This window comes from Canis lupus, chromosome 29, assembly GCF_003254725.2.
Source record: "Canis lupus dingo isolate Sandy chromosome 29, ASM325472v2, whole genome shotgun sequence".
NCBI classification, from domain to species: Eukaryota; Metazoa; Chordata; class Mammalia; order Carnivora; family Canidae; genus Canis; species Canis lupus.
Window position 1 is genome coordinate 39,980,576 of NC_064271.1, and position 71,865 is coordinate 40,052,440.

At 47.4% G+C, this 71,865-nt stretch overlaps 1 protein-coding gene across 2 annotated transcripts; it reads right to left on the reverse strand.

Annotated features, from left to right (window-relative positions):
* Positions 1–3,684: 3,684 nt before the first annotated feature.
* Positions 3,685–33,463, reverse strand: PLEKHF2 (pleckstrin homology and FYVE domain containing 2). Of its 2 annotated transcripts, none has more exons than XM_025433575.3 (2): positions 33,187–33,463; positions 3,685–6,315 (listed from the first exon to the last, which is right to left on the reverse strand). In XM_025433575.3, exon 2 carries the CDS (start codon positions 6,299–6,301, stop codon positions 5,552–5,554), a length of 750 nt encoding a protein of 249 aa, XP_025289360.1. In that variant the 5' UTR covers positions 6,302–6,315; positions 33,187–33,463; the 3' UTR covers positions 3,685–5,551. The 2 variants fall into 2 exon arrangements, with proteins under 2 accessions (XP_025289360.1, XP_025289361.1); XM_025433576.3 differs by lacking the exon at positions 33,187–33,463 and adding an exon at positions 31,327–31,739.
* Between the last annotated feature and the right edge of the window lie 38,402 nt (positions 33,464–71,865).

Genomic DNA, 71,865 nt, shown 5'->3' on the forward strand with positions numbered 1-71,865 from the left:
CCAAACTGGGGACAACGGGAGCATCAAAATAGATGATGATAAAGGGTAACGGCGCGTGGCCCCCGGGGACTTCCTGGCAGCGCGGACTCCGGCCGCAGCGTCTGGGCCGGACGAGCCGTCCACGGAGTTCCCGCGCTCGGGTCTGAGAACCACTGAGCCCGGGACCACGAGTCCGCTGGAGAAACGGGGAGAGTGAAAGTTTGCCGAGGGACGGAATTTGTACGCAGCGTCCAGGGCACCCCGCACAGGACGGTCGCTGTGTCCCCGCCACTTTACGACGGAAAGGCCCGGACCGCGCCACCCGGTGAAGTGACACGAGTGCCGCGGGAGGTGGCGGGACAAATGAGGTTGAGTGGACGTGAGGGGACAGCGGTCGCTGTAGTTGATAATGAGGAGGAGTCCGACAAGCTCCTTCTGAGGGTGAGTCTACAGAACCGCGGGCGCATTAGATCTAGAGACACCCAGGTCGGCGGCCCGGGGGGCCCGGCGGTTCAGCGCCCGCCTCCGGCCCAGGCCGTGACCCCGGGGTCCCGGGATCGAGTCCTGCATCGGGTCCCTGCGGGGAGCCTGCTTCTCCCTCTGCCTGGGTCTCTGCCTCTCTCTCTCTGGATCGCTCATGAAAAAATAAGTAAAATCTTAAAAACAAAAAACAAAAAACAAAAAACCCAAGGTCCTGAAATCATGCGAATCGCCAGGCAGAAGAGCAGCTCGTTCCTTCCAGGGCGGCAGACACGTCACAAGCGCTCAGTAAATGTTTACGAGCTTTGCTCGCCTTAAGCAGCTCTGGAATTCTCGTTTCTTCAAGTCACTGAAACGTCCCTATAAAATATACATAAAAAAATCTAAACTTTACAATTTTGCTCTCTTCAGCCAGCCTCGACCTTGACGCGCCCCGTGTGGCGGTCGGAACCGTGAAGCCCGAGTGTACTACGGCAGCCCCGGGTGACGACCAACCGCGTCCTCAGGGTCCGGGACGATGTGTTTCCGGAGTCGACCCGCCACCGCGGGCAGTTCCGAGCTGCCGACCTGGGAGAGGAGGCCGCTGCGCCCGCCGCCGCCCGCTGGCCTGCAGGTTCGCTACCGGGTGACCCGATTCACCGGCGAACGGTTCCCTCTGCTCGGCTGGAGGCGATACCCGGGATCCGCCGGACCACGAGGCCTCACGGGGCTCAGCGTGGGACTGAAGCTTCCCGACCTCGACTTAGGACTGAGTGACGCGCAAAGCACAACCCTTGTGCTTGAAACGGTACCGACGACGGGAGCCCAGGCCTGCGGATCGTGCCACGGTGGGGTCTGTGTGCGGAGCCTACGGGTGGCCTCCTGGCTCGTGACGGAAGCCGTGAGCAAGGGACCGTGACAGCCGCCTCTCCCGAGACCACATGCAGGTGGCCGGCATCCCCCGAGGACGTCCTCAGCATCCTGAGCCGCTCGGAGGGCCCGGGGGGAAGCGGGGGCCCCCACGAGCCACGGCAGAGGCAGCGTGGGGAGGGTGGGGAGCCCCGGGGCCTCCGGACCGCGCAGCCACCGTTGCAACAGCTCAGCCTTTCCTCCAAAGGTCAAACGCAGAGGACGACACGGCCCAGCAGCCCCTCAAGGCACACGTCCCAAAGGAAAACGTGTCTACACGAAGCTTGAATGCGAATGTTCGCGGCAACCTTGGTCCTAACGGCCCCGAAGTGGAAAGGGCTCAGACGCCCACGGGTGGACAGTGCAGCGCAGCACGTCCCCTCCTGGGGTGGCCCCGCACCATGGGACACGGGCGAAGCCTGAAGCACACGGGGGACAGACACCGGTCGCGGGGGTCCACACAACGCAGGCTCTCGTGGCGGGAAGTGGGCCACGGCGCGGCCCGAGCAGCCGAGCATCCGGCCGCGGGGCCACGGCCCTCCCTGCTGGGGCCGCTCGGGGGCCGCGGACACGCCGGGAACCAGCGCACTCGCGCCTCGGCCCGTGGGGGCGCGGATCGCAGCTGCGGGAAATGAGGTGTGCGGGGCCCGCACGGGCCCTGAGGGCTGGGGACACGACCTGCCGCCGCGCCTGGGGACAGCTGGCCGGGCTGCCCGCCCTCACCTGAGCCAGTGCCAGTAGCGCGGACACGGGACGGTGTCAGCGGGGCTGGAGGCCGACTCCCTGCGCTGTCCCTTCGCAATGACCTAGGGCACAGCCCCCGCGGCTGTCCCCCCAGCTGTCCCCCCCGAGCTGTCCCCCTCCGGCTGTCCCCCACGGCTCTCTCCCCGAGCTGTTCCCCCACAGCTGTCCCCCCATGGCTGTCCCCCCAGGGCTGTCCCTCCCGAGCTGTCTCCCCCCGAGTTGTTCCCCCATAGCTGTCCCCCCACAGCTGTCTCCCCACAGCTGTCCCGCCTGGCTGTCCTCGCCACAGCTGTCCCTCCACGGCTGTCTCCCCACAGATGTCCCCCCCCGAGCTGTCTCCTCCTGGATGTCCCCCCACAGCTGTCCCTCCACGGCTGTCTCCCCGCAGATGTCCCCCACAGCTGTCTCCCCCCGGATGTCCCCCCACAGCTGTCCCCCTGAGCTGTCCCCCCCCAGCTGTACCCCCTGAGCTGTCTCCCCCCGGATGTCCCCCCACAGCTGTCCCTCCACGGCTGTCTCCCCGCAAATGTCCCCCACAGCTGTCTCCCCCCGGATGTCCCCCCACAGCTGTCCCCCCAAGCTGTACCCCCCCAGCTGTCCCCCCCGGGGCTGTCCTCTCCGCGGGCTCCATCCCCGAGGCCGGGTGAGCAGAGGCCGAGTCCCTCACCGGGGGTCACCCGGGAGCCGGGGGCACAGTTCTCTTGAGATTGGTTTTGACTTGCTCTTAGAGGGTGCGATCGGTGGTGACCTCTAGGGAAACGTGCCTTTAGAGTCTAGCACGCCCAGCACCAGATCTGTAGAGCCGGACATAAACTAAGTGTTGATTGGTCTTAGTTTTAAAAGAAAGCCTTGGATTTACTGTCAAAGTACAATTTCATGTATTTTAATCCTAGACTTCACTGTGAAATTCCGCCTGTGTGACGTGTAGCAGTCTAATCCGTGTGGACACGGGAATGGTGGCTACTATGCTCTTTAAAGCTACGAGCTCTATTTATTTGAGAACAAAATCGGCATTTCTGAGAGCGGAGTGTGTGGCTAAAGTACTGGAGAATCACTGGGCATACAACCGAATACTACCTATTTGTGAGAATTTCAGCATGAAGGTAGTAAAGGCATAAATGACTTTATATTAACTATGGACATTTTACGCACTTGACCCAAAGGCAGGAATTCCTGTATTAGTATTTTTCCTTCTTATCTACAGAATCTTGCTTCCTCTACATCAATAGTCACCAATTTTGGTTAATGTGCTACAGTAGGTCCAATATAGACCAAATATATTTCATTCAAGAGAAATGGCATGAAAAATAGGCACCCAAATAATCTCAGGTTTAAATGTAACTGAGATTTAGAAAAGCTTTAAAAATTACAGAACACATTCTGGAAGAAAACATATCTTGGATTCTATTGGCATGTAAATTCCATGAAGAGGAAGGAAATTTTGTTTACTCCCCTGCCCCCGGTGCTCAGAACAATGCCTGGCACATGGAAGGCACCTCACAGCTATTGAAAGAGGCCAAATATGCAAAGTATCCCCATTACTTTAAAAAGGGGAAACAAATCTTCAAGTCACAATATGCACAGAACAGATAATTATGTTGTAAAATATTTTTTATTGTAAAAACAGTGTCAACAGAGGTTGACAATGCAAATGTCATCCGAGAACATTTCCCCTTGGTTCCTAAATTTGCTTGCTGGGTTCCTATGTACCGAGCAAGTCTCCATTAGCACTTCTCAGGTTTTGTAGTCGTTTTGATATGTTGATTACTTATGTGTATATATTGCTTGGAAACAAATGTTCATCTGATATCAAAACAAATAAAAAAACTGTTGTGTCTTTGTTTCACATTTCCTACAGGGAAATCTATGTATCTCAGATACCTTCACAATTTAATAGTAAAGTTAGTGCCTTTACCAAATCCCAAAATTCTCCATTATTGACTCAAACTCGTGACATCTGCAATACACCCAAATTTAAAAGTTTAAAAACAAAAAGTCTGGAATTTAAAACAAACCTTAGGCTGATTTTTTTTTTCATATTTGAAAGACTGTAATTATTTGCAGCATACAAACGGAGAGAATAGTGCAAAATGCATCAAGTTTTATATGATAAATATACTTTCAACCTAAATGGCTGCCTCAAAAGCAAAGAGTGAAAAATTATCAATCCTCAAAAGCAATCTAGACTGACTCAATAAAGTTTACAATTTAGAAAGATCAATTTCTACTCTATTTCTACAGATTGCAAAAGGATTTCAGAAACAGATTAAACATACAATTGTTTTACAAAAATAGAAATATCGTTTGGGACTTTACAAAACTTTATAAAATATAACACTATATTTGCAAATTTAAGATAGTTTCACACTGAAATAGGCAATTCTTCCACTGACATAAAGTCTCATCAAACTTAACTGGTCTGTCTTGATCATTCTCTTACACATTATTTCTTCCAAGTCTTCAGCCTAAGTAGGTCTGTGCTCTATCATGGGATTTTCTTAAAGAGATTGTTGAATTTCAAAGGTTTTATAAGATTTTTCATTCTAGAAATAACGTTAAAACAGATGAATTTACACTTACAAATGTTTTACTAAAAGTAGAAATTAACGCAATGTGACAATTCTGTATTTGATAAGTTCCAAACCAAATTCTTAAGAATGAAAAGCTACCTATTGATTTAAAATATATATTTGACAATTATAATTTGGAATCTATAAAACATAAAAATATAATTGCAACTATTTTATGGAAAAATAATTATTCATATAGAATGAAGAAGCTCTAAATTTAGTTATTTGTAGCTGGCAGATGAGAAGTATTTTCTAATTACACCCATTCATAAATGCTCATTTTATCACTTCAAAGAGCACCAGTGTTATTTTCAAAAACTAAAAGTGAGAAGGTAAGGGCTTATTTCATGTAACAGTGCTATTATGATAAGGCACCACATGGTATGTGAAAAAGCCAAACAAAGTATTTTCAAATCACTTTTTTTTTTTGTTACTGGTGTCTTAACCATTAGATAGGATGGTCAGGAAAAAAGCTAATAATGTTCGCTAACTGCATTATCCTCCTTTCCCCATCATTTTTTGCTTTTAGTTTTTCCATATAACAGAACATATAATAAACAACAATGTAGTACATGATCTGTTAAATAAACATCTCTTCCCAACCTTCCAACAAAACACTCTAAAATTAAACAATAAGAAACCAAAAATTTATCCGATATACTTTGCAATAATCTATCCCTGGAGAAGAGTGGGGAGCTGGGTGGAGATGAGGGTGAGGACACAATGACAGGACCTATTTTCTATAGAATATACTGAGGCACATAGGTTAAAAGTTTCTCAGGCAAATTCATGGCTAGAGCAAAACTGAGAGAAAGCTCAGAATTTTACATTCCCCCCCAGAGCGGATTTCTCAGGTAGTCACACCCAATTAAATATTTCAAAATATGTCCTTAGTCACTGCTATCATCATCATCATCATCATCAGATACGTCGTTTAAAGGAGATTTCAGTGACTGACTGTACGAGTCCGATCTGGCGGGCTGGCACGTGGCCATGTCCCCCGTAGAAAGCAGGTCATAGCAGAAGTCACAAATCCGCACGGGCTTAGAGGACTGGCTTGGAAGAAGAAACCTCTTCTCAGAGCAGGGCCCGCAGACGACAAAACCACATTTGCGGCAATGGTGACGACGATTAACGGGTGTGAATTTTGCTTTCTGACAACGCATACATACGGTTGCTTCAGAGTCAGGAACCCAGACAGCAGCATGTTCATTACTGGGTGTCTTCCCACTTTTGGAGAGCAAATCAGTAACACATTTATTTATGTGATTCATCCACTCGGATTTCTCAGTGGCAGTGGCAGCATAAACTGCAAATGATTTAGTTGGTGTCTTGATAAGCCATCCGTTCCTCAAGTCCCCCTCGTCTTTGATGGAATCAATAGTGACATTTTCCAGGGGAATAATATGTTGTTTGTTGTATTTTTTCTTCTGGATGACAATATTGCCATATACAAGAATATCATTAAATAAGAAAAACTGCCTTGCTTTGGGCTTCTTTCTGCACAACTTAGTCAATACTCCTTCTCCAATAAGAACCCTTCCAGGTATAGTTAAGGGTTGACCAGCTGCTCCAAAACAGTTTTCTACTATATTTATACGTCTAGTATTTGCTTCACTGTTTGCCAAGCGATCCACCATCTTTTGCTGATAGCCTTTAAAAAAGAAAGAAAGGAAGAAAGAAATTAGCACATAAAAGTTATGAATTCATGTAAGTTAAAAATTATATAACCTAAATTTAATCTAACAAATCTTTACTTTTACTCAAAGGCAAATGCTCCCAAATGGTTACCAAGATAATCACCAAGCGTACCAAAAGGGTTAACATGTCCTGCTTTTATAATCATCAAAAATCTTACTAGTCCAAAAATCCATATAGCACTATACTAGTTAAGTAGATATTAATAAAAGCATAAACTTCTTACAGACATAAAGGAATAAACAACTGGACAATGAATATAAGTCTTTTCTGCAAAATAATAATCTCAGTTCCATGAAATTTAATCTCAGAGGGATTCTGAAGAAGAGGGCAAAATTCTGTAAAAACTAAGAGAAATTAAGAATTTTTTCTGGTAAGCTATTCCCAATGAGCTAAAGCCTTAATCCTCTCACCTGGATTACCAGAACTATTTGCCAATGTGTCTTTGGTCTTGCCCCCTAAATCAGTCTTCAGGCAGTGATTTCTCAAATGCAAATCTCACCATGTCATTATTCAAAAGAACTCTCCTTGACCTACAAAATGCAGATTTTCAAGCATGGCACACTAGGCTGTTCGTTATCTGGTTCTTGCTTACCTTCCCAGACTCATCAAGTCACTCTTCAGCTCAAACTTTATGTTCTAAGAAAACTCTACTCCTCACAGTCCACTTCATCTACACATGCCTTCTCTCATGCTGTCGTATCCTTTACTACTTGATACTCACAGTTAACTCTTATTGATCCTTTAGGACTCAGTTTAGGTTATCGACTAACTCACTTCCAGTTGAGTGTATCAAAGCCAGGAGTCTCCTTTAAACATATTTATTTACTTATTAAAGATTTTGTTTATTCATGAGAGACACAGAGAGAGGCAGAGACACAGGCAGAGGGAGAAGCAGGCTCCCTGCGCGGAGCCCGATGTGGGACTCGATCCCAGGACCCTGGGGTCACGCCCTGAGCCGAAGGCAGATGCTCAACCACTGAGCCCCCCAGGTGACCCTCTTTTAAATTCATTTAGACTAAACACCTTCCTCTGTGCTCTTCACATTCCATATACCTTCTGGCTTCATTCTTACCAAAGGATTGAAATCTGTCTCCTTTAAAGGCTGCAATGGAACCTACAAGATAGACCATCTGCAATCTACCTTTGAAACTGACCCCCCCCCCCCCCCCCCCCCCCCCGCCGGCACAGCAAAGGTGTTCAAAATTGTTGACAACGTTTTGGCATTGTGTAAAAAACTCCTATGAATCTACTCTTAAATGGTCACAGATTTAATCATTAGATTCAACAGTGACTTCATTCAAGTCCTTGAGTTGTGTCCTATTTCAGACCTACTAACCTAATACTACCACAACTAAGTCATATTAAAGAGAAGAGGAACATTTAAAGTCTAACAGCATAGTCTAAATTCCAGTATTCAACTCACAAACTGATGATACTGTACCCTTTTCTGGCCTCCACTATAAAGATTCTGATTATTCCTGAATTTGTCTCCTCTAATCATGGGTCCTTATAAAGCCCCTTTGCTCCCCACAAGGGTAGGCTCTATCCTGAAAGCTGTTCCCAAGAAATTATATGATAATACAGGGCTCCAAACTATGACTCTTTTTCTAATTACACCAAACATGCCAGCCAATTAAAGGTTTACTGTCCTACACACTGTGCATCATGGAAGAAGAAATAAAAACAGTCCATAAACACAAAAAGAGGCTCAATCCCACTCATAACCCAAGAAATGATAATATGACATTAGGATATTTTTTTCACTTACGAGATTAACAAAAGTTTTTAAAATTTCCTCAGGCGCAGTACTACTGAGGATACAGGGAAATGGTGCCCTTATACTACGGAAGATACGGGTACTCACTGATCTAGGTGTTTTATCAAAAGAAATTCCAGTTGAGTGTATGAAGACGTGCACAAGGATGTCCAACACAGCACGGTTTACAACACACACACACACACACACACACAAAACTGGAAAAGCTCCAAATGTCTACCATGAGGAACTGGTTGGACAATTTATGATAACCCATAATATGCTAGATACCTGGGAATAAGGAGATAGATCTAAATATAGTGATATGGGAAAATGGTCAAGATATTTAGGCGTGGAAAGAGTGGAACATCATAATCTCATTTGTTTCAAATATATATCGCATTTCATCAAATCTAAGATGCTACAGACCTTAAGACACATCTTCATTTTATGTGCCACTGGAAATGAGAAAGGCTGCTAGTTACCTCACGGCATACCTCTGATTATATGACATCTCAATTTCAGAGACATAAAATATACTAAACCATGTTCATCTTTAGATTCAATGAAATATAGTATAAACGCGTAATCACAGACACTTGTGAACAAACACGTAAGCATACACACAGAAAATAAAATTAAAAAAGTATATACCATGGTGTCAACAACTGTTATTTACCTTTGAGAAGTACAATCATGGATAATTTTTCACACTTTACGCTATCTTTAAACATCCAACAAGTATTCACTCTGTTAGGCACTGATCTAAGTGCAGGGAAAAAATATACAACATGAGCAAGGTCCCTGTTCCTCAAGTTTTACACCCTAGTTGGTCAGGAGTGAAACAGAAAACAAAATTGAGAACCAAATAGTAAGTCAATGTTACGATTTTTAAAAATGATTTACAAAAACTAGCTGGGAAGCTATTCAGACTGGATGGTCAGGGGAGGCTTTTCTAGAGCGGAACTGTTCAGCGGGTAAGTGGGGACTACACATACGGACAGGTGTGGGGACAGAGAAGGGTACTTCAAGCAAAAGGAGTAACTGTGAAGGTCCTAGGGTAGAAAGAGCTTCACACTTTTAGGGAACGGAAAGTACTTATTTATTCCCATCAAAATCAACTGCAGAATCTACTCCTTTGGACACAGAGTTATTAGTCAGCTCGTGTGCACTGCAATCAGTTCCCTATTGTTGCCGCTACTGGAATTAGGACCATCTAAATTGGACAGTACTTTTCACATTTATTACCTTCTGATTTTAACGGTCTCAATTTCCGATGAAGTAATTACAGAAGTTTTTATATCTCCCAAAGAAGCTAGTATTAGCTGAAATGTGGGCTGAAGGAGAAACTAAGGCACACGGAGAGAGATTCAATAACGTTCAATGCAGAACAGCCCCGAAGTAGTTCTACTCACTGGGAGTCCAGTAACCAGCTGAGCACTTTGAATGCAATACAGTATGTCCTACTCACGGCAACTTTACAATAGGTATGCATTTTATTAGCTCCATTTTATAGATGAGTAAACAGATAAAAAGAAGTTAACTACTCTGCCCAAGGCTGTCACAGAACTAAGGCTCCAATCTGATCCCTTGGTGCCATTACCAGTGTACTAGGGTACACCAGTCACTCCTTACGGCTCCACTGACTCTATAAGAACTAAGAAAGCTACTGCTGACCCTTGGACCTTTACAGCAAACCCTACAAAGAAGAAAGAAGAGAATACTAGATTCAGCAAATAATCTGAAATAATAGGTCATCATGATATATTTAGTCAGACTCTTGAATGTTTCGTTCTGCAAATTCTGCAATGTATTAAGCCTGAATTTCTGCTCATAAATCTTGTCCCATTTAAGAATGACGCAACAAAAGAAAAGCTTGTGCATCATTAAGTGGTATTTGGCTAGAACAAATAGCTTTCAAAGTTTGACAGTGACCCACATAAAGAGTACATTTCATACCGCAAGGTTACAAATACATACTCATATAATTCTTTCAACTATAAATAATGTATTCTATTATCTCCATTTCTTTTAATCATAGTCACGGTCCACTTGATTGATTTTCACTAATGGATTGTGACCTACACTGGAAAAACAATGAGCATGAAGAATTTCAGAACTTTCCGTTATCCCTGTTGGTCCTAAAATATTTTCTGTATGTGTCTGATGTGAAGAAGGGAAGCACTGAGCTTAAAACAACAACAAACAAATAAAAAACCCACCTCAGGAATACAAAAATGCGTCCTCCCCCCCCCCCCCCAACACACACATAGGAAAGAGATAGCTGGGTGTCCAGCAGGGAGGGCATAGACAGGGATGGGAGAAGAGAAGTTACCAAAAGGGAACTCAAAGTACCACTTTTAGCTGGGTTACTGCTGGGTACCCCAAAGCAAGCTGCTCTGGTAAACTGGATGAGGGTACTTACTACCCTTTGGCTCAGGGCCTCTGCTTTCCCCCACACCCAAATTTACCACCAGCACACTGACCTCTTTTAAAGGCTTTTGTGACAATATTACAAGATCACTCGGCCAGGCCACGCAGTGTGCCCTCTGCATAACTTACTCACTGAGCAGCACAGAGAGGAAGCAGAAGACAACGAGAAGACAAGGCCCAATTAGATTTCTGCCTACTTTTCTTAGGAAGGAATACCAGTGGCCATAGGAAGAGGTAAGACGAAAGCTTCCGCATTCTCTGGCAGAGATGACTTCTTTAGGACAGTTTCCAAGAAGTAAAATTACTAGGTCAAAAGGCATGAATGTTTAAGGCTCTTGCTACCTTTTACAAAATTTCCATTCTGAAGCGTAACACCAACGTACCAGGCAGCACAAGGACTGTACCCATCCCATCTCGTCTCACATATTTTTCTTTAAAAATATAAGTAAACAAGATAAATTTCAAAAATGGCATCTCATTTTATTCATTTACTTCTTTTTAATGTATCCAACATTTATTGAATACTTTTTAGATGGCATCCATATTCCTTTCCTCTCAGAGCACAGAATCTACTGGAGGAAGCCAACAAGGAAGCGAACAACAGGTGATTCTGAAAGGTGAAGTGCCAAGAAGGAAGTCAACGTGTCACCAAACTAGGAAAAACTGAGTGATTCTCAAAGGCCTCACTGAGATGCTGCTATACACGGAGTCCTAAAGCATGGGGAGTCGGCCATACAGAGGAACTAATACTACAGACAAAGGTCCTAAGACAGCAAAGAACAATACAGTACTTTTAGTTTAATGAAATCTTTTATTTCATAGCTGTCTAGTGAAGGCAACATTAGCATGTGTTTATTGACCCTGTGTATTTCTAAACTTGTATATTTAGGGTTTATTAATTTATATGAGAGTGTTTTACACAGAAAGGCTATAAACCCATTTATTTCTTTGCTGTAATAAGCTGGTATATTAAGCTGTAATTTTATGGTGTTTGACATAGAAGCAGTTTTATTTCTTTAGTTAAACTTACCAATATATTCTTTTGCGATTTTTCTTCCATTACTCCTAAGCTCTCCTTATCCAGAGAGCAGATGCACCTGCTACAGGTTGCCTCTGCTATCAGAAAGTAGAGCATTCCTAGGAAACCTTTTGTAAGCCGAAAGGCTTAAAGCAAAAAAAGCCTTTTAAATCCCCATTAATTTACATAGAAAAATTTTTGAGTGTTCCCAGACCCCCAAAACCCCCCACTTTAGGCTTTTCTGATACCTTAGGACACATCTTGCTAATGGATATACAAAAATAAATCAAGATAAAACATAGATGCTTTATCAAAGACGCAGTCAAAACTACGACAGCTTGATGTGCAGATGCTGAGCTCCAGGAAAGGAGCTTGGTGGTGCCACTCCTGCTGCTCAGGGTATGCACTGCCTCTCTAATGGCTCACTGCAAAACAAACACTATTTTCTCTTTTTTAGTATGTCTTTTAAAGTAATCTCCGTGCCCAACATGGGGCTAGATCTTGATCAATGGGCTTGATCTCAACCCCGAGATCAAGAGTCGCATGTTTCAGTGACTGAGCCAGCCAGGTACCCCAAAACAGACACTATTTTTGCTTGTTTCACCTTTTTCCATAAAAGTAAAAAAAAAAAAAAAAACTTCTTTGGGCTTCTTTCAGCTGGCAAAAACAGGTACTAATGTAGGTCTTTCATAAAAGTGAGTGGTGTAATGCAAAGTTCAAAAGGTGGGGAATGCCTGTATTTATTATTTATATTTAGGAAATGAGCTTTATATTTTTTATCCATCTGAACTTTATTGATGTAGTTTTTAAAAGTGTCCCCCCTTTTAAAAAATATTTACATTTTAGGGCAGCCCCGGTGGCGCAGCGTTTAGCGCCGCCTGCAGCCCAGGCGTGATCCTGGAGACCCTGGATCGAGTCCCATGTCAGGCTCTCTGTATGATGCCTGCTTCTCCCTCTGCCTGTGTCTCTGTCTCTATGAATAAATAAGTAAAATATTTTTTTAAAAAATATTTACATTCTAAAAGAACTAAGCAACTGCTTCAGAATCACCAAATACCATGTGACCTCAGGTTTCCTCACTTGTAAACGGGAACAATAATAGCAGCGACAACTATGTTAGGAAGAGGATTAAATGATAATGTGTGTGTTCATCAGCACATAGTAAACAAGTGGTAGCATTTATTAATGGTATTAATAATCTAATCTGTGAATTTACAACATTCTTTATATTAAACTCTTATATATTCTAACATCTGCTTCTCGGCTGTTTGGTCAAATCCATTAACCTGTTTTCTTATTCTTATGTGAGTACCATGCACCTGGTCAGACTAATCTAGGCTATATTCCCATAACTTAACCTTTAAAAAAAGTCTTACCCATGGGGACCCCTGGGTGGCTCAGCGGCCTTCGGCCCAGGGCGTGACCCTGAAGACCCGGGATTGAGTCCCACATTGGGCTCCCTGCGTGGAGCCTGCTTCTCCCTCTGCCTGTGTCTCTGCGTCTCTCTCTTTCTCTTATGAATAAATAAATAAAATCTTAAAAAAAAAGTCTTACCTAATCTCCTCTGTTTATCTGTCCAGACGAAGTCTCCATAGAACAGTGGTTCTCAACCCTAGCTGCACACTGCAACCACAGAGCTTTAATTCTCAGTATACCAGAAAAAATAGCCATTGCAATTTACTGAGTCCTATTTACTCCTTATATTTAATATTTTAAACCATTTTATGACTACTTTATAGAAATGAGAATAAAGGAATAGAAAAAATGACTTTAAGAACAATGTTTATAAAAATTTAAACATAGAAAATTTCTTTTTCCACATTTCCCCGTTATTGATGTATATATATCCCCCCCCCAAAAAAAAATCACCCTTTGAATGCAACTAATTGCTCATAAGCTATCATGCATCAATATGTAATACATTCGCTTCTGTCTTTAGGAATACCGTTTAATGATTCTGAGTTTGCAAAAGCTCATCAGGAAAATCATCTGAACACTAAGCCTGAGATTTTACTTAAAATGATTCACCAACATTATTAGTTTAAGTGTTGCTGTTTCTTTATACTCATCTTCTGATTGTCTGGTAGCTCTGAAATGTCTAATTTTCTGATTTTTTTCTTTGCAGTTAATGATAGAAAATGAAAATTTAAAAATCTAAATTCTCAAATATGTTAAACGAAGGGTTAAAAAAAAAAAGAAAAGAAAAAGGATGAATATCTCCAAACTTTTTTTGTATCTTTTTGAAAGATTATGCAGTACTTTGGGCAATGCCACAATAAAACTGAAAGATGATATAATACTGATGATTTATTTTATCCTTGTATCATCCTTCTAGCCAATGACCTCAGTCATCCATTTTTTTTTTTTTTTTTGGTTAAATAATTCTTAGGACATTGAAATAGTGAACAGCTTCAAAATACAGAAAAGTAAGGTCAGTAAGATTCTGTACTATAGATTTATACATGTCTTATGACCCCAGATAGTGACTGCAAGCTAGAATGAATTTTATTCTATTTTTTTAGTAATTTTCCTTTTTGTTTTACAGATCTCTAAGAAATAATAAGTTACAAAATATCAATTACTATAAATAATTTGAACTACTTAAAATAGAAACTCAAAAACCAAAATGGAAGCCAATGGACTCTGATGATAAAGGGTTACAGAAATACTGATCCCTAGGCCCCTCCTTCAAAATAAAATATTCAGATTTTATTGGTTTGCAATATAGGAAGTATGGCTGGATACTGGAATATCTTATGTAATTTTTTTTAAGATTTATTTATTTATTTGAGAGAGAGAGAACATGAGCAGGGGACAGGGGGCAGGAGGGAGAGAAGGCTCCCTGTTGAGCGGAGAGTCTGACATGGGGTTCCTCAGGACCCTGAGATCAAAACCTGGGCCAAAACCAACAGTTGGACACTTAACTGACTGAGCCATCCAGGTGCCGCTGGATTCTGGAATATTTTAAAGCTCCCCAGGTAATTCTAATGTGCAGCTAACATTCAGAACCATTTTTCATTTACAATATATAAATTAAAGAACAAACAAAATCCACTAAAATTTTTATGTAACTCATACTACACCCATACATTAATTTAGCCTAAGTTAACATTTTCATAAGCTTTTTACAAAGATTGTATTTATTTATTTGAGAGAGAGAGAGAGAGCATAAGCAGGGTACAGGGGCAGAGGGAGAGGGAGAAGCAGACTCCTCACTGAGCAGGGAGCCAATGTGATGCGGGACTTGATCCTCAGACCCTGCGGTCATGACCTGGGCCAAAAGCAGACACTTAACCAACTCAGCCACCCAGATGCCCAAGCTTTTTTTTTTTAAGATTTTATTTGTATATAATCTCTACACCCAATGTGGAACTCAAATTCACAACCCCAAGATCAAGAGCTGAATGCTCCAATGACTGAGCCAACCAGGACCCCAACATCTTTGTAAGTCTTTATTGTTCCTAGTCAGGTTAATAGTATCTCTTCCCAAGGTTTCATCTCTTCTTTTGTGGCCCAATAATTTTGCAGGTTTCTTCTCACAAGACAATTACGCATTTCACTTTTGGGGGGTGGGGGTGGAGGAGAGGGTCAGAAGAAAGAGAATCCTAAGCAGATTCCACGCTGGGTGCAGAGCCTGACCTGGGGCTTGGGGCCTGATCTCACAACCCTGAGGTTATGACCTGAGCTGAAATCAAGAATCAGATGCATAACCGACTAAGCCACTCGGGAGCCCCTACACATTTTTTAGTAGGTTCCCAGGTATTTCATATTTTTTGTTGCTATTTTGAATCTAATCTTTCCCTCATTATATTTTCTAATTTGTTACTAGTATTGATCAGAAAATTCCTGATAATTCTGTCTTTTCTCCCCCATGTCCAGTCATTTCACAGAATTCTATAAATCCCCAATTTTCCAAATGACTTCCCCTTTGTCCAGTGAACAGTGTCTGGCAGTGCTATTTCATAGCTAAAAATATAAGAACCATGGAAAAAGGATACAAAAAAACCCCTTTAAATTTTATAAAGCTAGATGTGTATACTCATTTAAAAAATTAATCCAAAGTTTCAAGTTATCTCCTTCACAACTATAGTGGACAAGAGCTGCATTTGAATTGTCCAAGCTCCACTCCAGGCTTCCGGTAACATCTTGTTTCTGAATGTTTTCCAGTGGAGCATCTACCACCTGTTAAAAATGTAACATTAGAAGAGGCAAAAAACTCTTCTAAAAAAGAGACAGAGTACCATTTACAATGGAGAAGAGAGCCCAGCTGTCACAGAATACTATGGCCCAATTCTTACTGAAAATCAAAGCTTCTTATCTCATCTTTACAGTTGAGTTTAAAACAAAACAAATCATCTAATTAATTTCTTACATGTACCCATGACATCTGAGATCAGTGAATGTCAATATTCGACCATGCAATATAGTTGGAAAAACCAATAAACTATGAACCAAAAGACTTGGATTCTAGTCTCAGTTTAGGCACTACAATAATACAGCTCAAAAAATTTACCTTAACTGCTAGGGAGGTGGAGGGGAGAAGGAGAAGCAGTGGCAGTCACTGCCTTAAATAAAGTAATCTCTAAAGCATCTTCTGTCTTTAAAGTAATAAATTCTGATTGTAGTTGGGCCATGTTTCTAGTTTACTGCAAGCCTGACTTGGCTACAAATTTTCAATCAAAATTTTGATTGTGTCTTTGTATCAATCCAGATTTTAAAATCTGTGGTTAACTGCTGAATTGAGACTACAGAAAAGGGAGACAAGCAGAAAAGTGAGGAAAGAAGAGGAAAAAAAAAAAAAAAAGGCAACAAACTGTCAGAGATACATCCTCCCTGGGCAAATGTAAAGGTATTAAGGCAAACTACCCCTTCTCCTAATACAGGTAAGTCAAATCAACAACTATTCTGTGTGCCTACCGTATGCAAAGGACAGGACCATTCTCATATTCAAAAGTTCTATAGTATAGTAAGCATAACAACCATAATCAGGAAATTCTAGGTAAGATTTTCAATAAGGTATTAGGATGGTAAAGCAAAGAATACTTTAATTTGCTAAATTTTAAAGTAATTTTTAAAATTCTAATTCCAGTATATTTTACTTCTCCCATCATCAAGAAGAGACAAAGTTTTGTTCTCCCCTTTCCAATAGGATTTCTGCCACTATGACAACCAAGTACACAACATGTATTCTTTTGTTGAGATATGATTAACATATAACATATTAGCCTCAGGTGCACAATGTTTTGACATTTGTCTACATCACAAAATGATCACCACAGTTAAGTCTAGTTACCAAGTGTCACCATACAAATTTGTTTTCTTGTGGTGAGAACTTTAAGATTTACTGTCTTGACTTTAGAATGTGCACAACATTATTGACTACTGTCACCATGCTATACCTTCCCATGACTGAAGTTTGTTCTCCTTGACCCCTTAACCCATTTCACTCATCCTCCTGACAACCACCATTTTATAATTTTTTTTGTTCATCTTTGCTTTTTTAAGTTCCAATTATAAGTGAGATCATGTAATACTGTCCCTACTTGACTTACTTCATTAGCATGACATGCTCAAGGTCCATGCATGTTGTCACAAATGGCAAGATCTCATTCTTTTTTATGTCTGAGCACTATCCCATTTTATATAGAGAGAGCCATTCTAACAGGTGTGAGGTGATATCTCACTGTGGTTTTCATTTGCATTTCCCTGATGATGATACTGAGCATCTTTTCACAAGCCTGATGGCCATCTGTATGTCTTCTTTGAAAAAATGTCTATTCAGATCCTCTGTCCATTTTTTATTCAAATTGATTGGTTTTTTTTGGCTATTGAGTTGTAAGAGTTCTTTATATATTTTGGATATAAATCTCTTATCAGATATATGATTTGCTACTACTATTTTCTCCCATTCAGTAGGCTGCCTTTCTATTTTGTTGATGGCTACCTTTGCTGTGCAGAAGCTTTTTAGTTTGAAGTCTCTTGCAGGCAACATATAGATGGGTCTTTTTTGTTGTTTAAACCTACTGGTTTATTTTTACTTTTGTTCCCTTTGATACTGGAGTCAGATCCAAAAAAATTGTTGTTGAATGGATGTCAAAGGGCTTACCATGTTTTCTTCTAGGAGTTCTATGGTTTTAGGTCTTACATTCGAGTCTTTAATCTATTTTGAGTTGAATTTTATGTATGGTATATGACAGACCTGTCATTTCATTCTTTTGCATATGGCTGTCCAGTTTTCCAAATACCACTTTTTAAAGAGACTGTCCTTTTCCCATTACATATTCTCACCTCTTTTAGTATGGTTTGAAATCAGGGAGTGTCATGCCTCCAATTTTACTCTTCTCTCTGAAGATTGCTCTGGCTGTTCAGGATCATTTGTGGTCCCATACAAATTTTAGGACTGACTGACTGTTCTATGTCTATGAAAAATACCATTGGGATTTTGGTTAGGTACTGCTAACCAAGGTACTGAATCTGTACATTACTTTTTGAAATATGGAGATCTTAAGAATATTCTTCCAAACTATAAGATGGCATATTTTCCCATTTATTTATTTCTATGTTCTTCAGTTTCTTTCATCAATGTCTTATAGTTTTCAGTGTGCAGGTCTCTCACCTCCTTGGTTAAATTTATTCCTAGGTATTTTATTCTTTTTGATGCAGTTGTAAATGGGGCTGTTTTCTTAAATTTTTAAGAAGATTTTCTTAATTTGAGAGACAGTGAGACCCAGAGAGAGAACACGAGCAGAGGGGAGGGGTAGAGTCAGAAGCAGACTCCCCACTAAGCAGGGAGTTTTATGTGGGGCTGGATCCCAGGACTCTGGGTTCATGACCTGAGCTGGAGGCAGATGCTTAACCACCTGAGCCACCCAGGCACCCCTTAATTTCTCTTTCTGATAGTTTATTGTTACCATATAGAAATGCACCAGATTTTTTATTTTCTATGCTGCAACTCTACTGCATGCAATTATTAATTTTAATAGTTTATTTGGCAGAGTCTTTAGCATTTTCTCTATATAAAAGCATGTCATCTGCAAATAATGGGTTTTACTTCTTTCCAATTTGGACAGCTTTAATTTCTTGCCTAACTGCTGTGACTAGGGATTTCCAAAACTATGTTTAATAAGAGTAATTAGAATGGGCAGGCATCCTTGTCTTTTTCCTAATCTTAGAGGGAAAGCTTTCAGTTTTTTAAAAAAGATTTTATTTATTTATGCATAAGACAGACAGAGAGAGAGAGAGAGAGGCAGAGACACAGGCAGAGGGAGAAGCAGGCTACATGCAGGGGGCCTGATGTGGGACTCGATCCCGGGACTCCAGGATCATGCTCTAGGCCAAAGGCAGGCACTAAACCACTGAGCCATCCAGGGATCCCCCAAGCTTTCAGTTTTTTACTCTTCAGTACAATCTTAGTTCTGGGCTTGTCATACATAGCTTTATTATGTTGATGGATATTTTCTCTATACCCACATATTCAGAGTTCTTGTCATAAATATACACTGAATTTTGACAAATGCTTTTTCTACATCTGTTGAGATTGCCATATGAGTTTTATCCTTTATTTTGTTAATGGGGCATATTACATTGATTTGCAAATGTTTAACCATCCTTGCATCCCTGGAATAAATCCCACTCAACTATAGTGTATTATCCTTTTAACATAGTGTTGAATAGGGTCTGCTAATATTGTGTTGACAATTTTTGCATCTGCGTTCAACAGGAATATTGGCCCACATTTTTTTGTGTGATGCCCCTGTCTGGTTCTGCTAAAGATAATGCTGGCCTTGTAAACTGAGTTTGGAAGCATTCCCTCCTCTTCCATTTTCTGGAAGGGTTTGAGAAGGGTAGGTATTAACTCTTTAAATGTTTGATAGAATTCATCTGTGAAGCCCTCTTGTCCTGAGCTTTCGTTGGGAGGCTTTTGATTACTGCTTTGATCTCCTTACCTAATCTATCCAGATTTTCTATTTCTTCATGATTCAGTCTTGGAAAATTGTGAATTTCTAGAAACTTTTCCATTTCATCCAGGCTGTCCAATTTGTTGATGTATAAGTGTTTATAGTAGTCTCTTTGATCCTTTGTATTTCTGTGGTATCAGCTGTAACTTCTCTTTCATTTGAGTCTTCTCTTTTCTTCCTTGTGAGTCTAGCTAAAGCTCGGTCAATTTTATCTTTTCAAAAGTCAGCTTTTAGTTTCCCTGATCTTTTCTATTGTCTCTTTAGCCTCTTTTTTATTTACTTCTGCACAGACTTTTATGTCCTTCCTTCTACGAACTTTGGCTTTGTTCTTTTTCTTTTAGGTATAAAGTCAGATTATTAGAGAACTTTCTTATTTCTTAAGGTAGGCCTATAATGCTATGAATTTCCCTCCTAAAACAGTTTTTGCTACCCATAATAGACTTTGGTAAATTGTACTTCCATTTTCATTTGTGCTAAAGTATTTTTTTTAATTAAAAAAATTATTTAAGTAGGCTCCACACTGGGTATGGAGCCCAGTGGGGCCTGAACTCTGAGATCAAGATCTGAACTAAGATCAAGAGTTTGGCACTTAACTATGTGAACCACCCAGGAGCCCCTCAAGGTATTTTTTCTTCATTGATATCTTCATTGACACACTGGTTGTTCAGTAGCATGTTGTTTAATCTCTAAATATGTGTCGTTTTTCTAGTTTTCTTCTTACAATTGATTTCCAGTCTCATACTACTTGGTCCAGAAAGGATGCTTGATAGGATTTCAATCTTCTTAAATTTTTTGAGACTTGTTTTGTGGGATAACGTATGATCCATCTTGGAGAATGTTCCATGTGCGCTTGAAGGGAATGTGTATTCTGCTGCTTTTGGATGGAAAGTTCTTTATGTATCTATTACGTCCATCTGATCTAATAAGTTAAGCTGATGCTTATTGATTTCTTATTTAAGTGATCTATCCACTGATGTAAGTGGGGCATTAAAGTCCTCTACTATTATCATATTGCTGCCAATTTCACCCTCTAGGTCTTTAATGGTTGCTTTACATATTTAGGTGCTCTTATGTTGGGGTGCATAAATATGTACAAATGTTATAATCCTCTTGTCGGATTGACCCCTTATCATTATGTAATGCCTATGCCTATCTTTTTTCTTTTACTACAGTCTTTTTTTAAAGTCAACTTTGTCTGACATAGGTAGAGCTACCCCGCTTTCTTTTGGGTTCTATCTGCATGAAATATCTTTTCCCATCTCTTCACTTTCTGTGCATGTCTTTACATCTGAGGTGAGTCTCTAGTAGGAAACATATAGATGGGTCTTTGTTGTTATTGTTTAAACCTATTCAACTGCTCTGTCTTTTGGAGAATTTAGTCCTTTTACATATAAAGTAATTATTGATAGGTACTTATTGACATTTTGTTAATTGTTTTCTGGCGGTTTTATTGTTCTTCTCTGTTCCTTTCTTCTTTTCTTGCTCTCTCCCCCTTTAATAACTTTCTTCAGTGTTATGCCTAAATTTCTATGTTTTACATATCCCTAATAAGTTTTGCTTTGCCATTACAATGAGGCCCACATATAACATCCTATATGTAAAAATCAATCTATTTCCATTTGATAGCAACTTAAGTTTAAATGTATTCTTAAAACTCTACACTTTACCACCCCACCCCCAGTTTTTTTTTTTTTAAGATTTTATTTATTCATGAGAGATGCAGAGAGGCAGGCAGAGACACAGGCAGAGGGAGAAGCAGGCTCCTTGCAGGGAGCCTGATGTGGGACTCGATCCCAGGACTCTGGGATCATGCCCTGAGCCAAAAGCAGATGCTCAACCACTGAGCCACTCAGGTGTCCCCCATGTTTTGTTTTTGATGTCATCTTATTTTGTGTATCCTTTATCAGATTATTGCAGTTACAGGTTAAAAAAAATACTTTTATTTTAATCCTCGGATTAGCTTTATAAATAATTTATCTACTGTCTTTATTATATATTTACCTTTACCAGTGAGATTTAGATTTCCAGTGTTGTCTTGTTATTAATTAATGCCCTTTCTCTTCAGCTTAAAGAAGTTCCTTTAACATTTCTTATAAGTCTGGTTTATTGGTGATCAACTCCTTCAGCTTTTGCTTGTCTAGGAAAACTCTTTACCTCTCCTTCAATTCTGAATGATCATTTTGCCAGATAAAATATTCTTAGTTGAAAGCTATTATCTTTCAGCACTTGGGATACATGGTACCACATTCCCTTCTGGCCTGCAAAGCTTCTGCTGAAAAATATGCCTTATCTTGTTACCAGTTGTTTTTTCTCTTGCTGCTCTTAAGATGGTCTTTAACTTTTGACATTTTAATTATAATGTTTCTTGGTGTGGATCTTTTGGGGTTCATTTTATTTGGAACTCTCGGGGATTCCTGGATATGGATGTCTGTTTTCTTCCCAGGTTAGGAAAGCTTTTAGCCATTATGTCTTCAAATAAGTTTTTTGCCCCTTTCCTTCTCTCTTCTCTCTCTGGGACCCATAAAATGCAAATGTTATTCTGCTTGATGTTCCATAGGTCCCTTAAACTATCTTCATTTTCTACAATTCTTTTGGCTACTCTGTTTGGATGAGTTACACTGCCCTGACTTCTAGATTACTGGTCCTTTCTTCCGCTTCATTTAGTCTGCTGTTGAATGCTAGCTCTAGTGTATTTTTCAGTTCAGTTACTATGTTCTTCAGTTCTGTGAGTTTGTTAGGTACTTTCTTATTTTTCTATCTCTGTTGAAGTTCTCATTATATTCATTCTTCTCTCAAGTTCAGTGAGCATCTTTGTAACAATTACTTTAGCAGGGCAGAGACCCCTAGCTTCTCAAGGAGTGGCTCCATTTGTGAGATCCATCTTGAATGTGTGTTGCCACAATGGGTGGGGTTTCTGGCAAGACTGCACATCTGCCTCTTCTACCTGTCTCAATGTGGCTCTATTACTGCCTGCTATGAAGGGGTTGTTTGGCTAGTTTTCAGATCTTATTCAAAGGAAATTGTTCCATAGGTAGCTATAAAGTCAGTGAGTCCATGGGCGGGGGGTATAGTTCCTATACCATCATCTTGAACACACCTTCCATAACATATATTGTAGAAATTAGTAGTGATTTTTAAAACGGTTTGTTTCTTAGATAAGAAGAAAAAAGGGATGAGCATTTATATTTTAAACTCATAAGCTGGACTGAGAGAATTGAACAAAATTTTGAACCACATTTAGAGAGTAGCCATAGTAATTTTTTAAAAAGTCTCTCCTAGACAAATCTGCCTATTATTGAAGAGTAAACTCAAATGCATTATTCTATAGGTGTAGCCAGAAAAGGAAAAAAGAAAAAGAACATTTACTCAACATCTATACACGTGCTAGGCACTTCCACATTTTACTATTTTTATGATTTAAATTTTGTTAAGTGGTAATTACATACATTTTACAAAAAAGTGAATTGAGTCATATACAGTTAAAGTTTTCCCACTATCTCACAGCTAGTTTTTATAAAAATGCATGATTTTCTATTATACTTTGCTACCTTCAGAAATAAATATTACAGAAATATTTAACTTATCTAAACCTTATCATGTATTTAGGGAAAGCCACTGATAAGAGGAAAAAATGAAATTATCATATGAAGTATAAAAATGCTAAAAGTGATCATTCAAATGCTAAAAGGAAGTGAAAAGTAAAGCTGTGACTAATTTAGGGTGTCAGTAAAAGGCAATTTCAAATAGGTTAGGTTTGATAGAGTAATTTTACCAAGGTGTGTAAGAACCAAGCCACAGTTGAGGATTTTAGACAATTTGGAAAACCAGAAGACCTGGGAGTTACAAAAGCTCTTTAGAGAGGTAGGAGACAGATGAAGAATATGGACCTCAAGTTTGACTTTTCAAATTTAAAAAAATTTTTTAAAGATTTTATTTATTTATTTGAGAGAGAGAGAGAGAAAGCAAGCAAGAGAGGGAAATCAAGAGAGAGCACACATAAATGTGGGTAGTGGCAGAGGCAGAAGCAGATTCCCTGCTGAGCAGGGAGCTCAAGGTGGGGCTTGATCCTAGGACCCTGACTGAGCCACCCAGGTACCCTGACCTCAAGTTTTAAGCAAGACTTTCAGATTTCAACTAGCACTTAAGGCATACAACACAAAGCAAGATTTAAAAAAAAATTTTTTTTTTTTGAGAGAGAGAGAGAGAGAAAGAGTGCCTACACACACATGGTGTGGGAGAGGGTGGGTAGAGGGAGACAGAGAGAAAGAATCTCTAGCAGGCTCCATGCCCAGTGCAGAGCCTGATGCAGGTATAATCTCACAACCCCAATATCATGCCCAAGCCAAAATCAAGAATTGAATGTCCACCCAAAAGCTCCAAGATCAATATTCTTTAACTACACCATCATCAGGTAATCCCTATTCAAAAACCAAAGGTTCCCTGGCCAACCAAATTAAATCTAAAATCCTTAATCTGGCATTCAAAGCCCTTCATGGTCAAGCCCCAGCCTGTCCTAGTCTACTTTTTCAAGTTTTACCTCTTTCTATATGTTCTCTCTGTTATAGTCAAACCAGAATACCAGCTATTCCCAGAGTATGCTCTGAGTTTCCTCACCTACCTCTTGAGACCAATATGCGCCTCCCCCTCACCACGCTATTCTGAAATTTTGCCAATTCTTAAAGATGCAGTCAGTTAAGTAGCCTCATAATTGTTTCATCTTTAAATTCTCATACCATTTTATCTGTACCACTTTATGGCACTTATGTTCTACTAGGTTTTATTTATGTTTTTATTCTTTATTTTTTTAAAGATTTATTTATTCATGAGAGCCACAGAGATAGAGAGAGAGGGGCAGAGACACAGGCAGAGGGAGAAGCAGGCTCCATGCAGGGAGCCCGACATGGGACTCGATCCCAGGTCTCCAGGATCAGGCTCTGGGCTGAAGGTGGCACTAAACCGCTGAGCCACCCGGGCTGCCCTACTAGGTTTTATAAAGATTTGTATACCTGCTTTTCCCTCAAAAGATTGAAGGTTCCTAGAAACAACTCTGTGCTCTTTAAAGCACCTACAATAATGCTTGCACATATATATGCCATGAATCTGTACTGAGTATGACCAGCAGTTAAAAGCAGCAGCAGCTTCTCAACCTAGAGTTTGACAAAAATCAAAGGCTTCATTTTCGACATCTGTACTAGTATTCACAGAAAACAGGAACCACACCCTACACATCAATTGCTTCACTAGACTGACAGATTTTAAATTTACAAGCAAATGTCCGGGTGCATTTAACTAGTATCTAATTATGAATTCTAAGTATTGAGCACGGCAGAGCCTACTTAAAAAAGAATTCAATCTCATGATAATATACAAAAATGACTTCTTCTCTTGCCAAGAAGCACAGCTGTTTAGTTAGCAAATAAAAAATGATGATGCATGCATATATTCACCACCAACAAAATTTAGATAAAAAAGTGCATCATTTCAAAAAGTATCTGCACAGGGACAGCTGTACAGTGCTGACTGCTGTAAAGAAACCACTGTATAATAATGAAAGTAAAGCTAGTAAAGCCCAAATAAATACTACTGTGGAGCTGGTTATTCCATCACATCCCTAACAAAGCAATTACAATCTTCTCACCACACTGCAAGGTTTCACACTTTGTGTTAGAGGGAAAAAAGAATGAAGGAGACACTGGGATTTAAGACATGCACCATAAAGTTTTAATAAAAGTACAATGAGATAAGCACTGTGATAAAAAGAGTAGCAAAGAGGTAAGGAAGCAAAAAAGGAAGAGTGAAGGTATGGCTTGAAGAATGTAGCATTTGAACATTTGAAACGAGTGTGAAGAGTAAGTGGAACCTCAAAGGCAAAACAACGGTAAAGGTACAAAGCTCTGCAAGAAAATGTGTGTTAAGAAAATTTACATGTACAGAGACAGCAGAGGTGAGAGGGAGTTAGTAGAAAAATTGGAGAAAAAAATAAGACCAGATCTTGTTGGTTCCTGAAGAGTTCTTTGTGAAGCTTCTGGAAGGAGTGGTCTGATGAGTTGGTAAGAGTGAAGTTTGCAACAGGAAAATAAAGAATAGAGATCAGGTCAGGACTGCTCTAACTACAAGTGGAAGAAGAAAGCTGAAATAAACCCACAGGTTTCTGGTCTAAGCAATAGGGAAGCCAGTAAAACCACTATTAGTTTTCCATAAATTTGAAGTCGTAGCAAACATTTGTTGACCATTTACTCTGTACAAAGCGGTAATGAAACAACAAGTACTCTAACAATCTCTGTGAAGGTGCAGTCAGTCGAGTAGCCTATAGACAGCTATAAATCCAAGTTTACATGCATAAAACTACATGTAATTCATGAGTGACATATTAGGGAGTGTGTCTACAGGAAAGAGAAGATGGGAATAAATGATAAAGAAAACAAAACATAAGACAAGAAAAGAGTGTGATACCCACGCAGGTGCTATGAGCTAAGGAATATCATTAACTTAAATCTGTGCACTGAGTCTAAAGGAGCAGAGAAGAAACAAACCAAAAACAAAAATAAAATAAAGTAAAATAAAATAAAATAAAATAAAATAAAATAATAAAATAATAATAAAATAAAATAAAATAATAAAATAAAATAAAATAATAAAATAAAATAATAAAATAAAATAAAATAAAATAAATAATAAATAAAATAAAATAAAATAAAATAAAATAATAAAATAAAATAGAAGTGAAGTCCAGGGGCAAAGTGTTTAGTTAGGAGGTAACTGTGGCAGGGGGAACATCTAGAAACAACTGTAAAATGACTAGAAATTCAATCTGGGCCTTAAAGTCAAAGTAGCAGGTCAAACTGTTTAGGGGCGAGGGTGAGAGGGAGACAAGGCGGACAGACGATGGTGCACAAACCTAAGCCTCAGAGAAGGAACAGTCGCACCCCGGCTGGAGGAAGTAGGGCCAGGAGACAGCACAGCGGGAGAACAGAAATCTGGTAAGACACAGGAGAGTCCAACTGCAAAGAAAGTATGCATGAGACTACACAGCTCAGACACTGAACAGGAAGACTAAGGCTTTCAAATAGGAAAATATTAGTCAGTGCACAAAAGCAGGACACAGGACAGGCTGGAGAGACCACTGAAGCTAGAGTGAAGGCAAACAAAAACAAAACAAACCCCCAGAGGGTTTGTTTGAGTCACAATAACTGACAGCAGAAATAAAAAGGGGAAGAGAGATGTACTGAGGTATAGAGGACAGGGTTTAGAATATACGGAGGAAAAGTGAGTGCAAGGGGACTTCAAAGGTCTAAGCACAAGCCATTGGCAGACACTAGCTTTGCTTCAGGAGGGAGAAGGGACCGTGGAGTACCCTCAGGGTATCCGCCAGACAAACACAAATGCTGGCATCACCAGGGAGCCCCAGGCCCGAGAGACTGAGCAGTGGGGCAGGCCTGCTGGGGGATCTGCGGAGGGACTAAGAGGGCAAAGGACTGAACTCTGCGGGAAAGCCTCGTCCAGAAAGCGAGAGACCAGCAAGAGGAGAGAGAAGGAGGGAAAGAGAGCACAAAGCACCTTTTCAACATGCTTTCCTTTCACATGTCTCACAAGTCTCAGAGACTAAATAAATAACCTTATTGTGCCAAAAGGTCACAATAAGCATTGAAACACGTGGAAAAATTGAAGACTAATAGTAATGAATGTATAATAATAAAACGCTTCAGAAAGCACTGCCCTTTGACCCTGGAATTTTTAACCAGAAACTTATCCTGAGAAAGAAAAGTCTTGTGGAGGAATAGGGGGAGGGAACTATTTCTAATAATGAAAAACAGAATCCAAATTTCTATCCATAGAGAGGAAAGGCTAACTATACCACGAAAAAGCCAAATGTCTTAAAAGAATATATTTTACCACATAAAATTTTTAAATGTCAACACTGAAGGGAAAAAGCATTAAAGAAAAATATCTGTAACATAGGAAAGGTGGGGACGCCTGGGGGGCTCAGTGGCTGAGCGTCTGCCTTCGGTCCAGGTCAGGATCCCAGGGTCCTGGGATCGAGTCCCGCATCGGGCTCCCTGCATGGAGCCTGCTTCTCCCTCTGCCTGTGCCTCTCTCTCTCTCTCTCTCTCTGGGTCTCTCATGAATAAATAAATTCTTTAAAAAAATGACAACGGGTCAATATTTTTTAATATATAATATTAAACCAGTAATTAAACCAGTAAGAAAAAAAAGGAAAATACCCCAAAGAAAAATGGCTAAGATACAAACGGCAATTTCTAAAACAACAAATAAAAATGACCAGTAAATAGAATAATGTTGGTTCTCAGTGCTAATCAAAGAAATAAAAGTGAAATGATGTATTATTTGCCTCTCTCACATTAATAAACAGCACATGCAATATAAACTTTTTTTTTAAAGTCTGGAAATATATACACCAAAAATGTAGTGCCACTTGTCTCTAAGTACTAGGATAAAATATTTTTAAATTGCCTAATTATTTTATAATGAACACATATTCTCTCATACACAGAGAATACTTCATTGCTGAAGTAACAAAATGCGAAGAACAGACAGAAAAATTCAGGTGTACAAATAAAAAGTTATAGGTACAATTGATAAAAATATGAAAAAACAGTAAAGATCTTTTTAATTTCCCCCAACTATTGTCTAAATGAAACAAGTATAAAGAACTAAGTATAATTCTACCTAAAAATAGAAAGGATGAAAAAGTTGATGCAAAGAAGAAAACAGAAAATTCACATCACAAAATCTTAATCATTTTTAGAAGGAAGCAAATTTATCTCTACGGGTCAAGCGTTTCAAGATCAGGGTTAGCAATCTGAGTTAGACTGAAAACACAACAGAGAAAAGGAGTCAACTTGAGTCAACTTTGGGATGAGAAAAGGATCAGAGAGCAACTAGTACACAGGCCTGCTGGAAAACAAACCCTCAACAGTCACCGAAGCTGTGGCTTTTTCCAGGGGTGCTGGGCAGAAAAGGAAATGGTGGTATTTACAAGTTGAGAATTGACCAGATCTAGAGAGCCAAGGTCAAGGAGAGGACCACGAGGTGCCAGGGAGTTCACAGAACGTGAACTGCAAGGCTCAGCACCGGAGAGAAGACAGAAAACAGCCTGGGAGGCGACAAGGAGGACAAAAAGCTGGTTCATCAGGTGTGATGGAAAACAGCAACACAGGCTCTTGAATCAACACCTCCGGTGAGTTTAGGCCTTGAGACAGTTCAAACGATGACAAAGGTTAAAAAACTCGGTCATCCATGTGGGCCGCTCACGTGGAGCGGAGGTGGAAGTCACTGGAGCTGGCCCACCTTTCTGGTCTGAAATGAATGTACCTGTTACGTCAACCTCTTACATCCTTCATTTTCCTCTGACTCAGATACATGCTTTCTCATCTGACTGATAGAACTTGGGTGGCACTTAACCTCTCTGCACTTTATTCAACCACAAAATGAAGAGTAAGGAGATGGGAGAGTCAGTTCTATCAATGATTCTCAAACTTGACTGCACATTAAAATCACAGGTGCTTTAAAACAAACAAACAAGCAGGCAAAACTACCTATGCCTTGACCCCCAAACCCAGTAATTCTGACTTGGTTCTTGGGTGGAGTTCAGGCATCAGTATTTTTAAGACGCTCCTCAGGGAATCCTAATGTGTAGCCAAGCTTGAAAAACTAAATTACTTCTTTCTAAAGGTTGCTTCCTTTTTTTTTTTTTTTTTTTAAGATCTACTGATTTGAGAGGAAGAGAGAATGCGCGAGTGCATGTGTGCACAAATGAGCGGGGGGAGGGAGAGAGGATCCCAGGCAGACTCCCTGCTGAGCGTGGAGCGCCACGCAGGGCTTCATCCCACCACCCGGACATCAGACCAGAGCCTAAACCAAAAGTCAAATGCTCAACCAGCTGTGCCACCCAGGTGCCCCTAAAGGTTGCTTCCTTTTTAAAATTCTATGATTCTAGGTAAAGGACAACCACTTTGTTCATTTACTAATAAAACTACTGTGCACCAAGCACTCCCACAAACATCTTTCAGTAAATCCTCACAACACTTTGAGGCATGTATGTGTGTTCATCTCACACACTGTGAAGCTCAGAGAAATGAAGCAACTCGTTCAAGAGTCACAGGCCAGGAAGGCACAGAGCTAGGACACAGGTGTGTTTGCTCCAGTCCACCCTACCTGCAACCTGCTGTCTCCAGCACGCACAGCAACTATCTGAATGCCTTCTCTTCCTGCCCAGGACCTCAAAATTGGGACACCAGTTTGTGGTTTGTGTATTGGAGAGAAAACTAATTTGGGTGGGGGCAGGGAATTAACAGTACAAATTCTACAGTAATCTCATTGTAGAGTTAGTAAACACCTTCACCTAGAGAGCTCTGCAACCCGACACGGCACTCTGAAAGTCTATCTACGAAGCATACTTTATTCAGTTAAGCCAACAAGAACACTGCTATTGAGCATGCAGCTGGCGTACAAAGAAGGTTCTCAAAGATAAGCTTATCAATAGAAAAGCAATTTTTATATGCTTTGCATTAAGTAAGGCATTCTAAACCAAACTCTAAGATAATTCTGACAAAATAATAACTGACAGAGAAATTGAGTTGTTGTATCAAAGAGCTTAAATGTATAAACACGATCTTCAAATTTATCCTCAGGAATTACATCTATTTCCATCTAGCACAAATAGGTTCACTCACACTTTCTAATTATTATTATTTTTTTAAAAGATTTTATTTATTGATTCATGAGAGACACACCACAGAGAGAGAGACGCAGAGACCCAGGCAGAGGGAGAAGCAGGCTCCATGCAGGGAGCCCGACGTGGGACTCCATCCCGGGTCTCCAGGATCATGCCCTGGGCTGAAGGCGGTGCTAAACCACTGAGCCACCCGAGCTGCCCACACTTTCTAATTATTATTCTTTCATTGACACATTGCTTCTTCTTTGTTGATTATACTTAAATCTATTATCTACTTGGAAATTTCATAAACATTCAAATTCTGTATTCCCAGGCCAAAATTCATTGAGTTGGCAAAATAAATTCTCCCCCAAAAAAAGGAAAAGAAGAGAAGAAAAAAAGTATTAGGAAAGATTTAACTTCTATGCTCACGGAAAGGGCAATTTATTTTATTTTCAAGATTTTATTTATTTTAGAAAAAGTGTGTGTGAGCATGTGAGCGAGTACAGAGGGGAGGCGCAGAAGGGAAGGGAAAGGATCTCAGGCCGACTCCTGGCTGAGTGCGGAACCCCACCCGGGGCTCGATCTCACGACCCTGAGATCATGACCTGAGCGGAAATCAAGAGTTGGACGCTTAACTGATCGTACCCCCCCCCCCCAGGCTCCCCTGGAAAGGGCAATTTAATAAGACATTCATAAAGTACATTTACAAGGAACACAGGAGTCCTCGTCCATTCAAAGCTTTCCTGAGCGTTCGCTCCGATCTCCACACAGGAGGGATGAAGAAGCTAAGCAGGCTCCGCAGGTACCGGGGCAGCCCAGTGTGGTGCGTGCTGGACTGCAGTGGGGTCAGTGGATTAGTCTTGGGGAGAGGAAGGGGCTGGGGTAAGAGCAGCCCAGAGGAGGTTTCGCAAAGCACAGGCTCAAGTGAAAAGTTCACTACAAGATTCCTTGTAAATCGGCTCTCCGGGAAATAAGTAAACTGAGGAACTAAAATCAGAGAGAAGAGCCACGACAGGGGAAACCAGGTAGGCGGAGCCGGCCGGGCAACAGCGACGAGGTCCTGGAGTCAATGCTGGAGGGAGAACCAGGGGCTCAGGGTCCTACAGGCCTCACTTACATACCGGTTTGGCGGCTCAGTTTATGAAGTTCGCTAAGTCCCCTCACTCCTCGGTTAACTCTTCATCCAGAAAAACAAATGTGTACCGCGGTGTTTGCTTGACAATGAAGCCACACAAAAAGGATTTTTTTTAAGAACTAAGGAAATTAGGGGCCCCGGCGGCTCCGTGGTTGGGGCGTGACCCGGCGGCCGGGCCCAGTGGGGGGGGGAGCCCGCTTCTCCCTCGGGGTCTCTCCTGAGCACATACATAAGTGAAGCCTTAAAGAAAAGAACTACGGCAACTAGGAACCAAGTCTGAGCGTGACCTCCACTCCCACCTCTAGACTAGGGCGGGAAGTTGTCCAGGACGTGTCTTAGGGTCTATCCTGCGGCCCGGGGAGCCCGGGGTGCCGGGGAGCGCGCAGCCCAGGCCCTTCTCGCGGCGCCGGCGCGGGGCGCACGGTCACCCGGACCCCAGGGCCGCCGGCTCCGCCCGGGACACGCCTAATCCCTCGGGGCTGCCAGCGCCCGGGCGGGGTAAAAACACGAGGCAGCTTCCCTGGCCCGGGCTGACCCGCCGCCCCCGACCCCCCCGCCCCGGCGCAGGTGCAGCTCCCCCGGCGGGCGCGGCGCGGGGCGGGGCGCGGGGGGGCCCGCAGGGAGCCCGGCCACTCCGTCCTCAGCCCGGCCGCCCGCGGAGGGGCACGACCCGCCCGGGGCCGCCGGCTCCGGCTCCGGCTCCGGCTCCCAGCCGCGCCTTACGGCCCGCGGAGCCCGCTCCCCGCCCCGAGGCCCTGGGCGCTCCGGCTCCACCACCAGGGCCCGACGTCCCGCCCGCCAACTCCGTGCCCACGACGCCACCGCGGCCGCTCCCGCTCCCCTCGGCCCGCAACCCGCCGCCCGGCCCCTGGTCCCCCAGCGCCCCGGTTCCTAACCCCTGGTCCCTTGGTCCCCCGGTCCCTAAACCCCCAGCCCCCCGGTCCCCAACCCCCCTTGTCCCACAACGCCCCCCCAGACCCCCGGTCCCTAAACCCCTGGTTCCCCAGCTCCCCGGTCCCTACACCCCTAGTCCCCCGGTCCCTAACCCCCTGGTCCCTACACCCCCGGTCCCTAACCCCCTGGTCCCCCAGCCCCCCTAGTCCCTAACTCCCTGGTCCCCCGGTCCCCAAACCTCCAGTTCCCTGGTCCCCAACTCCCTGGTCCTCCCGTCCCCCCCCCCCCGTCCCTAACCCCCCAGCCCCCTGGTCCCTACCCCCCTGGTCCCCCCGCCCCCAACTCCCTGGTCTTCCGGCTCCCAGGTCCCTAACCCCCAGCTCCCTGGTCCCCCGCCCCCCGGTCCCTAACCCCCCAGCCCCCTGGTCCCTAGTCTCCCTGGTCCCTGGTCCCCAGCTCCCTGGTCCCTACCCCCCTGGTCCCCCGCCCCCTGCTCCCTGGTCCCCCGCCCCCCGGTCCCTAACCCCCAGCCCCCTGGTCCCCCCGTCCCCCAGCCCCCTGGTCCCTAGTCCCCCAGGTCCCTAACCCCCAGCCCCCTGGTCCCTAGTCTCCCTGGTCCCTGGTCCCCAGCTCCCTGGTCCCCCGCCCCCCGGTCCCTGACCCCCAGCCCCCGGTCTCCCCCGGTCTCCCCGGTCTCCCCCGGCCCCCCGGCGCGGCCCCTGCGGACGGACGGCGGCCTCTCGGGCGGGGCGGCGGCGCGGGCGGGGGTCCGTCCGTCCCGGGGCCCGCGGGGAGCGGCCGGGAGCGCCCCGTGTCCCGCAGACCCCAACATGGCGTCGGCCGCCGCCCGCGACGACGACACCTCCCCGCGCCGCAGACGGCCGGGACCGCGGGGGAAGCGCCGGAAAGTTTCGCTTCTCCCCGGGCCGGCCGGGCTCCCGCGCACACGCACCTCGGGCTTCGCCTGCCCGGCCGGGCGGCGGCGGCGGCGGCGGCGGCGGCGGCGGCGGGGGTCCGGCTCCTCCTGGCCCCGGGCTCCGGGGCGGACTCTGCCCCCCGCCTCCCGGGGCGTGTGCGGCGGCGGCGGCGGCGGCGGAGGAGGCGGAGGAGGCGGAGGAGGCGGAGGAGGAGGCCCGCAGCCGGCGCGATCCGGACCCTGCGGGCGGGCGCTCGCTCGCTCCCTCGCAGGTGACTCCCCCGCCCCGCGGGTCGAGCCCCACAACGGCCGCCCGCCGGCCTCTCCCCTGCGCGTGCACCGGCGCCGCCGCCCACACGCCCCGAGCCCCGGGCACGAGCGCCTCCGCCGGGCCCGCGCCCCGCCCCCCGCCCCTTGCGCCCCGCGCCGCCGCCCCGCCGCCCCGCCCGCCCGGTGGGCGTGGCCCAGCCGAGACCCCGCCCCGCCGCCAGGGTGGGCGTGGCCGAGGCCCGCCCCCACAGCCCGGGTGGGCGTGGCCGAAGCCGAGGCCCCGCCCCCGCCCCACCGCCGCCAGAGTGGGCGTGGCCGAGGCTGAGGCCCCCGCCGCCCGTGCCGCCGCCCCGCCCCGCTGCCAGGGTGGGCGTGGCCGAGGCTGGAGCCCCGCCCCCCCGCCGCCCCGTCCCGCGGCGAGCTCCAGGGGGCGGGGCCTCGGGCTCGGCCACGCCCACCCCGGCGGCCGGGCTGCTCCGGGACCCGGGGGCGTCCTGGGCGCGGCGGGCCTCGGGGAGGGGCTGCGCGTCTCCTGACCCGGTTCCTCGGAGGCGTCTCCCCGCCACGGAACGGGCGTCCCCGCGGACCTCGGGAACTTCCCGCGGGCGGGAGAGAAAGGCTCCTGGATGTACGTGCCCGGAGGCGCGCGGCCCGCGCTGCCCGCCGCCCCAGGGCCTCGCTCGCGCGCCCCGGGCCGGGCCTCCTTGACCCAGGGCGCCTCCCCCGCACTCGGGCCCGCGCCGCCCGCCGCACCCTCAAGGGCCGCCCGCCCGCCCGCCTGCCCGCCGCTGCGCTCCTGCGGGGCTTCCCCGACGCCCACAGCCTCACCCACCCACGCCGCGTACCTGCGAGCACTCCCAGGGCCCCGGAGGCCACAGGCCCTGGCTCCGGGACACCCGCACACCCCGCAACCCCGCACACCCTGGACACCGCGCACACCCCGGACACCCTGCACATCCCGCACACCCCGCACACCCCAGACACCGCGCACACCCCGCACACCCTGCACATCCCGCACACCCCGCACACCCCGCACACCCCGCACACCCTGGACACTGCGCACACCCCGCACACCCCGCAACCCGGACACCCGCACACCCCGCACACCCCGGGCACCGCGGACACCCCGCACACCCCGCAACCCCGCACACCCCGGACACCCGCACACCCCGCACACCTTGGACACCCCGGACACCCCGCACACTCCGACACCCCGGGCACCCCGGACACCGCGCACACCCCGGACACCGCGCAACCCCGGACACCCTGCACACCCCGCACACCCCGGATACCCCGGACACCCCGGACACTCCGCACACCCCGGACACCCCGCACACCCCGCACACCCTGCACACGCCGGACACCACGCAACCCCGGACACCCTGCACACCCCGCACACCCCGGACACCCCAGACACCGCGCACACCCCGCACACCCCGCACACCCTGCACACCCCGCACACCTCGGGCACCCCGCACTAGAGGCGTGCAGCTGCCAGGTGGGTCCGGGTGAGTCTTACCTTTTCCGCTGCTCGGTCATTGCAAGGCTGCTTAACCTTGGTTGAAGACTCAGGTCTTGGATTAGGGCCGCCAGCACCCAGGCTGCACGTGAGCGAGCACCCACCGAGGGAAGGTGAGCAGGCCTTGGTTCCGATCCACTTTCTTAGGATCCCAGGTTCTACTCCCTCCGGGTCTTCAGCTCCTATCCTCCCTCCCCTATTGCAATGTCTCAGAAACAAATCTTTTTTTTTTTTTTTTAAATAAAATTCGTAACTTGAACAAAATTAGCAAGAATGAACTTTTTTTTAAATGGGGAACCATCTAGTATTGCTGTTATACACATCTTTTTTTGTATGTATTTTTTAATTGGAGTTCTATATGCCAACATATAGCATAACACCCAGTGCTCATCCCGTCAAGTGCCCCCCTCAGTGCCCGTCACCCAGTCACACTCCCCCCCCCCCATCTTCACACATGTGAGTCAGTTGTCTCTGTAGAGGAGTTTGAATGTCCCCAGGATGCTCGTTTTAGCCATCACCCTACCCCCCCACCTTCATGCAGCCTCATCCCCCTCTACATGCAAACCAACAGTTTATCAGTGAGGGGGGGTGGGTGGGAAAGGTGAGCTCAATCATCCCAAATCTCTTTTTTAAAATTTTGAGATTAGGAGTTGCTGTGTCCAGTCTACACCAATGATCACCAAACATTTTTGGTCACTCGACCATCAATAATAATGTTTACCTGCTCTCCCCTTCCAAAATACTTATTTAGCTTAACCTAAAATGCAGGGAGTGAGAAGCCAAAAAGACCACAATGAAAGTATCAACCTCACAGTATGATTATGAAGATTCAATGAGTTAATATTGAACTCACTGGCTAAAACATAGTGCCTGGTGCATGGCTAAGTGCTACCTAAGTGCTAGATAACAATTATTGTGTATAATGCATATTCATTTCATACGTAATAATCTATGTAATATATATATTACACATATCTTTAAGTATGTACCTAATTTATTAGGCACATTATAAAACATACACACAAAAAATCAGAAATAATTATTTAAAACATGGTGTGGGGTGTCTTTCTTCATGTTTTGTCCCCAACCTGGGCTGTGCACAACCCAATTTGGACTCCACAGATTCAGAGCTGTACTGACGTGTATGCTAGCCACTAACCACACATAGTTATAAAAATTCAGTTCCGCAGTCACACTGACCACACTTCAAGTACTTAATAGCCACATGACTACTGGACAGTGCAGTAAATACTACAGAAAGTACTATTGGATAGCCCTGACCAACCCAAAATAAGCAAGGGACTAAGGCAATAGGATCAACTTAGGACTGGGCCGTGTAACCACGGCACCACGTTCACATGGAGTGATAGATCGCTCTCTGAGCTTCACATCTCCTCTGTAAAATGAAGATAAAAATAGGAACTACTTCCTGGACTGCCGAGCGGAGGAAATGAGATAAGGTGTGTAAAGTCTCTAGCCGAGTGCCTGAAACCTAGAGGAACTTGGAAATATTGGTAAAAGTTGAGTTTAACCCACTTCGATAAACCCGAAAGGCGAAGCTCTCATTATTGTCCTTGATTCTAGTGGGTAAGTTTTTCGAGGTATTTATTTTGGAAAAGACAAGCGTTTGGTGAACTTTGAGTTGAAAGAAGAGCATTCAAGGAAAGCTGGCAAACACCTGGATTTTATTCACTCTTGGACGTCTTCCTTCTGAAGACCTTGGTCTGCTAGTCGCGCCCATCTCAGGGACCTCGCACGGCCACCCAAAAACCTGATGAGTCAGCAGCATCTCATCCTCTTCCCTCTTTCCTCCGTGCAATTCTTTTGCTTCCAAAATATTGTAGGCTCTGCCTCCAAAACCCTTCATCTGAAATCCTCTCCTGTCCTTGTGTCCCCTGCATGAGGGACAACACAGGATTGTACTCCTTCCCCGCAGGAGCTTTCCGTGGCTCCCCACAGAGGCTGCCGTGTACAGTTGTACAGGTCGTGGTCGAATTATACTTTGGAAGAGGCCCTTTCACACTGGAGCATTGCAATTTTTGTATTTATTACAAGTATCCTGGGGCAGATTTCAAAGAAGTGCCTTGTTCTACTAAAAACAAGATAGAGATGCCTTGAGGAGTGGATCCAACAAGATAGAGATGGATCCAACAAGATAGAGATGCCTTGAGGAGTGGATGCCTTTTTCTAATTTGCCCAGAGGTGCTCCCCGGAGTAGGGACTTTACTATTTCACTTAGAACAAAATCCCGGTTCGTCACCAGTCCTAGAAAGCCCAGCACCGTCCAACCTCTGCCAGCCTATCCACCGTGAAATGATGCCAAGCCCCGCCGAGTTCCCGTCATGTCGCCCTCCTGTTGTTTCTAAACTATGCCAAAGTCTTTTCTGCCAGGGGCCCCAGGGCTCCAGCCACGTCTCTACCTAGACAGTGAAGCCCTTCACGTAGCTGTGACTCCTGTCATCTTTCCTTGTCTTCTCTGTTTTTCCCCCAGCATTATTGCCGACCCTCTCTGCATCCTCCTCTTCGCCATGAGAGAAAGCCCAGAATTCAGTGTTCCAGAAGACTCTCCCCTGAATGTCCCAGGTCAAATCCTGCCAGTAGAGACACCTATGGGAGGTTCGAAGGGCAGAAGAAAAGGAGAAATCAGTATTCTCCAGGAAAGCCTCCAACAGGCAGCTCGGATCAAAGAAGGGCTGCTTCCCTAGGCTTCTGGGAAAATATCAGACAAACCTGAAAACATAATATTCTGTTTTTTAAAGAGGGTGATGGGGCTGTATTCTTTAAAAAGGGCAGTGGAGATGTTCCAGATAAAAAGAGGTGAAAGAGGCATGACAGGGACACCTGGGTGGCTTAGTTGCTTAGGTGTTCAACTCCTCATTTCGGCTCAGGTCATGGTTTCAGGGTCATGGGATTGAGCCCCGTGTCAGGCTCTGTGCTGGACGTGGCACCTACTCAAGTGTCTCTTTCTGTATCTCCCTCTGCCCCCTCTTCCTTTTCCCAAAAGAAAGACACATGACAACTAAATAGAATATCTGACCCTCGACTGGGTCCTGTAGTCGAAAGGGAGAACCCTACAGAGGATGTTATTGGGCTGGTTGAAAAAACTGGAATATGGACTGAAAAGTAGATAAAGGTATTATATTAGAGTTAAATTTGTCATCTTGGTTATATAAGAGAATGTCCCTCTTCTTAGGATATACACAAAAGGATTTTGGGGTAAAGGACCATGAGGACCATGATGCATAGAATATACCCTCAAATGATTCAAAAAACATTTCATATATAACATATAATTTAAATAGTACCTCTGAAAGAAAGAAACCACCTATGTATATGATAAGGCAACTGGAGTAAAATGTTAGTAAGTGAATCTGGATAATGAGTGTATGTGTGTTCTTGGTAAAATTTCTATTTGTGCAAACTGTAAGTTTGAAATTATCCCCCCCGCCAAAAAAAGTTAAAACATATATAGAATAAAGCACTAAAGAAACTATACTGAATAATTGAAAGCAAGTTAGGATAGGTGTCTTAAATATCCAGTCTCAAAATAGGTCCAGACTGACCGCGACATGATTAAAAAATAAATGTATTTTATGCTTTTTTCTAATCCCCCAGTGAACAAAAAGGGAATTTATCCTTCCTGCAGGAGAAAAAAAATGCTCCCTGGCTATGGGGGAATAATCTATCCTACACAGAGGGTCTTTCTAAACATTTAAATATGGGATGTTTGTGGCTCTCCTGGCCACTTGTGTCCTATGACCAGCGTGGCCCAGTCACATTTACTGCAGATCCTGGGCTGCAGAAAGTGGGAACAGATACTATATTCCTTATGAAACTTCATTATGTGAAGAGAATAATCTGAGTTATAACCACATCCCCAAATTGCATCATTGCATACTTTCTTCTTTGAAGCAGGAAGGCCCAGTGACTCGTGGAAATACAGTTCCATGCTGTTTTATCAGAGAGCCTGATAGTCAGCTCTTACTTAGAAGATTATTTAGAAACGTTTTCCAATTAAATGACATAGTAAGTTCTCTAAAAAATATTGCAAGACAGGGGCGCCGGGGTGGCTCAGTGGCTGAGCGGCTGCTTTTGGCTCAGGCCGAGTCCCGCATCCGGCTCCCTGCTCAGTGGGGTCTGCTGCTCCCTCTCCCCCTCCCCACTACTCATGCGCACTCTCTCTCTCTCTCTTAAATAAATGAAATCTTTTAAAAAATATTTTAAGACAGTAAAATGATCAGTGGTTGCCAGGTGTTTGGGGGAAGGGAGGGAAAATAAGATTGTTAGGGCAGTGAAATTATACTGTGTGATGCTATACAGTGCATACTTGTCAAAAGTCATAGAATGCCTAATACCAGGAGTGAACCTTGATATAGACTATGGACTTGGGGTGATAAGAACATGTCGATGTAGGTTTATTGATTTTAATAAATGTGCCGCTTTGGCGCAGTATGTTGATAGTGGGGGAGGTGTGCTTGTGTGGGGGTAGGAGTTCTCTGGAACTATACTTTCCACTTAATTTTGCTCTGAACCTAAAACTGCTCTAAAAAGTAAAATCCCTGCAAAAACAACAAAAGAATATTACGTATGTCTCTTGGAAAATTTGGAATTTAAGCTTGGGGAGCTGAGAAGCTTTTTGGAAGGAACTTTAATTCATTTCTTGAAAGATTTATTGTAAATTGAAATTTGTTGTAAATTTCTCAGGTGACTGCTCTTTCAGCCATCTGTTAAGCTATCTTACCTTAGCATCAAAAACTGACATGCAAATTTGAACAAGGAAGAAATTTTAATATTTTAAAGAATTAAATTATCTTGGCAGAAATTTGATATTGATCTTGGGAGCTTTAACAGAGGAATCTAGTATCCATCAAGAATCCTGTGCATTTTCCCAACAGTGGGTATAAATTGATGAGGGATTTGCTTCACTCCAAACCAAGTTTATGTATTTCCAACAGGGACACCTCGTGTCATCTTAGAAACTAAGGGACTAGTTCCAAGCTCATCTCTGTCATACCAGATACACAAGCTTTAACGCCCTGTTGTGAAATACATTCCAGGTAGTGTAGTCAATTACTTGTAAATGATGTAAACTTTTGTATAAAAAAGATATGTAATACATACGACTATATTAATTTTTTATCTTTGGTAGGATTATGCATGATTTTCTTCTGTGTGTGTGTGTGTGTTTTACCAATCTTCTGTAATAAATATGTATTATTTGATTTAAAAAAACACAAGGCACAATCACGGATAAGTTTTCAATGAAGTAAAAGTCATATTCACGTACTCATGCACAAAAAGGCACAGTGGCTGCTTTCTTCTGTAGAAAACTTCTAAATTGTTTGCACATTACCTTTCCTGCCGCTAGAGTGGAATTATACAACAAATGCCTTCTTCCTCTACATTAACTCTTATAAATGACAAAACATTAATGTCAACAAGCAGTTATTGAAAAAGTTTACCTTCTATATGACTAGCTTAAGATAAGTGCAGGACCTGCAAAGCTGGAATACTATATCATGTTTTTAAAAGTTGGTGCCAGATTAAATAAAACTGAGAAGAAACTTCAAATCCAAATATTATCAAGAGAATCTATTCTAAAAAGCAATATACTTACTTTCCTGGAGTACTAGTATAAATAGGTCATTCATACTGTTATGGAAAGAGAAGAGATTTAAGCGTGATTTCATTTAAAAATTCATTTCAAATAAAAATAAAAACTTTCAGAGTTTGGAGCCAGTTAGAGCCTGGGTTTAAATTCCAATTCTGCAAATTATTAGCTGTATGACTTTTTTTTTTTTTAAGTTTTCTGTCAAGTGTTTTTTTTTAAGATTTTTATTTATTTATTCATAGAGACACACAGAGAGAGAGAGAGAGAAGCAGAGACACAGGCAGAGGGAGAAGTAGGCTCCATGCAGGGAACCCGATGTGGGACTTGATCCCGGGTCTCCAGGATCACACCCCGGGCTCAGGCAGCACTAAACCGCTGCACCACCAGGGCTGCCCACTGTGTGACTTTGTATAAATGGGTTAACTCTTCTGATCTGCTCAATTTTCTTGTCAGTAAAATCCATAAAAATGGAAAAATAGTCCCTTCCGTCCGAGGATCATAAAGATCGAGGATAATATAAGCCAAGCACATAGCAAACACTAGGCGCCTGGAAAACAGTAGGCACTCAGGAAACAGTGGATGTGGTGGTCGCGTTGTAGGAGTAAATGTTGTCGCCGTTGAAATCATTAATAAAGTATAAATTTCATCACTTAGGTGAAAAGTCAGGAAATGTCATATTAAACCTCGACATGCCTGATTTATAGGTCTCTGGCCAGTTCTTGCAAAGGTCCTTCCTCCATAGTTGTGTCTCTCTAGTAGTGACTCCTTCCACACTCTAGATTGACAACAAACAAGGAGTGCTCACAAACGGAACAAATCCCATGAAAACAGGCCTGTAGCCATGCAGTCGCACTCCTCACCTAGGCTCCCTCTGGCTCTGGGAGCAGCCCCCAACACCCAGCTTTGTCCCAGAGGACAAAGGGCCTCTGGTTCCAGAGGAGGGCCGGGGCGGCCAACCGAGAAGAGCACTCTGGAAAGCTCTCCGTAGAGTAAGCAGTGGCCCTGCTTCTCCTCGCTTGAGGCCCAGCACGTACGATCACTGTTCACTGCGCTGACTCACACATAAGGAAACCCGAATTTGGAAATGAAACCGAGTGGCAAGGCAGGCAACCCAGCCAAGAAACAGGGAGCCCAGTCGGGAGACGCAGGCTCACAGCCAGAGCCTGTGGGAGGCGGTGCAGAGGACTATTCCCGAAGTGGGGCTCAAAACTCCTAAAGGCCGGAAAGAACATTTTGATCTGGAAAACACTGAATAGCTTTTTAATGATAGAGCAAAGGTATGAATGGCCTCTTCTGCTACATAAGCACTTTCTCCTCATGTTCCCCAAGAACAGAACCCTTTTCCCATCATTTTTCTTTCATATTATCTCCATCATATCTTCACTTTATTTTCTCTTAGCCTCTGCCTTCCTGCCTGAGGCTAGGAGAACATTTCCCCAAAATAGGGTTATATATATATATATATATATATATATATATATATATATATATAAATATAAATAAACATGTACACCATGGATTTGAGGACCAAAATAATCCATGGAAATCTACTTGGGGATAGAGTCAGGATTGGAAATACAAGATAGAGTGAATCAGTCCTATTTATTTATAAAGTAATTCATTAACTTATTTAAAAAATCCTGCTATGGATTTTTTAAATCCATTGACATAGCAGTTGACTGCTATGAGTAGGTATTGTTCTTAGAGTTGGGGGTGGCGTGGGGCACGTAGGGAAGACAGACCAGGCCATGTCTCTAAGGACCCTACCTCCTAGCAAGGAGAGGAAACACAGATAATGAGGTAATTAGAGACAGTGATGAGTGCAGTGAAGGGAACAGACATGGCAAGCACTGTGACATCACCCAGGACTGTTGAGGGTGGGAGGTATTTTATCCCCATAATATCCATCAACCCCACCACCACTATTAACCGGTCTTTGAGGAGACAATTGATAGTCTCTCGGTCTCACATAAGTTGTTCTGCAAATGCATCTTCAAGGCAGGTATCCTAGCTGAACGTTGCCACCAGCCCCTCCCACCATCACACACTCTCAGCCAGATTATTGCCCCTAAACTAATTCTTCTATAAAAGTTCTGGAGCCCCCATCAGCATTAGGAAAAAGAAAAGAAAAAAAAAAAAAAGAAAAAAAAGTTCTGGAGCCCTCACAGAGTATTTAATGGAAAGTGAATGGATATTTTAATTAGAATAGTCCATACCACTTCTCTAAGAAGATGACAATTGAAAGATGAGAAAGATGCAACTCCTGGAAGAGCTAGGGGAAAGTGTTCTGGGACAATAAGGAACATAGGCAAAGGGCCTGAGACAGAAAGAGTTTATAGGGGACTCTGACTAGAAAGCTCAGGGTGGCCAGGGAGGATCAGGTGTTAAGAGCTAAGTGAGGTGGGTAGAGGCCTGAAGGGTTCTGGCCCGAACCGGAAGGGCGTTGAACTAAAGGGTTATAAGCAGGAGAGTGACACTATATTATTTATAGTTTTAACGTATTTTACTCAGAATTGAAGACAAAAATGGAAGCAGGAAGACCTCTCAGCAAAACATTGCAGTAGCTCAGGGGAAGACAATGCTAGATTGGGCCAGGCAGGCAGCTTTGGGAAGAAAGAAATGGAGAAATGAAGTGTGTTTTGGAGATAAAACAGGTAAGACTTGCTAAGCGACTGCAAGAAGGCAAGAGGATGGGAGGAATGAAGAGCGACTCCCACTTTCAGGCTTGAGCAGTTGAGCAGATTGTGGCTCCTTTACTGAGATTAAGACGCCTGGGAAAGGAGCTGGTTTGAGGAGTGAGTGATGTCAAGTCTAGAGTAAGCAGCGAGGTCTGGACTGGAACTATAAATTGGGGTGTTGTGTTGTCCATCGAGGTTACAGTAAGGGCTGATCTCAAGAAATTTATCAGGATAAAACCTTTCAAAATCAGAGATCTAAAGATGAATGAGTGTAATTTATCTAAAAGAAGGAACACTTTATGCACAAAGATATTTATGGCGGTATCATACATGGCGCTAAACGAAGGGGGGAAACACTCAATGTCTATTTGGAAGCAGTTGAGCACTTTGTCAATGAAATATTGTTCAGTAATTTCTTTACTAAGACTTCTGGGTAGGAAAGGGATATATTTATATTATAATTCCAAGTGGGAGGAAAACACTAAACTCCTCTATATGGCGTGATTAACTATATAAAACTGTGCATAAAAGATAAGGAAACATGAGAAAGGTTAATCATAGTCATTCTTTCTCTTTGGACTTTTTCATATTTTCTGCAATTTCATATTTTCAGGATTCCATTCTGTTTGATAGCTTAAGGGAAGCTTATTCTAAGGGAACAAACCAACCCCCAAATGTCAATGGCTTAGCACATTAAATCATTCCTAGCTCATCCAAAGGCCACTGTAGATCGGATATGGTAGATAATAAAAGATGGCCACTGTCGATGCTTTCCCCTCCTGTACCGTATCTTCCTCCCTGGATGAAGTGTAGGAGTCTGATTTCCCTCGCTTTGGGCCTGGACTGGCCTTGGGGGCTTGCCTTGGCCAACAGAATATGGCAGCAGTGAAGGTACGGGATACCCAAGGATAAGGCCGAAGAGGCCTTCTCTTTCCTCCTGGGTCTCTTGAAACATTGAGCTCGGCATGCGTTCTTCTCAGAACCCAGGACCCAGGCGGTAAGAAGCCCAAGACACATAGGTTCGGTGGCTGAGAGCTCTAGAGCACTCAGTCCATTGCACCAATTCTGGCCGTTTTGGACATCGAGCTCAGGCGAGCGGTCAGAGGACTGCAGCTCCAGTCAACAGCTGTGCAACGGTATGAGACACCCTTAGTGAGAACTGTCTAGGCCCACTCAGCGCACCCGGAACCACGAGAGACCAGAGACCATTATCGCTTTAAAGCCAACAAGCTCTGGAGTGACCTGACACACGGAAATCAATAACCAGAATACGCGGCCACTTTCCAAGGCAGCTGACATCCTTGCAGGGACTACTGAGGGATGCAGGCCTCTTTGCTCTTGGGGCCCAACCACCTCAACATCTGGCCATCGCTGTCACCCTCAAGAGGAGGGCAGAAGTGAATATTTGCATAGGCCTTTTCTTGGGTATGTGAGAAGGAGAAAAAAAAACCCGGTGTGTTGGTAAGCTCCGGTGATGCTTCCTACGCCTGTACGTTACTTCTGCGCTGGGTATTAAAGGCCTCGGGAGAGCTCTCTGTGGATGTTGGGTGGTAACTGCGGATTACGACCCTTCAGAGGATGTCAAGCTCAGACTCCTTAACACTGGCCTTCACTACGACTCCTCAGCCTCCCTTTCTGCATAGCTCACGTTCCCCCCAACACACTTAATAGGGGATGTTGGTTACTTTTCCCTTCTTGTATCCACGTACTCTTCTTTTGGTAAAACGTTATTCCAGTTTTCTTTTGCGTAAACATTTTTATACCCCATTCTTAGCAAAATGGTTTAGGTGGGATCAACTCACCCTTGGCATCCTCGGAGCCAAGGGTGAGTTGGCTTTTGCCCAGCCCACTGCCCCAGACTCCCGGACCCAGGAACCGGTCCCATTCCTGGAATGAAACCCAGGAAGTGTAGTCGACAGCTGAAGAAAAAGATGTGCTCTCTCCTCCTGACGTGAACAAGGAATCCTACGACCCCAGGACTGTTGGCCTTCACCTTGAGACCGTGAAGGAAGTCTGCTTGAGGATACAGCTCTCGAAGTGGAAGTCAGAACAGAGAGAGGAAAAGAAATGAGAGCCTTAGCCCATCAAGCCTTACCCATAGCCTGAATGAGCCCTGGCTTGAACAACCACATACCTTTTAGGTGAGACAATGAAATTCTTTCATTAAATCAGTGCAAATTGGATTCTCTGTTGGTTTCAACAAAAAAGACTAATTGTTATTAATTAATACCAACACTGTGGTCCAGCCGTCTTAAGTCGCTTTCAGTTCCCTAAAATACATGTATTTTCACTTCAGTATAGAGTTAACTTGAGCCTAAAATGTATTGAGAAAATATCTCCACAAAAAGCATGGTCTGGACCCCTGTCGTCACGGCTGAAGAACGCAATTGCCATGTGCAGCATCTAGGAAACATTTTAAAAATTGAGAACATTCCAGACTTTCAGCTGTCGGGGTGTGCTGTTCTTTAAGTGTTGACTTGCAGCCCTCAGTAATCTTAGGGCATTTGCGTGGATAAATAAATGACCATGGAAAGATCTCTGAGGTCCAAGTTTCTCGCAAAACTCTCTGTTGGGGGGCACCTGGCTGGTTCAGTTGGTAAGAGTGTGCAACTCTTGGTCTCTGGGTGGTGAGTTTGAGCCCCCCATTGGGTATAGAGTTTATTTATTTTTTTATTTAATTTTTTTTTTTTTTTTTAGAATTCACTTTAAAAACAGCAAACAGTAACAACAAAACCAAAAACAACAGTTGGGTTAAATGCCCCTGAGAATAAACTTGGCACCGATTACAGACCCTCATCCGAGGCCCGAAGGCTCGTATACGGAAAACACGTGGACAGAAAAATTCCTGTTGAGTCAAAGTTATGCTTCTAACTTCCTGATGTGGTCACATGAATGGGGAAGCGTGTGTCCCTGGGAGTGTGTGCAGTGCAGCTCCAGCCAGTGCGACGCAGTCAAGTAGAGAGGGTTTCAAAGTAGCATAAAAGGGGGAAATGGAGAAACATTTTTCAATCAGAGGAGTCAGACTATCTCTCACCCTTCATATCCTAATTCTCTCATCTTTTCACCACATTCGAACAGCTAAGAAGCCCCCCATCCCGCCCCAAGAAATGATGATGGAACACTTAAAAGTTGCCAAGAGAGACCTTCCCAAAATAACGTAGTAAGTGAAATGGGCGTTTTGTGCTCTTCTCCGCCATATAAAATTTTTAAAGATTTTTATTTATTTATGATAGTCACACAGTGAGAGAGAGAGGCAGAGACACAGGCAGAGGGAGAAGCAGGCTCCATGCACTGGGAGCCTGACGTGGGATTCGATCCCGGGTCTCCAGGATCGCACCCTGGGCCAAAGGCAGGCCCTAAACCGCTGCGCCACCCAGGGATCCCTTCTCCGCCATATAAATCCATCTTTTCTTGAGTCCCTATGTAGTTTCCCCTCTCTCCTTCAGCCCGCTTGGTGTTGACCCATACCGAGGTGCTTAAGACGAACTTTCTAGACTTCAGTAGCAATGATGTGTCGACAAAGCACATCTGTGGAACATAGAAAAGGATTTTTGAAGACTTGGTCATCCGGTAAGATGAGCACATGAGTAGATGGGCCCTACAGCTGCCAGGCTCTCTGGATAGACACTTCTGCTTATCGCACATCTCAGGAGAACATTTATAGTAGCTTATTTGCAATTTCTGAACTAAGGTGGGGCGCTAGCGTCAAGGTTGGTTTTAGAAGTCTCCACGGGATATTAAAGCAAGCCGTACCTGCCTTTTCAGTTGTTGTTCTTTTGATCTTGGGGAAAAAAAAAAAAAAAGAAGGGCAGAGAAGGTAAAACATAATTATCACCTGTTTTCACTGAATGAAAGAATGTGATTACAGGACGGCGGTAGAAAATACATACAGCAGGTTGGCAAGATGACTCAGAAGTGCAAGCCCCGAAATAGCTCAGCTTTTGTATATGGTGTCACAGACCTGCCAACAGCCAACCCATGTCACAGAATAATGAATCACTTGGGACTAAGATTTGTTTAAAGGTTCCTGTGAAGCACACCTACAGATGTGGTTCCAGAAGAGGCCACCGACTTCCACCCGCCAAGGCTAGTAGCACACGTGGGGCCGGGGAGCGCGGGCAAGGAGGTCACGCTCCGGCAAATTCCATGGTACCAGATGCCCTGGCTTGAAGCAGGGCCCCCTCACTTTCCCTGCACCTGTCTGTGGTCAAACCCCAGAGGCCGCCTGTGGCCCAGGCTGAGGTAGGCCCCCCTGGTGCTCCTTTTTCTCTCCTGCAGGCCCCAGGCTGCTGAGGGCCCTTCCCTCTCTCAAGGCAATGGCACCCTCATTATCTGTGGGTTCGCTTCCCCACTTGGAGGCAGGACGTACAGGTTGGCTTGCCTTCCCGGGGCCCAGCCCCTTCCTCACACGAGTCCGTGGGAAGTCTCCACCCCGGGGTTTCACAGGAGCAGCTCAGGGAAGGGGGGCGGGGGAGGAAAAGCAAGCGTGGGGAAGCCTCAGGCCTCAGGAGGTCTTACAGGTCTCACCCTGGGGCCCTGGCCCCGTCCGTGGGCGCTGAGCTCCCTGCCCCGACTGTATCACGAGCGTGGGGCCCGCCTCCACCACCCTGGGCCTGCGGCTCCCGCTGGGATGGATGATGTGCCGCCAGGAGGCCCGGGATGCCGCTCTCCTGCGGTGAACACGTGGTGTGTCCGAGGGCCCCAGGCTGGGTGACACTCCCCTTTGCAAGCATCGCCTTCTCCGGGGAGAAAGGAGCGCGCCCCTGCGCCCTGAGCCCTGCGGCCAGCCTCGGGCCCACCCGGTTCCCTGCCCGCCCTCTCTGGCCGCTGAGCTCTCTCTAGCCCCCATCCCTTCGGCCGTCGAGCTTGGTGGGGCTTCAAGGAGCCTCGCTCCCGGGGCCCAGTGACAGCTCCCACCGGGACCCTGGCCCGTGCCTGGCACCATGACCCGGCCTTGGGGGGCGCCCGGCCCGGCGGGGGCCTCTGGGCTTTGCTCCCCACTCCAACGGCAGGGCCCTGGCTGCCGAGCATTGTCCATCCTCGCGTTGGGCGCCCTGTGGGTATGGAGAGCCAGGTCCCCGCAGACGGGGTGCTCCGAGTCCCCTCGGGGGGCAGCTGGCAAGGAGTCCCCGGGGCCAGGCTGCCCTGAGCACTGGCCACCAACGGGGCTTCAAGACAGCAGACATGCCCTCTCCCCGGTCCCGCAGGCCAGGGGTCTGGGCTCCGCCTGGAGACTCGGGGAGACGGTCCTTCCTCGGCCCCTTCAGCTTCCAGCAGCCCTGGCCGGCGCGGCGGGCGGCGATGCAGCTCCAGGCTCTGTCCCGCCTTCCCGGGCCTGCCCCCGTGTCCCTGGCCCCGGAGGGCCTCCCGCCTTTCTCTTAGATGGTCACCTCTGGTAGGAGGTAGGGCAACCCGAGTCCGGGACCATCTTATCATGAGGTCCTAGGTGTAATCATGTCTGCAAGGAACCTTTTTTTTCAAAATAAGGTCATATTCACAGGTTGGGGGGGACTCAGTCTGAACATATTTGGGGGGCACCGCTAGTCAACCTACTTGGATCACACCTGCGGGTAGGGGTGCCTGGGGGCGCGGTTGGCAAGGCATCCCGCTCGGGTTTGGCTCAGGTGGGGATCTTAAGGGCTGTGAGGTTGAGCCCCGTGTGGGCTCCGCATGCTCAGCGCAGAGTCGGCTTAGAGTTTCTCTCCCTTTGCCCCTCCTCTCTCCTCTCTCTCTCGCTAAAATAAATATATAAATAATAATAAAAAAAAAGTAGAGGCCTTGGCACACAGGGTACTTAATAAATACTGTGGCTGATTCGTGTCTACATCGTGCTTGATGATTTCCAGAAGCCTGTGGTTCTACGCCGTCAGAGAGGATAATGTGGGAACGTGGGCGCTTACTCGGAAACGTTCCTTTGCACCATTGTCCTCTGGCTCCTTTGAATTTTTCCAGCTTCTAGGGGCCACCTTGGTTCACATCTTCCTCCTCTGAGCCTGGCCCTTCTGCTTCACTTTTATAAGGACGCGTATGATGACGTCGAGCCCCCTCAGATATTCCAGGGTAATCTTCCCGTTTCAAGATCCTTGACGTAATTGCATCAGCAAAGTCTCTGTCGCCATGTAAGATAGCATAACCAGCTTCCGGGGATTAGGGTGTGAACATCTCTGGGGCCGCGGTTGTAGGGACCAGAGTTGGGAACCTGGGTTTCATCCTTAGAGCAGCAGAACTCGGTGGAGGGTTTTAAAGCAAAGGGAATGAGATCCACTGTGTCGGGGTGACAAAAGCCGAAGGACCACGCTGGACCGCAGGGACCGAAGTGCTACCCGTGGCCAGAGGACTGAGAAGTTAAAATGGAATCAATCGCTCCAGACACTATTTGACACTTACAGATTATCAGGTCACGTGTAGGATAATTGGTATATAGTAAGTTTTTCTTCTTTCATAGTCTAGGGTTGTTTTTTTTTTTAAGTTAATTCTTTGAGTTCTATTTTTTTTAAGATTTTATTTATTTAGGGGATCCCTGGGTGGCTCAATGATTTAGTGCCTGCCTTTGGCCCAGGGGACGATCCTGGAGTCCCGGGATCGAGTCCCACATCGGGCTCCCGGTGTGGAGCCTGCTTCTCTCTCCTCCTGTGTCTCTGCCTCTCTCTCAATCTCTGTGTCTATCATGAATAAATAAATAAATTAATCTTAAAAAAAAAGATTTTATTTATTTATTCATGAGGGACACACAGAGAGACAGAGGCAGAGACCCAGGCAGAGGGAGAAGCAGGCTCCATGCAGGGAGCCCGAGGCAGGACTCGACCCCGGGACTCTAGGATCACGCCCTGGGCCGAAGGCAGGTGCTCAACCCCTGAGCCACCCAGGGGTCCCCTTCTTTGAGGTCTTTATGAAGCTCTGGGTCCCAGGACACCCTTGGTTATGGTTAGAGGCAGCCAGTTGGGCAAGGTGGGCCTGGATGCCTCCTCGGGTCCAGATCCGTGGCCGCCCCGGGAAGGAGCCCAGGTGCACCTGTGCCGGGGGAACGGCGCCCTGGCAGGCACGCGGCCTTGGCACCCCTCCCGCACCGCGCAGTGTAGACGGGTACTGGAGCTGCTGCTGCAGGACCAAGGGCGTGCCGGAGAACGACAGGAAGGAATGTCATAAAACTGAGCGACGGGAGGCCGTGGACTACGCGGACTCCTGGAAGGGCTTCATTAACACCAAGTGAGAGCTCACAGGATTGTCGGAACGGCTGACATGCATATTGGAGGGAAATGAAAATTCAGAAGATTTGAATAGAGTTTAAAATTTTCTCTGAGGTTTGTGACATTTATTCAAGCGTGTCTGTGCTTCCGGCAACGACTTCCTGCCTCTGATCTCGCATAGAGTTACTCAAAACTGCCCGGAAAGCCCTCTAATGACTCTCTTTGGCTTGCCTCCTGTCTTCACTGGCTTTCTTTTATATATATATATATTTTTAAATACAAATTCGATGTACCAACATTATAGTATAACCCCCAGTGCTCATCCCATCACATGCCCTCCTGAGTCCCGTCACCCGGTCACCCAGTCCCCCACCTTCACTGGCTTTCTGAACCCATTCTTCTCTGCTTTAGCTCTTTTTACCTACGTCAGTGTTACCTGGTTTAGGTGACCTGTTAGAGCAAACCTCCTGAGATGTCCCCAACCTCTGTCCCCAGCCTGTCCAAGAGTCTTGGGCTCCCCTTCACCGCCGTAGGTGAGAACCTCAGCCTCTCTGCCCGCCTCAGGGTCAGACAAGCCAGGCCAGCCCACCAGGCTTCACCTCCAAGCAGGAAATCTGAGAGATGGGATAGTCCCTTTCCAGGGGCCACTGGCTGGCTCCATCGATAGAGCACACGACTCGATCTCTGGGTTATGAGTTCGAGTCCCATGTTGGGTATAGAGGTTACCTTAAAAAAAAAAAAAACCTTTACAAAATAATAATCACTCCTTTCCAGATACTCGTCGCCTTAAAAAGCTTACGAATCAACACGAGAAAAACTGCTTCTAGCCGGAAATTTTCCGCAGCAACCCCAATCACAGAAGTTCCACTGAATGTTGGGATCCAGAAAGCCCATTAATTAATGCCATCGTGATCGGGGAAGGGGGACAAGCAACCAGCCCTGAGGAAGGCCAAATGTCCTTAGGAGACTGGAAGAAAATGTGGCTCTGATGCAGAACTGCCTACTACATCAAACCCTGTCCAGACAGGAGGCAAGAATCATGTTAAGATTTATTTTATTCATTTTATTTCATTTTATTTTATTTTATTTTATTTATTTATTTTATTTTATTTATTTATTTTATTTATTTATTTATTTTATTTTATTATTTCATTTTATTTTATTTTATTTATTTTATTTTAATTTTTCATGTTAAGATTGAAGAGCACAGCTTCTGACTCAGGGTTTTCTGGGCTCAGACCCCATCTCTGCCGCTGACTGGCTGCGGCTTTTGCAACCGTGACTTAACTGCTCTTTATTTTAGTTTCCATACCTGCCTCATCAGAATAGTAATCGTCCCCACTGTACTGGGTTGCTTTGAAGATTGAATGATTAAACATAAAAAAAGCACTTAATACAGTGACTGGGACGTGGCAAGCATTCAACGTCCGTTTGGTTTATTTGTACTGGAATGTGTCTAACGCTGGAAATCGCTGGTGCCGGGAACTGCTTAAACAGCCTGTCTAGGCTCCTGGGGGAACGGCACCCGCAAACAACACGTCTCAGGGCTGTGAAACTGTGTCTGTTGATACGGAGCTTTGCAAAGGCGTCTTGATGGTTGCTGGGTGGGAGGCCGAAGCAGGTAGTGTGTGCTGCATGGCTTAGTGGGTGGGCAGCATGCGAGTGGGACCACAGCTGTCCAGTAAATATGTTCGTTCTGTTGCATGACCCCAAACTGAAGTCTTTGCTTCTCGAACCATCTCTGGGGTACATGTCACTGGTCCTAAGGATGCCCGGCCACCGTTACTGGCTACTGTTGGACTAAGGCACTGTTGTCGGAGGATTTGCCCCAACTCCATGGGCAACATTAGGATCCCCTTCCTGAATTGAGAAGAATGCATTCTATCATCACCCCGGGGGGGGGGGGGAGGGCTGGATAAAGGTAATTCAAAGAGGATGGAGAAAAGAAGCGTCCCGATAAAGACCTACGGATACACAGCTTCAAATTGTTTGGAAGTGTAGCAAAATATTCCGTGGAGAGAGGCAGAGAGGGCCCCACCTGCAGCAGCATCTTGGATATTCCACTTTTATTTCGCAAATTAAAGTTTGTTTCCTAATCAACAGGGCGGTTGCAGAGGTGGCCTAGGTGAAGCCTTATTGGAAGATCGAATCCTTTCTTCCGTGGACCGTGTGGAATGTCACAGGACACATTGTTAGAGACGCTGCCCTGGAGGGTCTGTAGTGAGGGGTGTCTCATTTATTATGGCCCCAGGGCACCAGCAGCAGCTCCCCTGGCTCCGACGGAGGTTTCCTCAAGTCCCTCAGCCTGTCCCTGTGCTCTCGGGTCTGGATGCCGTGTTCACTCGTGATATTGCAATTTGCGGGTTCAAAATAATATGAACACGAATATTTATGCATGAGCTCGGAGCTAAGGAGAAGAGAGCCCCTAAGTACTCCACGTTGGTCTGAGACTCATCTCCGTCCTCTCTGTTCAATTCTTCTGGGTCCTGTATCTTGATAAAACCTGAGTTTTTGGTGCTTGATTGATTATTTATTTGTTTGGGGGCTTCATTGCTAAGCTCCCTGCACTCCCTCTTAGATGCTCCCCACCCCACACCTGCCACTCGAGACAACAGTTCCCGTGGAACTGGATTTCCTCTTCTGTTGAAAACAGTAGAACGGTCTCTCCCCCGTGGCTGCAGCGTCTTACTTTCCCACCAGCAGTGTCTCCCGCCCGCACCAACATTTGTTGCTTCCTATCCTTCCGTCAATAGCCGCCCTAATGGAGGAGAAATGCCAGCAGATGTTAAGCTCCTTCGAGGGGGAGGGCTTGCCAAGAGAACCTAAGTAGACACCTGCTGCCCAGACTATCCAACACCACAGTCGGGGGCTGTCCTGGTCCCCTCGGGGGACCGTCCGGGCTCTCGGGTCACAAAACCAAATGACCCAGGCCATGTGGCCATACACGCCCAAGCTCCTCTTGTTCCTTAAATCTAGGCAGGCTCGATCCGTCCCACACATTTGTCCTTCACGACTTCCCCGGTACCTTCAAAACACTCAATAATTGGTATTTACATGCATTCCCTTTAAAAAACACTTCTTAAAATAACAGCTTTATTGAGATAACGATTCACCAGCCATAAAATTCACCTTTTGAAAGGAACATTCTTAGGGGCAACTGTTGGGGGCTCCTAGGGGCTCAGTCGGTGTAGCGTGTGCCTTTGGCTCAGGTCATGATCCCGGGTCCCTGGGACAGAGCCCCAGGTCAGGGTCTCTGCTCACTGGGGGCCCTGCGTCTCCCTCTCCCTCTGCCCGCCTCTCTGCCGGCTGGTGTCTATCATCCTCTGTCAAAGAAATACATAAAATCGTTTTTTTTTAAAGGCAATTTCCTGGTTCCTATGGGCGATTGGGACGGTGGCCCCACATTTGCGGTCCCTTCCGGGAGGAGGTGTGCCTGGTGATAGAGCACCAGCGCTTGGTTAGTGCACCGGCCCCCGGCTGGGCCAAAGGCTCACTCGAGTCCTCCCAGTTACGTTACCATGAGTGGGAGGTGGGGGGGACTCAGGTCACATAGTAAAGAATCACAGCGGTCGGGCTCATGTGAAGACAACCCGGTGGCACCTGCACACACGGCGGGGGGAGCTGTGGCAGGGAGTCCCGAGCCTGGGAACCCTTCGCTCCCGAGGACACGTTATCTTCCTTGTACCGGGGCGGGCCCGACGGCCCTCTGCTCTGCGGGGAGATGCTATTGCTATGCTCGACGGCTATTCGCCGTATAAACATCCTTCGCTGAGGGTCAGAAACATGGTCTGGAAGGACGGCAAGTCGCTACCTGTGCTTGCAAGCCGGGCGGCAACACCGAAGATCCTCAGAATCGCTTCCCACAGTGGGTCCCGGCGAATCTCTTCTTGCTTTGCCTGCGTGTGTGTGCGTGTGCATGTGCGTGGATCCAGGAAGGTCACAGGATTGTATCGTGTGTGCCGTGACGCGCTGTCCACGAACGTGAACGTGGACCTTCTAAGTTCTTTCCTGGCGATCATACCGTTGTGGTCACCGCCACTGTGCTTAACTCAAAGGTAACCCACCTACCGTCGTTTGACTCTTTGAAGAGTGAGAGGAATGGACCAGCCTTTGCTGGGCCCCTCCAGGCTCTACTGGGTGAGGGTTGACTGGTCCCACCTAAACGAGTCCCACTGGTGGTTAGGACCGAGAGACCCAGAAGGGCAGGGAAGGCCCCAAGCACGGGGGTGGCACACCCTGAAACGCCGACCGTGGCCAGGCAGGCGGGTGAAGGGGCGAGGTGGTCCTAGAAGTAAAGGGAATTCTAAACAACGCAGGAACAGTGCACATCAGGACCGAAATCCCCCCTACAGGGCTAGGACAGAACGCCCGAGACGAGCCAGCCCTTCCCATGCCCGGACCCCAGGAGGTCACTGGGACTCCAGCTAAGCCACCGAACCGAGCGAGGGCAGCTGCGTGGGGCTGCGCTGGGATTCCATCCGATCCTCTCCCCCCGCCCTCAGTGGTTCCTCCCCGGGGAAGAACACAGCTCATTCGTGGAGGGACGGTTAGAAGGAAGAACGGTGCCTGCCGGCCGGGACGGGCTCAGGCCTCTCCTCCTCTGACACCTGCCCACTTGCGCGGAACACGAGGTCTGCTCCACTCCCGTGTCGGTAGCATAGACTTTCCATTGGCCGATTCCTATGGCCTGGGGGAGGGGGAGGTGTCAGGGTCCTATTCGTAGGACCAGACACTGGCCAGCCCCTGAAGGTCGTTCAGTATCAACTTTTCTCCCTAAGAAAGCTGAGGTGCTACACTCCATCCTACCGACCCTTGGCCCTATTTCCCAGTTGTGTCCACGCGCGGGCAGGAGTAAGCACGCGGCATTTGCAAGATCCCTTCAGCTCCAGTGGGCGTGGTTATCATTATTACTTGCACTTTGCAAAAGTGAGGAAGCAGAGGCATTGCTTGATTGAGATCTTGGCCCCCAGGAGCCACCAGTGTGGTTGTCGCCTGCTTATCAGCCCGTCCTCCTTCGTCTGGTATCACAACTTGATTTTCCTTGGGATTTTCTCTGTACACACTCAATGGGGGTGAGGTTGGCTCACCCCTCCCTCCGTCCTCCCTCCCTCCCTCCCTCCCTCCCTCCCTCCCTCCCTCCCTCCCGGGGTAGGATCCCTCAGGGCCACCGAGCCACCAGGATACTGTGATCCGTTCAGGAGTGGACGTGTGACGCAAGACCAACAAACTAGAGTTGACTAAACCTAACCCGGCATAACGTTGGGGACAGTGTTGCCTTCCCTGCGCAGTCGCCATAAAGGAGACAGAGAGTTGGCGCTGCCGGCGGCCGTCTTGCCGTCGCAGGAGAGCGTGTCCAGAGCCCCGAGAGAAGAAAGGGGTATAATGGTCATTTGCCAGTTAGCGATGGATCGCCTCTTGGCCCCGAGGTTTTATCGTCTGCTCTACCGAAGCGCAGCCGGGCCCTTCCAGATTTTCTCTGTACTAGCCGTCATGATGTTACGCTTGCTCGGCGTCTACACTTTCCCCAGCATCCTAAGAAGATGCATTTCCAGCAAATTCCGGGAGGCAAGTTTCTAGAAAGTTCCCCCGAAACAGCAGGACAGCTACTTCCCTGCCAATCAGTGAAGCAGAGCTGCGACCTGTCCGGCAAGGGCCAGGGGATCTCCGCTTAGGGAGATGGGAGATCGGGCATGGGAGTGGCTGGCTCGTCTCGGGCGCCGGTGCCCGCCCCGCAGGGGGAGTATCGCTGCTCATACGGGCTACTCCTGCCTTGTTGAGGATTCTCTTTATTCCAGGGGCGCCCGGCCGGCTTAGCCAGGGGAGCACGTGACTCTCGAACTTGGGGCTGTTGAGTTTAGGCCCCACGATGTGCCCGGAGATTACTTAGAAATAAAATTTAAAAAAATAAAAAAGAATTCTCTTTACTGCTTGATCAGAAATCCCTTGTTATTCCGATTCCCTGTTGTAGTTAATAGTTCTTTAGATGAAACGTTCCCTGTTCAAAAGATTGGTGGGGTTTTTTTTTTTTTCCTCCTGACGGGACACTGAACGACGCAGATGGCAAGTGCGACCAAGCCCCGATGACGCTGACCAGGCTAGAACCCTCCTCTTCCTCTGGACTCTTCAGTTAGTACATTAATACTATTTTTCTTCATTTGAGCCATTTCGAATTGGGTTTCCTGCCTCTGGCAAGTTCAAGAATCTCGGTCTGGTAAGCCGCAGGAGGACAATGCACAGTTAAAAGAACTAGGAATGTTTACCAGGAGGAAAAAAAAAAGAAAAAAAAAAGTTGCCTTCTTAGGAGGCAGTATGAGGACTATTTATTTACATTTTCACTGTGGGAAAGAAGAACTTAAATGTCACGGTCAGTTTGGGTTTGATGACCGTGATATAACTTGTCATCTGATGATCGAATTAGGACCAGTGGGTGGAAGCTACGGAGACAAAATCTGAGTTGGTCAGGACAACACGAGGAAGGGCTTTCCAGGAATTCAGTGCTCAAAAGTGATGTGAACGGCCCTGTGCCCTGTGAGGCCCCTGCCCCTGGAGGGCGTGGGGGACTAGGGGTGAAGGCCACTGTCGGGTGTGCTACGGGAGAGATTATCGCGTGGGGGGGGGGATGCACCCAATGACCTAAGGGGTCCCTTTCCAAATCTGAGATTCTTCTATTAAGTTTGTGGAAATTCCTTCGCCCAAATCCTATTAGGCCCAGTTGAGAGAAAACCAGACGAGGCCAACATTGCACAGTAGGTGATTCACTCGGGGTTGGAACTTTGGGTACCGCCAGATGTGACCATCACATACAAAGAAAATGGACCAAGTCACCAGACAGGGGTGTTTAAATACACTTCCTCGCCCTGCTTAGAACAGTGTATTGCATGAAAAAAAAAAAAAAAAAAAAAAAAAAACCAACCCAAAACCAGGAAAGCAATGGGTGTAAATAAAATTATTCTGAAAATAAGCATATTAAACACTTGGCTTTGATTGGGCTCAAGCGTGTTTACCTGGCTCAGAATTAGATTGCTTAAACAAGTAGGTAAATGGAAAGCGCTCCAAGATCCGGCTTCACCCAAACTATGGAAAATCAAGCTGGGAGGCAACCAACATTCACTTTATTCCAGCTTTTCATAGTGACCTTGGGGCAAGGGAGGGCCAGGCGGAGGGGAAGAAGAAAAAGAACTGGGTTTTGCTGGGCTTTGGCTTGTCCGAGAGTCAACGAAACAATGGTCATACCTACATTACAGAGTATGTAAAAGTAAAACAGGAAATGCCTAAAAATAGAAGACAATGTGTCCTCCGTGGACATAGTAGATACAGTGACTCAGAATTTTTTTCAATGCAAAGGTTTTTAGTCATAAATTGTACTGAAAGCTGCATTATTTAGCCGATGTTTCCCAACACCCGGTGAATTAATATAACTTTGGAGAATATCTGATCCCAAACTAGCTAGTTCTGGCCTAGAAGTTGGTTTGACATGCACCAAAGAACACAGAGGGAGTGAAACTAAAACCTACAGCAAATCAGTAACAAGTGTGCCCGAAGGTATATTTAGAAAATGGGAGGCGACTTTGCCTCTGACCTTACACGGAGTGGTCCTCTAAACCCAGCATTTCAGCGCATCAGACCATGTTCTTGTCACTATTAATATATATATATTTTCCTTTTCTTTAAGAGGAAAAATTCCAACCACAGCTCCATCGCCGTATTTGTGGAGCCAAAACTTGCTTTCAAGCTTAACGACTTGCTTTGTCCTCCTGTTTACTATTGTTCCATTTACTTTTCCACATCCCCAGGAGGAAATCATTTCAAAACCTCACTCTTGCGGATATCCTCATTTTCGGGCACTTTTTGGGATGGCTTCTTTATTCCTTACACAGACCGAGGGGCAATAGGGACTGATGGGGAGCTGGGAGGGGTGGAGGCTGCGCCCGGACGGGGCCTTTACCATGTGCCTTCCCTGAGGGGCTTCCGTCGGCTTCTGGGTCAGACAGACCCATCGGGTGTGAGGTAGGGAATCGGCCCGGGCCGGAGAGGCCCAGGCCCCTGGAGGCGCAGGGCCGAGGCTCGGGACGGCACACCTGCAGCTGTTCCCGGGAGCCCCACGCCGTGGCCCGGGTTGAGGAGGTGGGAAGGGTGGCCCGAGCAGGACGTCAGCCCCCAGGACCGTCCTGCAGGCGCCCGGCCCCGAGTTTACAGCAGGGGGTGCTGGCACCCGGTCCCGGTCAAGCCCCAGCGCGAAGCACGGCCGCGTGGACGGGCGGGGGGAGCCGAGCAGCGGAGCCCGGGCAGGCCCAGCAGCCCAGCCCTGCTGCGGGCTCCCCCGGCCGGACCCCGGGAGGGCACCCCGACAGCCACGGTGGGTCTCTCCGGGCTGGGGCCGTGCCCCCGCACCCCACAGACAGGGCAAGCAAGGGGCGAGGCCTCGATGGGCCCCGAGACTCTGCTCTTCTGCACGTTGGAGGACACGGTGGACCGGACCGTCCCGTGGGCGCTGGCCCCTTTGTGCCCGGGATGCGGCCGCTCCGGCCGGCCTGTATTCTCCAAGGTTGAAGGAAAAAGACTCTGTTCCTTTCGTCGCGCCTGGTCCCTGGGCGGGCTAGGCTGGTCGGGAAACAAGGCCCTAGGACGAAGAGAGGTTTTTACAATTCGGGCATTTTTGACCTTACCCTTCCCACGACTGTAAAGTTTGGCTCCTTCCCTCTGGATGCAGGGCAGGCCTTGGCCCGGAGCCGGCCCCACGAAGACCCCGACACCACACTGAAAATCACGTGAACCCCTCAGCAGAAGAGCTCAGGGGTGTGGGACTGGGGGGCGGCCTCCAAAGGAAGAGTGTCCTGTGTTCCTATTCTCACAGGAGGTGAAAGCAAGCATTTCAGGTTAAAAGTAACCACCACCCAGGTTTTTCTGCAGTTAGTCTAAATTTGGTCCAGAAAAAAGAAATGGTGGAAGTGATGCCAAAAGTCTTAACAACTCTCCGAGGAAAAATACTGTTACAATCTGACTGTATGGGGTCAAGATGGTCTCAGAAAATTGCCTTAGATTGGGTATTTTTCTTTTGTTTCCGTCCTAACAGGTGTAGCTTTGTCAAAGTAGAGAAAGAAGACACCATGTGACACCGTTAATCTTGTTTTGCCAAACGGGTTTCAATAGCGGTTAATTTTATGGAGTCACTTAAGAGAGTCTATAGAACGTCACTCACAAAACCATGTTTACAGACAATTTTAAAATAAAAAGAGAGAGGAAAAAAAAGAAAGAAACATCCGTATAGAACATATTGGAAAATGACATTGGCCAGACTGTTTAATGGGATGAGGGGTGTAATGTTAATTACAAAAGAGCAGAGGGATCCCTGGGTGGCGCACCGGTTTGGCGCCTGCCTTTGGCCCAGGGCGCGATCCTGGAGACCCGGGATCGAATCCCACGTCGGGCTCCCGGTGCATGGAGCCTGCTTCTCCCTCTGCCTGTGTCTCTGCCTCTCTGTCTCTCTGTGACTATCATAAATAAATAAAAATTAAAAAATAAAAAGAATCAGCTTTATTTAAAAAAAAAAGAGCAGAGCGCAAAACTAAATATAGCAAAATTTTAATTTTAAATACAAACTACGTGTTCAATTAAAATCACCAAGACGGAAAGTGGAATGAATAGGGGCTGCCAGGGGCTGGAGGGAGGGGAGAATGAGGATTTGTGTTCACGGGTGCAAAGTTCCAGGGTTTCGAGAAGACTTGGGGAGGTGGAGGGTGGGGATATTTGCACAACAGCGCGAATATACTTAATGCCATGAAACCATACTCTTAAAATTGAGTAAAAGGATAAATTTCATGTTATGTGTATTTTACTGCAGATTTTAAAAATTATATATTCAATTTTAAAAGGAGGAAAGGGGTGCCCAGGTGGCTCAGCTGGTTGAGCGGCAAGAGGACTCTTGATTTCGGCTCAGGTCGTGCTTGCGCGGCCTTGGGGTCAAGCCCCATGTTGGGCTCTGGGCTCAGCCAGGAGTCTGCTTGAGAATTTCCCCCTGCCCCTCTGCCCACACACATTTGCGGGCACACGTGTGCTCTCTCTCTCTCTCTCTCTCTCTCAGATAAATGCATATAAATATAACAAAATATAACAAAAGAAAATATGACAAAACACCAGGAGTTGTTACTTTGCAGTCGTGGGATTACAGGTAGTTTTCTTTAATGCTTTTTTGTAATTTCCAAATTTTCTACCATAACCAATTTTTTAATAAAAAGACGATTTAAAGCATCTCTTTCAAATTCCAGTTTTCTCAGATTTCTCAAATTGCCAGTTTACTCCTCAACTTCCTCAAAGTTTCCCAGGCGCAACTACTAGATCTTCTTCTTCTTGGGACACAATCTGATCTGATTTCCCATTAAGATCTTGTAGAATTAGGGCAGCCCAGGTGGCTCACCGGTTGAGCATCTGCCTTCGGCCCAGGGCATGACCCTGGAGACCCAGAATCGAATCCCGCTTTGGGCTCCCTGCATGGAGCCTGCTTCTCCCTCTGCCTGTGTCTCTGCCTCTCTCTCTCTCTCAAAGTGTGTCTTTCATGAATAAATAAATAAAATATTAAAAAAAAAAGATCTTGTAGAATTAGGAAACCACACGTTCCAAATATCCCAACGGAGTTCAGTTTTATCCTTGTACTCAGCAAGTGCGGCCGCTGCACCCGGGAGGGTTTTCAGCCACCCACAGCCATCGTCCACCTCATTTTCTCGGCTTCTTCTCTCATCTCTTTGTTGTTTAAGAAGCTGCGGTGCACGAGGTTTCACACCTTTCCCCTGATTGCAGGCAGTTCACTGTCTCATTGTTCAGTGCTCTACGCGTCTCTTCCCGACTCTGAACACTCAAGATGCAGCAATAGGCACTTTATTTATTTATTTATTTATTTATTTATTTATTTATTTATTTATTTATTTATTTTTAGGATTTGTTAAGAATATTCACCCTGGAGAAGCAGAAGAGACTCCAGAATATCACCACCCAAGCTGCTCTCGCCTGTAAGAAACCCCTTGCAACCGACAGCTGCAGGAGATAGAGGCCTTCCCGCCGCCGTGTTAATGTCCCCTAGCGATGGCAGACGAGGGGATTCAGAACCCCCAGGACCCCCTCTCAGACACCTGCGACAGCAGCCTCTTTTCCGGCTGAGCCGGGCCATCGATGGCTTCGGAGGGCGGAGCAGGTCTGCGCGCCAGCTTCTCCTCCAGTCTCGGAGCGGGTGTCGGGGAACCAAGCGGGTCCTGGGAGTGAGAGGAGCCCTGGGGATCCCCCACAAGCAGCATGTGAGTTGCCACTTAACGGGACTTTCCGAAGACCTCGACAGTCGTCAGCTCCCAGGCTCCCCCATCGGAGCCTTTAAAGTTCTAGACGTTAGTTCTTTCAGGAGCATGGGGAGTTTTGAAAGCTTGGTTTTCAACGAGGAGTCAATCATATAGACAGAAAACAGACTGTGCACAATTATTTTCTTTATTTAAAATATTTTATATATTTATTCATGAGAGACACAGAGAGAGAGGCAGAGACCCAGGCAGAGGGAGAAGCAGGCTCCATGCAGGGAGCCCGACACGGGACTTGATCCCAGGACTCCAGGATCAGGCCCTGGGCTGAAGGCAGGAGCTCAGCCACTGAGCCACGTGGGTGTCCCTGAATTGTACACTTTTAAAAGGATGGATTTTAGGGGCACCTGGGTGACTCAGTCAGTTAAGCATCCAATCCTTGATTTCAGCTCAGGGCATGATCGTGATCGCAGGGTCGTGGAGGCAGATGTGCACAATCATTTAAATGACTATATAGTAACCTACTTCTACTGTTGAACATGTAGAAGTTCCCATTTTTTTTTAATCTTTTACTGATTATACCATTACCAACAAGGGACATAGTGATTCTTTGTTTTCACTGGGAGCTTCCCTCCTGTGTGGTGCTTCTGTCATCTAAGCCCGTGTTGCATACATGTAACTAATTTAATCTAACCTCCAAGAGACGTCTGGGGGGCTCAGCGGTTGAGTGTCTGCCTTCAGCCCAGGGTGTGACCCTGGGGTCCCGGGATCGAGTCCCACGTTGGGCTCCTTGCATGGAACCTGCTTCTCCCTCTGCCTGTGTCTCTGCCTCTCTCTGTGTCTCATGAATAAATAAATAAAAATCTTAAAAAATAAAATAAAAATAATTGTTGATTTTCCAGGACTTCTTCAGCACTTCATCAACGTGTGTTTTGTATTTACAGTAATGAGTCAATTTATCCTACTAAATGGCCTCTGGACCTTCTGAGGGAAAGGATTCTGTATTGTTTTTCTAGAAACTTTGATATTTATTCAGTCAAACACACTTATTCTTTGTTTTTTTAAATTTTTTTATTTATTCATGATAGACATAGAGAGAGAGAGAGGCAGAGGGAGAAGCAGGCTCCATGCTGGGAGCCCGACGCAGGACTCGATCCCGGGACTCCAGGATCAGGCCCTGGGCCAAAGGCAGGAGCCAAACCGCTGAGCCACCCAGGGATCCCCACACTTATTCTTTGATATATTTTTTTTTTTTTATCCATTTAGTGGTAGGAGTTTAGCTGCTTTCCCATAATGTCCATTATTCTCCACCCCAAATCCCCGCAAGCCAACCCAAGATCTAGGCAGAAACACTGTGCTTGCCATGCAAGCCAGCCTGGAGGCCTGTGCCTACCCCCCCAAACCCCCGCCTTAGACCAAGACCCGTCAACTGCTTTTACACAGAAATGAGGCAGCTGCTGCGATGTTCTGTAGGTTTGTGTCAGCTACACAGCGCACTGCCGGGCTCACCCTCTCACCTGTCCGTCCACCGGCACCGTCTAGGCTCTGGGGTTGCAGCAGTGACCGAAGCAGAAACCAGAGGAGCTGAGGTGCCTGCCCTCGTGCCGTTCCTGCGCTGGCACGTCATACAGCACAGGGCCAGGCAGCAGAAGCTCTCTGATGGACACGAGGCTGGCGGGAGGCGTTGAGAGCGGTAGCGGGAGCTCGGGTTTGAATCCCTGCCATGTGCAAGGCGGGGCTTCAGGAACGCGTGGAACGACCGCAGGTCACAGCTCAAGATAGAAACGCCGTCTCCTGTCCCCAACGAGCATCGGCGATCAGGCTGCAATTCTACTCCGACGGGCGACCCTTTGCTTGGGTAACCCGTGCTGAAATATAAAGTTGGCCTCTGGACCGAGAGGAAGCCTGGCCCCGCTAGGAAACGCTTGACTTGGATTCAAGACCTTTTGCTCACTTCCTGAATTCAAACAGAATGATGGTTTTAGGGTCAGGTTCTTGCACGCGCCTTTCAACTCATGAGTTTGTTAAGATTTCCCTTTGGGGACGACCGAAGACGGGTTTATCTTGCTTTGGGATGACAAAGGGGAAAAACATTGTAGGAGTGAGCGAATTAGGCCGATGCCAGCGACGGTCATAGCTGGGGCGCTAGGAAAGCAGAGCACAGTCAGGGCTCTTCTCATTTAAAGTCATTTTAGGGCAGCCCGGGGGGCTTAGCGGTTTAGCGCCTGCCTTCAGCCCAGGGCATGATCCTGGAGACCTGGGATCGAGTCCCGCGTCGGGCTCTGTGCATGGAGCCTGCTTCTCCCTCTGCCCATGTCTCTGCCTCTTTGTCTTTCTGTGTCTCTCATGAATAAATAAATAAAATAAAAAAAAAGTAATTTTATGTCCCAGCCTGTCATCAGATGAGTGGCCTTGACGTCGGCTACCCCACTGCTTTGTTTGGCTTCTACGATGGCCACTAATTAGGATATTACGGATCTGAAGAATGTAGTTCTGTCCAGGCCTCTGTGAGTTCTTAGAACCATGAGCTTTGAAGGGAAAGATTGAGATTTGCTGCCAGGAGCTGGAAGTTTGGAGAAGACCCGGCTCGAAAGCGACCACTTCCCAGCACCGTCCCCGCGGCCCGGCCCGTCTCCACGCCCGTGTCCCTGCAGAGCTGTCCTGGGCGGTGGGGCTCGGCTGCTCCATTGTCTCCAGGTGCTTTATCGGTGCCTGTTTCTTGGGCTTTCCTGGGAGCCGTTAGGCCGAGGGCTGCTCTGTTCGTGCTTTTATCTGCAGTGCTTCACGTCCTGGCCAGCATACAGGAGGTGCTCAATAATTGCTGACTGAACTGGACGTGATACAAGTGTCCTCTTGAGCATCCTCTTTGAGGAGAAGGAGAAGTGGCTCATGGGTCTGCATACCGATGCTATTTTCTTCAGGCAAGTGTTGCAAGCTTAATGGAAGCCCTGCTGCTTGCTGACATTTTAGTTCATTCAGTGCAAGTGTGCCCAGGGAGGCCGGGCGTGCCCAGGGAGGTTGGACGTGCCCAGGGAGGCTGGGGTGCCCAGGGAGGTCGGAAGTGCCCAGGGACGCTAAACATGCCCAGGGAGGTCGGGCATGCCCAGGGAGGTTGGACATGCCCAGGGAGGTCGGGGGTGCCCAGGGAGGCCTGGCATGCCCAGGGAGGCCAGGGGTGTCCAGGGAGGCCAAACATGCCCAGGGAGGCTGGGTGTGCCCAGGGAGGTGGAATGTGCCCAGGGAGGTTGGACGTGCCCAGAGAGGCCGGGGGTGCTCAGGGAGGTAGGACATGCCCAGGGAAGTCAAAAGTGTCCAAGGAGGCCAGGTGTGCCCAGGGAGGCCAGGGGTGCCCAGGGAGGTTGGACATGCCCAGGGAGGCCAGGTGTGCCCAGGGAGGCTGGGCGTGCCCAGGGAGGTCGGAAGTGCCCAGGGAGGCTGGGGGTGCTCAGGGAGGTCGGACATGCCCAGGGAAGTCAAACATGCCCAGGGAGGCCAGGCGTGCCCAGGGAGGCCAGGGGTGCCCAGGGAGGTTGGATATGCCCAGGGAGGTCGGGGGTGCCCAGGGAGGCCTTGCGTGCTCAGGGAGGTTGGACGTGCCCAGGGAGGCCTTGCGTGCTCAGGGACGTTGGACGTGCCCAGGGAGGTTGGACGTGCCCAGGGAGGCCGGGGGTGCCCACGGAGGCCAGGTGTGCCCAGGGAGCCCAGGCATGACCAGGGAGCCCGGGGGTGCCTGGGGAGGTGGGCTCGGGGGCACCCCGGGGGGATAGTGAGTGTTCCAAGCCAGAAGGCCGAGCCCACAGCAGGGATCCCCGTCTGAAGGCGTCGGGGCAGCATCTTGATTTCTGCAGAAGGTTGAGGGGCCTTTTCCTTTGCAGAGCGCTTGGGGAACGACGGACGGAGGCCACCCCGCCTGGGGGAGCAGCGTCTGTCCCTCCGTCGCCCCCTCTGTCCTCATGTCCCTGTGCTGCCCCCACAGCGTAGACAGTGACGTCAGACAGACCGCGCTGCTGCCCTGGCCCTGGGGCTGCTCTTCTCCCTGGTCCCCTGGGCGCCCTGGGACCAGTTCCCTCCCTGCTGCCCCCTGAGTGGGCAGCCCCGGTGCCCCTTCCTGCAGCTCACGGCCGGTCGTAGGCCCGCGGGGCAGAGGCCTGCAGCTGGTGACTGTGCGGGCGCACAGGGACGTCTGGGGGGAGGGGGACACTGTCTTCTCCGGCTGACCACTAACATTTTATCTCTATTTTTTTTTAAGATGTTCTTTATTTACTCATGAGAGACCCAGAGGGGCAGAGGCGCAGGCAGAGGGAGAGGCAGGCTCCTGCGGGGCCCGACGGGGACCCGATGGCCGCGCGTGGGGGGCCCATGGCTGGGACGCTGGGGAGCAGCGTGTGTGGGAAGGAGACGGGACTTCGTGTCCATAGAACCAGGCGTGGAGCGGGGCCAGGCGGGCGGGCTCGGCTGGGGACTGTGCAGGGTGCGTCGCGTGTCCGTGTCCCTGTCCGGGAGCCGGGTCCACAGCGGCATCTGGGCGGCTTCGGGGGCTTGACATGCGCTCGGCCGTGGGCCCAGCGGGACCTTGGAAGCGGCTCCTCCTCCAAATGCTCTCAACGTGCATCTTTTGGTTTTTTTGGTTTTAACCTGTATTCACGTCAAGACAACTCTCAAGCTCTGAAACTTAAACGCGGAGACGGGATCTGTCCCGGGGAAGGAGGTCACCAAGCCAGGGACGCGTCCACCGGCCCGGAGGGAAGAAGTAAGCGCCAGGAAGCTCCAAGCGCGACGGGAGATTCCGGGCGGGCTGGGCCGCCGAGGGCTTGCCTGACGGTCGCGGGGTCTGGGTTCGAGGGGACCGCGAGGGGGGCCGGTTGCCGGCGGAGCGGGCGGAGGACTGAGGCCACGGCGGGTCCTGCCGAGGTGAACGTGGACCTGGTGAGGGGGGCGCGGGCAAGGGTGGCCTGGCCGGGGGGCTGTGGGTGCGAGAGCTCCCGGGGGAGCCGCGGGGCAGGACGAGGTTCCGGGGTGGCCCGGGGCAGCAGGGCTGAGGGGCCGCGAGGGGACGTCGTCTGAGACGGCGGTGCTGAGATCTTGAGGCTGCGTGGCGTCGTGGAAAGGGCGATTGTCAGGGTGCCCGAGGCTCGCTGAGCGGACAGCAGGGTGCCGGGGGTCCCCGCCAGTGTGGGCGCTGGCTGGGCACCTGCCCGGTTGGGTGAAGGGACTGCAGCTGCCGTTGGGTCTCCCCGAGTCCTGGCCGTGGTCTGTGGGGCGACGGGGCCTGGGCGGCGGCGTCTCGGGAGGCTGCAGAGGACCAGAGGTGTCCCCGTGGGGAGCTGGGGCTCGGTCAGCCCAAGAGGGGACGGGCGCTGCCCCGGGGCAGGGACGGAGCTGGAGCTTCCCGCCGCCAGGCCGGGGACGCAGTGGTCCGGTGGGGCCCAGATGGGTGAGCGTGGGCCTGAGGGCGAGGGGTCCCGGCCAGCTGGGGGCAAGGGGGACGCGCCACTGCCAGGCAGGTGACGACAGTGGGGCGGGCGGCTGGACCCGGGGAGGCGGTGCTGGGGGGAGCTGCAGGCCGCGAGGCTCCCCCTGCTGCGCTGGCCCGCGCCCCCCGGGGACGGTAGACGTGCAGCACGTGGCCTTTTGCTCCTCGGGGCGTGAACAAGTGCACGAGGCCTCTGTTCTCCCAGACGCTGACCGTTCACCGGATTAAAGGTCTCCTGATTTGACCTCAGACCCCGAACTCACTTCGAGACCAAATGCTGCACAGCGCTGAGGCTGCCCGACCATCCTTCAGTGAGATGCGCTTATTCTTTTCTTTTTTAAGATTTTATTTATTTTTAAGGATGTTATTTATTTATTTATGAGACACAGAGAGAGACACAGAGAGAGGCAGAGACACAGGCAGAGGGAGAAGCAGGCTCCCGTGGGGAGCCCAACACGGGACTTGATCCGGGGCCCCCGGGGTCACGGCCTGGGGCGAGGGCAGCCGCTCCGCCGCAGAGCCCCGGGCCCGCAGGTACAATGTGCCAGCCGGTAGGTACACGGGCGCAGGCTGCAGGCCCGAGCACAGGTGTGCGGGCGTCTGTCCCCCGTGCGCATGGGCTGCTACGTGGGGCGAGCACACCCAGAGCTCACTCCTCGAGGTCACCTGGCGCGCTGTGCAGGTGGGGAATTGGAGACCCAGGGCACCCGGGGACTCGGGGGTGTTGGCCCATGGGGCTGATCCGGGTGCTGCTGTCATTCGGTAAAGAGCACGGAGATGAGGACACGCACTCAGGTGACCCCCGGCGCTCCGGGCCCAGCTTCTCCCGACGCCCAGCTCCAGCGTGTGGGTGCCACGGGGGCAGCGGGGAAGGCCACCCTCGGGCCCACCCGCCCCCGGGGCTCACGGTCCACGGCGCGCCAAGGGCCACAGTTCAGCCGCCAGAAGACCCCTATGCAGCCTCTCGGGAGGGCCAGGCCTGGGTGACCCAGGGGCCACAGCACGTCCTTCAGGTTGGGAGCCGGTGGCCGTGCTCTCATCGGGGCGCCAGGTGAGGCCGGCGGCTTGCAGCTGGGGCCACAGCATGCCCCACACTGGTCCGCTCACACTGCGTGGTGATGCCCTGACCCCCCAGACCCCAGAAGCCGGGGGCTCGGGGGGCAGGCCGCCGCAGTACACCGAGCACCAACTATTCAAAGGATTTTTGTTATCGAACCGTGTACGTGAATTTCAGCATTTTAACTGCTTGACATTTAAGCAATTTAATTTTTTGGTTTTTTTTTTTTTTTTTTGCAATTTGATTTTTTGGAAAGATTTTTGTGTTACTTTATTTTGAAAGATGCAGAGAGAGAGAGAGAGAGAGAGAGCAAGAGAGGGAGAGACATGCATCCCCCGCTGTGGGGCTCGACCCCCGGGCCCTGGGATCACGACCTGAGCCGGAGGCAGATGCTTAACATTTAAATGTAAGCGTTTGCCCGCTTGATGCCACCGTGGACTGTGATTTTGTTGAAACCATTTGTTTCTAATATGAAACTCATATAAATAGGATTATCCCACCCCTTAATATACTTCTTCCCGTTCCCTTTACTTTCTTTTCTTTTTTTTTCGTTCCCTTTACTCTCTTTCTCCAAATTTAACTTTTTTTTTTGTTGTTGTTAGTAGAGTTGTTGTGACCCGCACCACCCCCACTAGCTGTGTCTCGCTTAGGGAACGACACCCACCCTCTGCGTCCCCCTATCCACTCTTCGCTCCCTCATCCGAGCTTGTCAACTACAGCTCATTGATCCTTTAGGGTAACAGTGTGTGGGGTGTTTTCTGCTTTTTTTTTTTTTTCCATTTTTAATTAAAAGGTTTTTCTTTCTTTCTTTCTTTCTTTCTTTCTTTCTTTCTTTCTTTCTTTCTTTCTTCTTTCTTTCTTTCTCTTTCTTTCTTTCTTTCTTTCTTTCTTTCTTTCTTCTTTCTTTCTTTCTTTCTTTCTTTCTTTCTTTCTTTCTTTCTTTCTTTCTTCTTTTTCTTTTTTTGGCAAAAAATATTTGATGACTTCCCCTCACCTTTAGCTTTCCCTTCAGTTAATGCTAATTTCCCACCTGGTTGCTTATAGGCTGTGTGACCGGGCGCACTTTTCTTAACCTGTTGAAGCCTGTTTCCTCTCCCATGAAATGGGGGTGAAAATAGCACTTTCCTGCTAGAGTCCTTCTTATGAAAAGCCCGTGAGATCATTGGAGGGCTCAGTTCAGGGGGCCCCAAATATTTGATTAACGGTATCTATTAGGATTTTTCAGTTTTTTAAAATAAATTTATTTTTTATTGGTGTTCAATTTGCCCACATATAGCATAACGCCCAGTGCTCATCCCATCAAGTGCCCCCCTCAGTGCCCATCACCCAGTCACCCCACCCCCCGCCCACCTCCCCTTCCACCACCCAGCTGTCGGTAAAGATGCATGAACAAGATCCCACCAACTGTACATTTTGGGAAATAAAACTTTATTAAATGAATTTTTTAAAAAAAGGATTTTTCAGTTTTAAATGTAACACGTGTATTTTATTTTATTTTTTTAAAATTTTTTATTTATTTATGATAGTCACACACAGAGAGAGAGAGGCAGCAGGCAGAGGGAGAAGCAGGCTCCATGCACTGGGAACCCGACGTGGGATTCGATCCCGGGTCTCCAGGATCGTGCCCTGGGTCAAAGGCAGGTGCTAAACCACTGCGCCACCCAGGGATCCCCGTGTATTTTATTTTTATTTTTATTTTATTTTATTTTATTTTATTTTATTTTATTTTATTTTATTTTTAACACGTGTATTTTAAATGGCATCAACTAGCTGCCGCCTGAAGATGAAGAATATTTCTATTTTCGTTTTCATTTCACTTTGCTTCATCCCCACTGAATACATGGGTGATGCTTGGGCTGTGAAACTATGAAAGGGGAGACGTCCTTATGGCGGGTTTCGTTTTGTTTTGTTTTAGTCTTTAATGAACTTTGTTTTCTTTTTTTTTGTTTTTTTTTTTTGTGAACTTTGTTTTTACAAGTGTTTCGGTTCACAGAAGCACTGAGTGGAAAGTACGGGGAGTTCCCGGTGCCCACGACGCACAGGTGCCCCCGCCGTAAACACGGGCACCCAAGTGGTTCTTTGCGCGTAATATGTGCAAATGTAAATGTTTCTGGAAAGTGGTCACTGCTGTCACCCGCATGTTCCGGGGGTTCCTGGGGACCCCCGTTATCCAGCGTTGGGATATGGCGTCGGGTCAGGGGGACCCGCTGCATGTTACCTTCCACGGTCTGCTCGAGGCACAGGGGTTCCTCGGAACCGGGGGGACTGCTGAGGACAGTGGGACCAGCGCGTCCCGTGCCACTGCCTCCTTTCTCGTCTCTTCTCCGCTGCGAAGTTCTTGGAGGGCCTCCACGTGCAGCATCGCAGCCCCAGCCCAGCAACGGGGTGAGAGGCCAAGCCAGCCTCTGACGTGCCAGGGTCTATGCTGAAGGGACGTGGGCGGGATCTGCCAACAGGTGGCAACACGGACCCAATTCAGACCGAGTTCCGAGTGGGTGTCGGGCGTGCCCACCAGCCCCCTTCCTTCCCCCTGGGAGCACAGGGTAAGCTGTGTCCCGGGTGGGGGGGCAACCTCTGGTTGCTGTTTCCCCGGCGCCCCCCCCTCCGGCCAGCGGGCAGGTGCAGGCCTGGAGAGGCAGGCGGGGCGGCCGGGCCGAGCGTGGGCTTCCAAGGGGATGCTCTGCCCCGATGCGGGGCGGGGCGGGGGGGGGGGGTGCGACGTGACTGTAGCACGGCCCCGTGTCTGCTCCGTTAGCCCACTTGGTGTGGGTTTGTTTTTTGCAAGGTCCCCACATTTTAGTTACAGAAACGATGATATCGTTTCTTCTCCCCAAACTACCCGAGGTCTTAAGAATTAATCGAAGTGGAATTTGAACCAAGGATGCAAAAGTGACCCCAGAACAAGGTCCCAGTCTGATCCTCACTGTCCGTTTATTTACTAAAAGGGGAGACAACAATCTTAAAAGTGAGGGGGGTGAAGGGGATATTTCTGTTTTTTTTTTCTAAAGTTTTCCTTTTGAATGTCTGCAATGTCTAATTTTATTTATTTTATTTTTTTAAGATTTTATTTATTTATTTATTTATATTTTTTTCATTTATTTATTCATGAGACACGGAGAGAGGGGCAGAGACACAGGCAGAGGGAGAAGCAGGCTCCATGCAGGGAGCCCGACATGGGACTCGATCCCAGGACCCCAGGGTCACGCCCTGGGCCGAAGGCAGACGCTAAACCGCTGAGCCACCCAGGCGTCCTGAAAGTTAACTTTTCTTTACTAAGGACAATATTAAATAGCAAAAAACAAAAACAAAAAACAAGACAAACCCATGGGAGGAAGGAAAAAGCCTTGTATTTCAGGCCCTTTAGCAGCACTTTCTTCTCGCTGTTTGAACAGAGGGCCCCGTGATGGGGACCCACAAATCACGTAGCCGGCCCTGGGTGTCACGGCTCGTCGCCCGATAACCCGACGCAGCCTGCCTGATTCTGCGGCCGTGTCCCTGAGATAAGCTGGTAGGTGCAGGGAGCCCAGCTCCCCCGCTGCGCTCCCCGTTACCCTGTGGCCGGCGGCTCCGAGTGGCACGTGCTTTCCACAGGGGGGCTGCTCTGCGGGGCCGTGGGTCCGCAGGGGGAGGCCCAGGCACTG

What these genes read in the sequence shown, in the direction of transcription:
- PLEKHF2 (XM_025433575.3), bottom strand. Translation starts at nt 6,301, where the DNA reads ATGGTGGATCGCTTGGCAAACAGTGAAGCAAATACTAGACGTATAAAT.